At 43.4% G+C, this 72089-nt stretch overlaps 2 protein-coding genes across 5 annotated transcripts; one reads left to right on the top strand and one right to left on the bottom strand.

The window, feature by feature from the left end:
* Window positions 1-37554: 37554 nt before the first annotated feature.
* Window positions 37555-52051, bottom strand: LOC109893946 (piRNA biogenesis protein EXD1). Of its 3 annotated transcripts, none has more exons than XM_031828989.1 (8): window positions 51943-52051; window positions 43694-43825; window positions 41662-41735; window positions 41368-41454; window positions 41119-41223; window positions 40947-41027; window positions 40672-40795; window positions 37555-38685 (listed from the first exon to the last, which is right to left on the bottom strand). In XM_031828989.1, exons 4-8 carry the CDS (start codon window positions 41452-41454, stop codon window positions 38663-38665), a joined length of 420 nt encoding a protein of 139 aa, XP_031684849.1. In that variant the 5' UTR covers window positions 41662-41735; window positions 43694-43825; window positions 51943-52051; the 3' UTR covers window positions 37555-38662. The 3 variants fall into 3 exon arrangements, with proteins under 3 accessions (XP_031684849.1, XP_020342741.1, XP_031684850.1); XM_020487152.2 differs by lacking the exon at window positions 51943-52051 and adding an exon at window positions 43973-44046; XM_031828990.1 differs by lacking the exons at window positions 43694-43825; window positions 51943-52051 and having other exon boundaries at window positions 41662-42075.
* LOC109894512 (RAS guanyl-releasing protein 1) lies at window positions 44216-70104 on the top strand. 2 transcript variants are annotated; one of them, XM_020488056.2, is made up of 17 exons: window positions 44216-44233; window positions 49583-49773; window positions 56622-56727; window positions 58754-58816; window positions 59322-59453; window positions 60773-60926; window positions 61099-61272; window positions 63478-63594; window positions 63722-63997; window positions 64165-64245; window positions 64540-64644; window positions 64861-64970; window positions 65283-65427; window positions 65673-65709; window positions 66319-66453; window positions 68594-68973; window positions 69115-70101. In XM_020488056.2, the coding sequence occupies exons 2-17, from the start codon at window positions 49680-49682 to the stop codon at window positions 69253-69255; spliced, it is 2250 nt and encodes a 749-aa protein (XP_020343645.1). In that variant the 5' UTR covers window positions 44216-44233; window positions 49583-49679; the 3' UTR covers window positions 69256-70101. The 2 variants fall into 2 exon arrangements, with proteins under 2 accessions (XP_020343645.1, XP_020343642.1); XM_020488053.2 differs by lacking the exon at window positions 44216-44233 and adding an exon at window positions 48281-48490 and having other exon boundaries at window positions 69115-70104.
* The last annotated feature ends 1985 nt before the right edge of the window (window positions 70105-72089 follow it).

Below are 72089 nucleotides of genomic sequence, written 5' to 3'. Positions count from 1 at the left end.
GTGTCAGTGTTTTGTAAAGCTGCCCTCTCTCTGATTGTTCTCCTGCCTTTTAGCTTGGATCTGAAACCCTTAGAAATAAAATGTTCATTGGGAAACAACAAGGTATGAAGGTGCATTTGGATTTAGCTTTAACCCCTGCTGCTACTAATAGTTTCTACAACAAAACACTGACATTACACGTCTCTATAAGCCTCTATTGATGCTAATATATTTCCAAAACATATTGAAATATGAGGATACCCCTTCATCGCCGGTCAAGTCAAGCGTGATCAAAACATTTTCATAACTGAATTTCTTTCAGCTGTGTGTCCACATTTCTTACTGTAAATCTGTATTGTCTCATTGCCAGTGTAAGTACTGTGTCATCTCCGATATGTGCCTATTTTGTTCACTGTTCCAACAGTATCAACACACTGGGCATGTGCAATGGGAAATTAGCTACAGTGTTAACAGATGGCCCCTTTTAGGCCAAAAACCTGCCCCTGTTTAAGGCACAGCGGTTTAACACTTCTTAACAGCACATTTGATCTCTATGCTCCAATCTGTCCAGTGAATCAATGGAGCTTTTGATGTGCTCTGCCAATGTATCTGAGGCTGGATCTAACTATGTCGCCCTATACGACGAGAAATCACCTGCTGTCATGACTAGAGAACACAATGCTGTTTGTCCTCACCACTGCACTCTGCTGCCTGGTTTCATCTGAAACTGGAGCTACACATGCAGTTATTCAATACTGCATATGTAAATCCTTTGCAAAGTAGAGTCTTTGTAGAGTTTGTAGAAAATACCTGAATTCAGCAGTTAACCTCAATTCGTTGGAATTTTCAAAGCAGTAATGGCAGTCATTTTTGAATAACAGCATATTTGCCAGTGAATATGAATGGAGTGCAGTCTCCCTTGTTTGACAGGCTTCCAGCACCAAGCAGTTTCCTGATCAACCCTTTCTGGGCAGGCAGCAGGATTTATACCTACAGCATATTAGGGAGTGGTGGGTGAGAGGAACTAATGTCTGACACATGGATGTGTTACAGTGTAATGGAACCAGATGATGGATTTTTCTCCATTTGCTTCCAAGGGAACACGTGGAGATCCGCTATAGCTGCAGTCATAGATTCCCGTTTTGTTTGTCACTCTCCCGTCATGAGAGTTGCAGTCTTGATCTTCGTCATCTTCATAGTAACCAGCAACTTAGACAATGCTGTAGGTGAATTGACAGCACCTGCACTGCAGATGGCTGCTGGCTCTGGCGTCAGACGTATTAGAAATGAGTGCCTCGGGCTGTTTTGGAACTTTTCCACCACCCTCTTGGTGTAGTGTTGACTAAACAGTGTCCTGTCAGCACTCTGCAACCCCTAGGACGGCAATGACAACACTCTTCTATAACTGGGGCTGTTTCGTGCTGCCTGGGATTTAGGTGACACTAGGACAAAGAGGACATGGCCTATTAAGCAACTAACTGCTCTCTGGACACACTAAGAAGTCAGTTGGTTAGCATGTTGAGTCAAGTTTACAATGTGGTACATGAGGACTCAGCCATTTGGATCTGTTAGTAATAATAATAACACAACATGTGTACAGTGATGTATGATAGGTTGATGCATAAACAAGTAGCTACTTACAGTAGCATATGTACTGGGGTTAAAACAAGAACGTTTCCTTTTTTTAAAGCAATGTTTTTAAGGTTGGAGAGTATACAAAATCAATTTGTGTTGTCAGGGACCAGTGTATGTGTGACAGCCTACCGAGCCCCACGGGGCCAGGGCCAGCCTGGGAAGAGGGATCCATCCACAGGGACAACAGGACAGGGACAGCACATGTCACTCCTACCTCAAATCCAATCAAATCAAATGTATTTATATAGCCCTTCGTACATCAGCTGATATCTCAAAGTGCTGTATAGAAACCCAGCCTAAAACCCCAAACAGCAAGCAATGCAGGTGTAGAAGCACGGTGGCTAGGAAAAACTCCCTAGAAAGGCCAAAACCTAGGAAGAAACCTAGAGAGGTTTCTGTACCTCCCACCCAGGGACCATTACCCCAGCCAGGAGGGGCAGGGCCCTTCAATGAACACCATTGATCACTGTAGCTCTGCTCTGTTCAGCTCCGCTCCAGGTCTTACACAAGGTGGAGCAGCAGGGACATAAAGCCGGCCATCAGGGCATCTGTCACTGTAGGACCATGACTCCTCCCGCCTCTGACTCACTTAGAGGAAGTGTATGTCTGTGCCAAGTAGAAAGAAAGTCAAATATAGAATGTGTATTGTATTAGTGACACTTGAAGGACAAGTACATTAAAGTTGCATGGGTTATTTTTTTGTCACAATAATATCATTTGTGTGTGATGTCTGATTGCAGAGCTAATTGTGTGTGTGGAAGTTGTGGACCTTGAGGAAATCCTTCCCCATAGAGGTCAAGGCATTGCCTAACAGAAGACAAAACCCTCCGACAGGAAAAGGAAAGAGAAAAATGGAGGAGTGGGATTAAGTCTGACGGTGTGAAGAGGGCCGTTAAGATCACACTAGTCCAGGCAGCTTCTCAGATTTACACCCTGACAGAAGACAGGCCCCTCAGGTTTAATGGACTGCATGTTACACTCAAACTGATCACTCTATGTGACTCTGAAACAGGGGCATTCCCTTCTTCATATGATGTACAGTAGAGGTCTATGTTTACTAAGTCACCATATTCCATTATCAGTAAGACAGTGCAGATACAGTATACAGTCATACAGTCCCATACTCACCTAATTGTAATTTCCTTATGTTAAAGCCACAGACAGTACTGTAGTCAGTACCAGCAGGGGTTTTAATAATATGTAGTAATGCATATTCAACTGTATATTACAATTTAAACTGTAATGTGTCAGTGTTAAAGTAGATGTAGTTGCACTGTTCTGTTCTCCCCAAGAACATCATGAGACTGATTGGGATCAAATCATTTCACCTTGTCATGGAGTTCCCGTAGCTGGCGTGATTATATGCGATAACGGCCTGTGATTCTGGCTTAATTATGGAGTGGCCTAATGATCCCTAATCAGCTGTTCTTCCTGCACTTCCTGGCCAAGGGCACATGACCTCTAAGACTCGGTATTCATATTATTGTTTATTTACAGGACTGGGGGTATTTTTGGATGGCTGTTGTTTTTTCCTTTTTGATTAGAAATTCCTGGTTTGTCCCTTCCCCATTTGGTGGATGCCGAGGCCATTTCCTACCCTGCTTCCGATTCACATAGTATGACTCCTGGGAATTAGGTGTGTTTATGGGTTCTTGTCTGTGAGAGAGTATGTCCTTTTGGGTCAGAAGTGAGGTCTACTAGGCAGATCTCAGGTTTTCATTAGTGCACCGTTGTATGTGGTATCTCTGTATGGAATGTTCTATTGACACTATACACTGTTTACAAAACAATTAAAACACCTGCTCTTTCCATTATATAAACTGACCAGGTGAATCCAGGTGAAAGCTATGATCCCTTATTGATGTCACCTGTTAAATCTTCTTCACTCAGTGTCAATGAAGGGGAGGAGACAGGTTCAATAAGGATTTTTAAGCCTTAAGAAAATTGTGACAGGGATTGTGTATGTGTGCCATTCAGAGGGTGAATGGGCAAGATAAAAGATTTAAGTGCCTTTGAACGGGGTATGGTAGTAGGTGCCAGGCGCACAGGTTTGAATGCTTCAAGAACTGCAACGCTGCTGGGTTTTTGACGCTCAAAAGTTTCCTGTGTATATCAAGAATGGTCCACCACCCAAAGGATAGCCAGCCAACTTGACTGTGGGAAGCATTGGAGTCAACATGGGCCAGCATCCCTGCGGAACACTTTCGACACCTTGTAGAGACCATGCCTCGACGAATTGAGGCTGTTCTGAGGGTAAAAGGGGGTGCATCTCAATATTAGGAAGGTGTTCCAAAGGTTTCGTACACTCAGTGTATGACGGGACTATTTGAATTAGTGTTTAAGGTGTAAATGTTTTAATTTGATGGACTGTGTTAAGCTGTCTGGTTCCATATGAATTTACAGTATATAGGCTATTGTACACTGTGTGTGTAAGGTAAATAGAAGTCAAAGATAAATGTCAATTTTGCCGTAAATTTACAACAACAAAAAAATTATATGTTTGTACTTAATTCACCCTATAGTAAGCTACGCGCTGATGTACTGTAACTTGTGCTTAATAATGGAATATATTTAATTTGAGGTATGAACTTAAGAAATATAATTTGGAAGAGAAAATGTATTTAAATGACTGTGTTTATAATTCTAATGTATTAACACCAGGAAGTGATTCAGATCTCTGGGCACTTTAGCTAAAGAACGTTTCTTTTGTGTTTTTATAGTCTGTTTGGTTGACGTCCTGACAGTCCCTAAAGCTCCAAATAATACTATTTGATTCATACATTCCCCACTTACTGAACATATTGTAAAAGCTTGTTAGAGCTCTGTAGGAAAGCGGACTGAAATCATACTCTGACTGCATATGAAAGGGGAAGTGTTAGGTCCACAGCTGTTGAGGTAGATCTGTGTTCGCTGTCATCGAGCACTAATGCCTGCTATGCATCATCATTAACATTGATTTAGTTGTTTGTTCTCAATCAATTGCTATCTGCACTAGGATTGATCTCATAAGAGCTAGTTGGTGTACATACACATGTATCCAGTGCAGGATCCAATAGGTTGATCCAACATGCTTTAACTCAAAACCCATATCTCATGCATTAAGTCGAGCAAATACTATATACTGCAAATGTAACACGGCAGACTTTCATAGTCAATTAGAGTCCATGGCCAATAGGCAGTCTTCATGCTGAGTCCCTGGCCAATAGACAGGCTTCATGCTGAGTTTGCTATCATTCAGGCGGTAAGTTGGTGCTTACTCAGCTGCACCAATAAGACAACATGAGCTGTCTGACTCGCACCTGATAAATGCTCTCTATGGGACGTCTCTGTGGGATGTCAGAGGACAGGCTGAGGTGGGTTAGCTGCAACCCAGGGTGTTTGTGTAACGAGGTCTGTATGGGTCTGAGCGGTCTCTGATGAGTGGTGGGTGGTGGGGGGCTAGGATTCATGGTGATAAATTACTCTTCACATGGGCCTCTGTGACGGGAAGACTTATGTATTTGCCCCACTTTGGAGATCCCTGCCCAGAGGTCCCTCATTGGCAGGCTTGAAGGCTACGGTGTGTTGTTCTTAGATTATCCCCCTTTCCCTCTGGGGTCTAACTGACTCTTTATCATGTCTCTACCCACCAAGCTACACCTCTGAGAACCACACATCCAAATGAACTGTGAGGTTAGAGTGCCTAGACTCCTACTATGCTCCACTTCAATCCAAACGTGTGCATTGTTGATGTTTTCGCACTAAATGGCACTATTTCTAATGGCTGGAGTTGCAAAGTAAACCACACAGTGCTAATTCATTTTCCTGCAGGACCAACTTTCTCATACAACCTGTGTGATTTATTATCCCTAGTGATGAATGACATAGAAACTGTAAGTGCAGAGTTAGCACATTGAACCCCTGTCCCCTTCACCAGTCAGCCATGTAGTTCTCTTACCCAGGAGAAGTGGCTCTATTTAGTTTAACCTACCCTTTCCTGACCTCTCTAGAGGAGGTGGACTGTGTTAGGTATGGCTGGCCTGGGAGGGTTTTACTCAGAGAGGAAGCTATCTCTGCACTGATACACCCTGGGTTTTGTAACTGCAGGGGCTACAAAGTGGGTGTTCTGGAAGTCTCCTGGAAAGTCATAGAATTGCCTGTCCAAATAGTAAATAGCTTTTCCCTTACAATAGGTAAGTCTATATTAAAGGGCTCTTTATAGAGTCCTAACCAGGGGCCTTTTATTTACTGTTTTTCTTTTCATCTGCAGGTCACTGACACCAGGACTTCACTTTGCCCTCAACATACACCCACCCAATTCCCCATCAACATAATGCATGGCAGCATGATGCCGTCTTCCACCTTTGTGGTGGAAGACAGCATTTTGCTAGGTCCAACTGGAGCCGTGTAATTTGGTGCAGCTCCAAACTCTGTATGATATGTTGATGCTGATAAGGCTGAGAGAACAGCAGTGCCTACCCTCTCACGGTAATTACAAACACAGAGCAATGAGCCGCTTATGTTGTCCCAGAGGACCGCTGGCCTGCCTGTCTTACACACACTTTCATCTGGTCAGTCTGGCTGGCCAGACCACGGCTAGTCCACCCTGCTGGATGCAGAACTATAACTGACATACTGAAATGTTCTGTAGTCACTATGTCACCATCACTATGTCATGGTGAGTTGCTTCTATGACTTCCCAATATATACAGTAGTGAGAGCATGAAGGCCCCAATGGATGAAGTGTTTGAGCTACTCAACATTAAACTCTCATTTAAAACGTATGAGGAACTATAAAGGCTTTATTAGGGCTTCATAACTTTAATCTGCCCAGTGCATTAAACTAAAAGTGATGAATTTAGGCATTTATGCCCTCTAAAAATATCATTTGGAGTAAATGTGTTTCCATAGACACAGCACAGTGCTTACGGTAACAAGTGTCCATTGGTCAGCTCCTGTCACTCTCTACCCTCACAACCGTTACCCCCCGCCCCTCCTCAGCCTGAGCCTGGGAGCGGAATTCTGGGAACATTTTTCCATGTGAAATGCTGAGGTCCAGTCGAGGGGTGTGACGCCACTGCATTGTTCCAGCAGCAAAAAAAGGAACTGCTTGTGATGAGGCCAATTCCTGTTGGTCCCAAAAAAACAGGCACTTTCTCACACCGGCTTCCTTCCTCATTGGACAGCACAAAACAATCCCAGACTGGCCAGCCGAGCAGAGAGAAAGAGAGAGAGAGAGAGAGAGGGGTGGAGGGACACAGAGGTGGCGATAGAGAGGTTTGCTATCAGTCTGGGCAGACAGTTTATCAGTAGCTGAAAACCCACCAAGCGCCTCTGCAATCTCCTGCATCCACCTGACACTGTCACAACAAATGTATTATCCCTTTATCAGTCAGCACAGACACCAACAAACACTGTGTTTGCCATTTTAGTGGTGCAAGCAACCCTAGTAGGACCAGCAGGTGGTGTTGTTCTTATCTCTAGTGGTGGTAGGAAACCACACTACATGATATCAATATATAGCTATCACAATTTCCTTCCAGAAATCTCACCCCTTCACTTCCAACCAATGCACTTTGCTTTTGATAGTGTTTTCAACATCATCCTGCTTTTAAGAGAGGTTTACATCAATGATAGATGAGGCGGAGAGCGAGAGAGAGGTTGAACTGATTGAGAGTGCAGGACTCAGGAAGCATCTGTCTGTGTGGCGGCCTGTGCGTTTATCTGACCCCGCTCACATCAGGTGGTTTCCTTGTTTACGTTAACCCCACTGCTCCCAGTGGCCTGGCCCTCATTGGCCGCCCCGGGCCACTCCTTTTTCCACCACATTCATTGATCTTGAGAGAGTTCTGCACTTCCCTGCCTCTCCTTTCCCACCGTACTGGCTGTAGGGAGAGAGGTTTGGAGAAAGAGGAGGGGTATTAGTTGAACCCCCTGCCCCTACACCTCCTCTCCACATCCCTTGGCTCTCTTTCCACTTGCTAATGGATATCTGCTCTTCTCCTAAAGCCCCGTGCGACCTCTCGCCTCTGTCCTCAGAAGGTAAACACAAGGGCCTTGAAGACGACTTCCCTTTACCGCTTCTTCCCTATACTTGAGCTCAGTGAAAACAAGCAAACTCATTAATCAGGCTGAATGATAGCCCTGAGCTCTGTGTGCCCCCACTTGGCAGCTGTATTGCTCAACCCTTACCCAGTTGCAGTGATTTTAACAGCGATGTGGCTTTGTGTCCCAAAATGTGAATGGTTTCGTGGCAGTCTATAGCAATACAGTACCATTGATAAGAATCTGATGTCTCTTTTCTCTCAATGAAAAGTAGTACCATTTATGGGAGAGGTAATTGCATAGTATTTATAGAGCTGTTAGTCCGTGTTGTAAACCGTTTGGTGTAATTGATGATGGTAAATTGTTGATTGTTGTCACTCATAAAGATTACAGGTATACAGTACCTTTCCGATTGGTCTACAGTCACTCATTTTGCCCCTCTGTAGCCAGTACAGGACACAGCTGAGCACACTGTCACAAACAGACACCACCTTCCTGGTCCACTCAGCATGCACACTTCCCTTCCCCCTGGCCGACCCCTCTCTCCCACTCGCCCACCCCTCTCTCCCCCTGGCTGACCCCTCTCTCCTGCTGGTCCACCCTTCTCTCCCTTTGGCCCACCCCTCTTGCCCTCTTCCTCTATGTGGAGCGCTCCGTGGCCTTTCAGCGGCCCTTCTTTCCTTACTATCTTGTTATCTCAGCAAGTGTTTCCTGAGAGCACCTCTCTCCTCTGTGGGACATGGTGTGGCGCTTGCGCTATGTTACGTCCGAGGGGTATTGTTCTCCCACACTCTGAGCATCGTAAATGAGCTGGAAACGATTTGTCAGACATGAGAAGGGGGTAGAGGAGAGAAAGAGAGAGAAAATAACATACGAACAGAACCCTGATGTACCCCTGCCGTTTAATCGTACCTCTCAGATATGGTAATAGCCACTCTGATTGCCCCATTTCAAGCCATTAAGGAAAACATTATCCAGAGCCCTGAAATATAGGCTAATTTAATGGAATTTTCTAATTTTATACCTCCATGAGAATGTTTGACACCGTTACTTGTAGTGAATGCCATATGTTTGGTATTTTCTATATTTATCGTCCCCTGAGACACTGGCAAAAACTCTGTCATGTATCAATGCTGTTCAGTCCCCTAGCCCAGTCCAGGCAGCTGATATACTGCATGGTAAACACATTTTTACAATGGCACTATTAATTAATGCATAGTACTACTGAATGATGTGATTGAATATTATTTGCCTTATACATCTCACAGAACCAAAGAACATTCCTTTAATGTATTTTGAATTTACGTTTTTGATTGGTGACTGCCCAGAAAACTGACAACATTCCTGGGACACAACATCTGTAACAACCACCACAGAACATTCCTGGGACACAACATCTGTAACAACCACCACAGAATATTCCTGGGACACAACATCTGTAACAACCACCACAGAATATTCCTGGGACACAACATCTGTAACAACCACCACAGAATATTCCTGGGACACAACATCTGTAACAACCACCACAGAACATTCCTGGGACACAACATCTGTAACAACCACCACAGAATATTCCTGGGACACAACATCTGTAACAACCACCACAGAATATTCCTGGGACACAACATCTGTAACAACCACCACAGAACATTCCTGGGACACAACATCTGTAACAACCACCACAGAACATTCCTGGGACACAACATCTGTAACAACCACCACAGAGCATTCCTGGGACACAACATCTGTAACAACCACCACAGAACATTCCTGGGACACAACATCTGTAACAACCACCACAGAACATTCCTGGGACACAACATCTGTAACAACCACCACAGAACATTCCCCTAAGGTTATTATTAGGTTTCCTGGAAATGTAATAAGAAAATGTGTTCTGGGAATGTTCTTGCAACACCAGGCAAATGTTTTATACAAATATTGCATAATCGTCAGTGCACCTCAACAGTTTTTATGTTACGAGGGAGCAACCTAAGGAATGTTCTGGGAACGTACATGCTGTATGATGAATGAGTCCCATGTTTATTTGGCTCCAGTGGAGTTCTCCTCTGTTTATTCTGTCACTGATTCCTATGTGACCATCGGCATGAACTTCTTTAATGAGAAAATTCCTGAAACATCAGAGGATGTCCACGCATATCCTGGCCCTTAATCAGTGCACACAGGGAGTCTCACCTCCGCTGTGAAGGTCACACAGGGGTCACACCATTCGGAGAGGGGTCGCACATCCTTCTGAGTCACTACTCCCTATTCCTCCTAAACAAACACTCACACATGGCCTTGCCATATAGGTTCCCAGGTTAAGTGTCCATGCCCTATGTCTTCTTTGGCCTCCCTCCCTCTCTCCAGTTTGGCTGCTGCAGAACATTCTTCATGTTAAAAGTAGCCTGTGACTTCCTCAGCTTTTCTGTCAGCCTCATCTTCCCTGTGTTGCGTACGTCCACTGTGTTCCCAATGTGACCATAGCCAATGTTCCCATGGATGGGGCTGACCCCTGGGAGTCAGGATGTGACACAGAGCAGAGCATGACGAGAAAATAAAGGTCTAAAAACATCCACGAGACCAGACAGAGAAGCAAAAAGGACAACATGCTATAAAGCAAACCCACAACATTAGCATGTTTCTGACATGGGAACCCCACCCCGCCTCCCTCTACGCCCAACTGGCCCTGTACACCCTGGACAGAGCTGACAGGTCACACATGGGCCACCGGCCCAGCCCCACTATAGCTGAGCCAGCTGGGTCCCTCTCTGCTGCTAGCTACCTCATGCCATGTAAAACAGAGCTGGGACAAAGTTGAGCTAAACCTTGAGATTATCCCTGATTTGACATATTTACAGTTGAAGTCGGAAGTTTACATACACTTAGGTTGGAGTCATTACAACTCGTTTTTCAAACACTCCACAAATTTCATGTTAACGAACTACAGTTTTGGCAAGTTGGTTCGGACATGTACTTTGTGCATGACACAAGTCATTTTTCTAACAATTGTTTACACACAGATTATTTAACTTATAATGAACTGTATCACAATTCCAGTGGGTCAGAAGTTTACATACACTAAGTTGACTGTGCCGTTAAACAGCTTGGAAAATTCCAGAAAATTATGTCATGGCTTTAGAAGCTTCTGTTAGGCTAATTTACATCATTTAGTCAACTGGAGGTGTACCTGTGGATGTATTTCAAGGCCTACCCTCAGTGCCTCTTTGCTTGACATCATGGGAAAATCCAAAGAAATCTACCCAGACACAAGTCTGGTTCATTCTTGGGATTCATTTCCAAATGCCTGAAGGTACCACGTTCATCTGTACAAACAATAGTATGCAAGTATAAACACCATGGGACCACCCATCCATCATACCGCTCAGGAAGGAGACACTTTCTGTCTCCTAGAGATGAACGTACTTTGGTGCGAAAAGTGCAAATCATTCCCAGAACAACAGCAAAGGACCTTGTGAAGATGCTGGGGGAAACAGGTACAAAAGTATCTATATCCACAGTAAAACGAGTCCTATACGAGTCCTATATCAACATAATCTGAAAGGCCGCTCAGCAAGGAAGAAGCCACTGCTCCAAAACAGCCATAAAAAAGGCAGACTACAGTTTGCAACTGCACATGGGGACAAAGATTGTACTTTTTGGAGAAATGTCCTCTGTTCTGATGAAACAAAGATGGAACTGTTTGGCCATAATGACCATTGTTATCTTTAGAGGAAAAAGGGGGAGGCTTGCAAGCCGAAAAAACACCATCCCAACCGTTTGGCTAAGGTGTATGTAAACTTCTGACTTCTACTGTATGAGAGAGAGATACTGTATATATGCTTGGGGACTGACCAGGGCAGGCAAGTATTGTTCCCAACCTTCTGCCTAGGGTTAGTGCTATCCGGAATCATTTGGACATTCCTATCCTATACCAAAGACAGTACAGTATGAAGAGAGGCTAAAACTTCTTCTCCAATAGAAATCCCAGATCACACTTGTAGTCGATGTCATGGCGACATTGGCTAGCTAAGCTCATACGCAGAAACACGTCATCGGGTCTAACGGTCGTCTCGCGCCGAACTGCACATGTGCAGGCCATCAAAGGCACCTTTGATATGAAGTTGTTGTCAAGGCTTTCCTCCTCTTCTTCCGAAGAGGAGAGGTGAAAAGTATCAGAGGACCAATATGCGGCGTGGTAAGTGTCCATGGTTCTTTTAATATGTAAATGTACACATGAACACTACAAAACAATAAACATGAAAAACCTAAACAGTCCTATCTGGTGCAAAGACAGAGACAGGAACAATCACCCACAAACACACAGTGAAACCCAGGCTACCTAAGTATGATTCTCAATCAGAGACAACTAATGACACCTGCCTCTGATTGAGAACCATACTAGGCCGAAACATAGAAATACCCAAATTATAGAAAAACAAACATAGACTGCCCACCCAACTCACGCCCTGACCATACTAAATAAATACAAAACAAAGGAAATAAAGGTCAGAACGTGACAGTTGTTTTTGCCGAAAATGAAAACGTGTCAGTTTGTCACTTTCACGAGGTTGGAGTAATAATAACAACTATTTAAGACTTTGGAGCGAATCTAAGTTGTGCCTTTAGATTTCAAGAAAATGTGCAACTAAAAGTCTCATTGACTTTTTAAACCCCAAACTCAAGCCTACTGTAGTCTGTTTCGCAAGTTTTCCCGGAAGTCTCGCGATGTTGCGCTTCTGGGTTTAGAAACTCTGTGCCCTAACCCTAGGAACATAAAGTTCCTAATCCTAAGGGCTTGAACACAGCAATAGCATTTGCCTACCGAGAGTACTTGCGAACCGAGTGCAATCCAATTTTACATGTAGAATCGAGTGAAAATGTCTGCAGTTAAACATCAACAGCACGCTGAACAGTTGGTAGACAAACGGGAGATCCACATTTGGTGAGATGTGTGCAAACCTTAGCCTAACCCTAACCCTAACTTTAACCATTTTAAATTAAACTTCAATGGGGTGATGTCATAGTTGGGACGTCCCAAAGATTCCATTTAGACCAGTGGAACCATGAGTGCACCATTACCATGGCACCGTGTATTTTGGGAGAGGGGAATGATGGCAGGAGGACAATATTAAAGGGTTGTTGTTTTGTGTGTGATGTTGGAAGCTGTAGTTGTTTGCTGGCTCCTCTCCTTGTTCTGCAGGTGTGTCTAGGGGAAAACAAACAGATTCAAATGAAACAGAAGCGTGAGCTTGGCTTGGTGCATGCCGGACAGCCTGAGCGTGCGATGTGGATTGTTGTCTGTATGTCTCAGATCTGGGCAAATAACAGAAACAACATGCAACAACATGCAACAAAAGACAAGGCAATTAAGGGCAAGAAAAGAATCACATCAACAAAAGCTTTTGATTGGTTTTCTGTTGGTTCTTGTTCAAAATCACACTTTACAATCCAGGTTTTTATTGTTTAGATTGAGAGCATCAGCCCATTGTTAATTCTTTTCATGTGAATATATTGGCAGTTTTAACAAAGTCTTTCATTTGACCAGCGTCAAAAATAGACATATTACCAGATTATTATTTTGTGTGCAATTCCTCTGGTGTTATTTAGATTCTTAAATGCAGCCATCTATCGTTCTTAGGCAATGATTTTAGTTTGCTCTAAAATGGAGCTCGACTGTAATCTCATCAGCTCTATCTTCTTTTTCCTATCTCTGCCTATACATCTAAATGATTTGCTGTGGAACTGCATGTCTGCTCTCATTTCATTCCCCACCATAGCTCTCTCTCTCCCTCCCTCCGTGGGTTTGCTTGTGAAAGGGAGATAAGCATCATCTCCATGTTCTGGCCAGTTCCTGTTTGTCCTTTGAGAAAGGAGAGGGGGCTCTGTGCTGCTGTTAAACCTATTAAGGTACACACTGTATACTACAGTAGAATGGGACCGTCACTAGACAACATGGCTCCTCATCAGACAATAAGGCTGTCGTCTGACAGTGCATTGTGCCTTCTCAAACAATGTGGGTCTGCAACTAGAAGGAGCGTGCAGGGTGGGAGCCTATAGCCTATGGACTAATGGTGAGTAAAGCAGCTTACTGTAAATGCTAAAGTTCAGTTCACACGGTCAGCTTGGTTGATTGTCTGAAGCTATTTGGTATTTCCGGGGTGGCAGGGTAGCCTAGTGGTTAGAGCGTCGGACTAGTAACCGGAAGGTTGTGAGTTCAAACCCCCGAGATGACAAGGTACAAATCTGTCCTTCTGCCCCTGAACAGGCAGTTAACCCACTGTTCCCAGGCCGTCATTGAAAATAAGAATGTGTTCTTAACTGACTTGCCTGGTTAAATAAAGGTAAAAAAAAAAAATGTCAGCATTAATTGAATGACCAATATTTTCACATCATTGTTTCCACTATGGTGGTTATGATGTGTAACAACTCTGTCAGATGACAAATCCCCTACACTCTTAGAAAAGAAGGTGCTACCTAGAACCTAGAAGTATTCTTTGGCTGTCCCCATAGGATAACCCTTTGAAGAACCCGTTTTGGTTCCAGGTTGAACCCTTTCCACATGGTTCTACTTGGAATCCAAAAGTGTTCTACCATTTACCGAAACGTGTTCTACCTGGAATCAAAAAGGGTTCTCCTATGGGGACAGCTGAAGAACCCTTTTGGAACCCTTTTTTCTAAGAGTGCACCTTGACCAACAGGACAACATGACATGAAACACACTGACCAATCTTTGAGCGCCTGTGCTCCTGTATTCACCCATGACACAATCAATTAATCTGGAAAGCCGTGTCACTTCCCCCCCTGACCTACACCCACTCCCCCATCATCTCCCGGTCCGACTCATTCATAGAATCACAGGACTTTGTCATTCTCATGGAGTACAATGTCCATTGTTCTCATTGGTGCCCCTGGCTGACAACCAGAGAAAAATGTACTACAATTGAAGATTACTATAGAGTTTTAATGGGAACAAAAAACAATTCTCCATCTTATGGCAATTACAACAATGTTTTGGCATTGTCAATATTTACGCATAGACTTACTTCAACCTGTGCTTGTGTGTCTGTGTGTGTGTGTGCGTGCGTGTGTCTCTTCGTGTGTGTTCGAGAAGGAAAAGTCAAGGAAGAGTTCATTTTGTGTGATGTTATTATGTCACGGCCCACCCCTTCTGGGTCCCAGTTCCCTCTCCCCCCATGTTCCAACCGTGTTCCCCCCATGTTCCAACCGTGTTCCCCCCGTGTTCCAACTGTGTTCCCCTCATGTTCCCCCAGTGTTCCTCCCTGTGTTCCCACTGTTCTCCTCCCGTGTTCCCCCCATGTTCCCCTGTGTTCCCACAGTCTCCACTTCAGATTGGCCTGCCTCTCACTGTTCCCCCAGCCTGACTAAAGTAATACCTGGAAACCGTGTGCCTTCCTATTTCCCTCTCTCCTCCTCATAATAATGGGAAAGTGGTCTGGCCCTGCTGCAACAGGGAATAGAGGCAGAGAGCTTATGGGAAAGTGTGTCACAGATAAGAAATGTCTCCTTTTAGGGCTCTATGTGCGTGAACACAGTACACCCACACTCTCAAATGCAAGTTGCAACAAGTTAAAATAAGGGAATATGATGTTGGTGTTATCTGTATTTATGTACTCTGAGAGAATGAGAATGAGCTTGCGAATACAAGTCAACTCTTACAGATTGTCAGTGTCCTTCTACATCCTCTAGACTTTACTTCTTTTTTTTTTACATGTTTAGAAAATGGATATAAACACACTGGTGACAGGTGCATGAGAGTAAGAGTGCTAATTCAAACCTGTTTTCACACTGGGAAAGCTGGCACGTTAATGCTCACATTGGCACATTTGGGTATAGGGGCTTCAGTCAGACAGGTGCATCAGGTGCAGAGATGGGGTTGGCCCCTGTAGCCTGAGGGAACTAGGGGTGAGAAGTCGATACAAAACTCTACGGGAGTTGACAGGGAATTACAACTTCAGATTAAAGATGGGATCCAAGATGTATTATGACAGTATTATAAAAGTCATTGACTGCTAAACTAATAACTGCACTATACTGTATTTTCACTATGTACTGTACACCCCGGCACATCAATTGTATGCACTGTATATACAGTATGTCATTGCAGCATCCCTCCTGCATATACAGTAGAGACGTATATCCCCATTGTAAATTGTATATCCTCAATGTAAATCAGCCCATACCCTAGAGTTGTATGTTTCATGTTTACTCTATTTACATTGTATGTTGACTTTGTGTAAATTCCTCTGTCTTTATTCTGTCTGTATACTGTCTGTACATTTGTCTATTGCTGGCAGCATCAATTGGGTGTGTGTAAATGTACTGGGCGAATAAAAGTGTTTCTGATTCTGTGTTCTTGTGGTTATCTGTAAGAGAAGCACCCATAGTTCAATGTGGATGGATTTCCTCCATAATCAACTAGCAGAGATCATGTTCTGTTGTTAGGGGAATGGAACCCTGTTAAAATCCAGCTCATTAATGGACAATAATATAATCATTACAGTGGAGCCAGATGCAATCCATCACAGATTTGAAAAAAATTAAATAAATTGGGCTTGTTACAACTCATTCAGCTCAGTTAGTCTGATATGCATCTACAGTGTGGTTGGTTGTGTGTGGTTGGCTTCGGCAGCCCCTCTGAGCCTCAACACTGAGGACGTTATCCGACCTGGGAGACAGGGCTCCAGCAGTGGAGGAGAGGAAAGAGGAGGACACGGGGAGTAATGAGAGAAGAACTCCCACCCACCACTTCCTCCTCCTCAGTGATAGGGCTAACGTTTCAGTCACACTGTCCCTCGTCAGAGTGAATAGGCTGTATCCCAACCGGCAGTGGTTGGGAGTCCCATAGGGCGGCGCACAATTGGCCCAGCGTCGTCCAGGTGTAGGCCGTCATTGTAAATAAGAATTTGTTCTTATTAACTGACTCGCATAGTTAAATAAAGGCTAAATAAATAAAATAGTGTAAAACAAAGCACTAGCTTCATCAACCTGTGCTTTTAAAGCTGGTGTTTCTTATCAAGTATTGTTTTCGGCCAGACATAGTCTCAGGTGAGGGTACAGACTGAAAGCGTCAGATAAAGGCTTGCACCAGCTTGCGCAAATAAACAGTCAGCAAATTACCTCAGGCTTACACGCCTCTGCAAATGGAGATGGATTATCCTTGGCCACTTATTGCAGTGATAAGATACCCTATCAGTCTGTGTTAAAGCATGTTTCCTTAATGAGCAGAGCACACTCCAAAAACATCTCCTAAATGTGCTCAATCTGTTCTGCTGACAGCAATGTAGTCTGTACACTATAGAGAAGAACATTGCTCTACTTCCACACTAGATGGGGAGATCCTCATCAGGAGTTTTCGAAATGTCCTGTGCATGTGCTTTGTGACTGTATGGTCAAAATGACTAGTTGTTTTTTGCTCATAGCCTTCTGCTAATTTAGAGACTTGTGATTGTGATGGAGAACTGAGAAAGTTACCAAGGACTGCAGGGTTGGCGGGGCTTTCTTCTGATCCCGCCTATGTTTTTTTCTGCTGATGAGGTTGGGTGGTCGGATGTCTGGAGGTGAGGTTATGACTGTAGATGTGTGATAAGGGTTGGCTGAAGAACCATAACTTTCAGGGTGTCTAGGCTTTGACAACTAGCACTCAATTTACTATCAATCATACTCTTCTTCTCTCCGAGTTCCCAGTGTACTGCTTACTTTTATGATTATGAAGATAGGAGTTTGCTCAGATAGCTTAAGACTCTAATTACACATTAAGACATGCTTAATAGCCTTAAATTCTTAAATGTAGTCCAGCTCTGCTTTTGGAGCTGATTTATTGACTTTGTCTGGGAAATGGCTAGATAGATTTTTTTCCATTTAAGGCATGGGAGTAAATGACAACGACTCTTTGAGTATCTACCTTCGCCATTCTCAAAAACATATTTCTTCCTTAGCCAATGTGACGTATTTGGTAATCAAATAATAACAAGCAGCATGGACTCATGTTGGTGACTGCAGATGCAGTTGGGCCCTAGCGACTTCAGATGACTTGTAATAATTAGCCTGACCACTTCATCCTCATTATACCTGCAGCACCAAAACACTGTGATCTCAGTATCCTCAGTCATTGTGTTCCCCAGCATTTAGAAGCCATTTTGCCATCCCCATGGGAAATCAAAGAGAGGGGAGGTAAAACAGTTCACCCACAAATCTGCCTTGGTGTGTCAACTGGTTCAGTTACCCAAGCCCTGCTCAGATAATCCCTACCATCGTGTCGCTGAGTTGTCGTAGTGCTGCTGCAAATGTACATTGTCCCATGGGTGTTGGCAGTTATAATGTAAGTAACCTCATTTATGTTCCTCTAACTCCCCTGAATGACTCGGGCAATCCAAAAGCATATGTCAGCAATAATCAACCTGTACTATCAGCTCACACATAAATATCACTATCATGTCTACTTCTAATAAACCTCCCAGGAAAACAATAAAAACAATCAAGCATCGCAGAAAAGTGTAAAAAATGGCCCACATCAGCCTTTTTATTTATTTAACTAGGCAAGTCAGTTAAGAACATATTCTTATTTTCAATGACAGCCTAGGAACAGTGGGTTAACTGCCTTGTTCAGGGGCAGAACAACAGATTTTTACCTCGTCAGCTCAGGGATTCAATCTTGCAACCTTTTGGTTACTAGTCCACTAGGCTACCTGCCGCCCCAGCCTAAGAAACAAGGTTAATCAAATCAATAACTTGCTTGTAACAGATGACATTCATATACTGACTGTCTCTGAAACTGTGCTATAAAAGAAATATACATTATATAAAGGAGCTTTGGAGCTCCTTAAATTACATTTTCAACAAAAAAAGTGATTCATCATTCATTGAATCAGATTGCTCATTCATCACAAAACCAATTGATATTGCTATCTACATTAACTTTTTTTCATTGGCCAAATTAGCTCATTTAGGCATGACATATCAACAACACATTCTGAACCTACACACCCATGAAATACAAGCATTGTAATTTTGAATTCCGTAAAGTGAGTGTGGAAGAGGTGAACAAATTATTGTTATCTATCAACAATGACAAGAAACCTGGATCTGACAATCTGGATGGTAAATTACTGAGGATTATAACGGTGTATATTTCTACTCCTATTTGCCATCCATTCAATCTAAGCCTACATGAAAGTGTGTGCCCTCAGGCCTGGAGGGAAGCAAAAGTCAATTAACAACATACTTTCAGCAAGCTTATAGGGAAGGGCACTAAACATGATAATAGGAAGATTGTGGGAGCTGTTTTGTCAGTGCAGCATTTAACATTATCGATCAGAATCTGCTGCTGGAAAAACACATGTGTTATGGCTTTACATCTCCTGCTATATAATGGATGGAGAGTTACTTTATGTCCTTTAATGGAAGTCTATCCAACATAATTCAGGTAGTCAGCATTCCCCAGGGCAGCTGTCTAGGCCTCTTACTTTAAAAAAAATCTTTACTAATGTCCTGCCACTGGCACTGAGAAAAGCTGATGACTCAACACTATACACGTCAGCTACCACAGCAAGTGAAATCACTGCAACACTTAACAAAACGTTGCAGTCAGCTTGAGAATGAGTGACAAGAAATAAGATAGTCCTAATTATTTCAAAAACTAAAAGCATTGTATTTGGGACAATTCATTCACCAAACCCTAAACCTCACGAAATCTTGTGATGAACAATGTGGAAATTAAGCAAGTTGAGGAGATAAACAGCTTGGTGCAACATTGGATTGTAAACTGTCATGGTCAAAACATATTGATGCAACGGTAGCTAAAATGGGGAGAGTTCTGTCCATAATAAAGTGTTGCTCTGCTTTCTTTACATTGGTATCAACAAAACAAGTCCAACAGGCCCTAGTTTTGTCGCACTTGGACTATTGCCCAGTCATATGGTCAAGTGCCACGAAGAGGGACATAAGCAAATTACAGTTGGCCCAGTCTACCAGTGTATAAAACGTTTACCAATTTACTTTAAGGAACCAAAAAATGGACAGCTTGCAATTTAGATTTCAAAAGAGTTGGGAAGAGTTACCAGCCTCAGAAATTGCAGCACGCATAAATGCTTCACAGTAACAGACACATCTCAACATCAACTGTTCAGAGGAGACCGCGTGAATCAGGCATTCATGGTCGAATTGCTGCAAAGAAACCACTACTAAAGGACAACAATAAGAAGAAGAGACTTTCTTGGGCCAAGAAACACAATCAATAGACATTAGAGCAGTGGAAATCTGTCCTTTGGTCTGATGAGTCCAAATTTGAGATATTAGCATCGAATAGCCCCCGTGAAATGAAACTTTTCAGGGACGTTAGGAACCAGTATAGACAGGTAGTTAGGAAAGCTAAAAAGGCTAGCTTTTTCAAGCAGAATTTTGCGTCCTGTAGCACAACCTCAAAAAATGTCTGGGACACTGTAAAGTACATGGAGAATAAGAGCTCCTCCTCCCACCTGCCCACTGCACTGAGGCTAGGAAACACTGTCACCACCGATAAATCCACTATATTCCCCCTCAGGAAACTAAAAAGATTTAGCATAGGTCCTGAGATCCTCAAAAGGTTCTACAGCTGCAACATTGAGAGCATCTGGTTGCATCACTGCCTGGTACTGCAATTGCTCGGCCTCTGACCGCAAGGCAGTACAGAGGGTAGTGCGTACGGCCTAGTACATCACTGGGGCTAAGCTGCCTTGCCATCCAGGCCTCTACACCAGGCTGTGTCAGAGGAAGGCCCTAAAAACTGTCAAAGACCCCAGCCACCCCAGTCATAGACTGTTCTCTCTACTACCGCATGGCAAGCGGTACCGGAGTGCCAAGTCTAGGACAAAAAGGCTTCTCAACAGTTTTTACCCCCAAGCCATAAGACTCCTGAACAGGTAATCAAATGGCTACCCAGAATATTTGCATTGTGTGTGTGTGCCCCCCCAACCCCTCTTTTACGCTGCTGCTACTCTCTGTTTTATCATATATGCATAGTCACTTTAACTATACATTCATGTACATACTACCTCAATTAGACCGACCAACCAGTGCTCCAGCACATTGGCTAACCGGGCTATCTGCATTGTGTCCCGCCACCCACCACCCGCCAACCCCTCTTTTACGATACTGCTACTCTCTGTTCATCATATATGAATGGTCACTTCAAACATATCTACATGTACATACTACCTCAATCAGCCTGACTAACCGGTGTCTGTATGTAGCCTCGCTACTTTTATGGCACACGTGACAATAAACTTTGATTTGATTTGATTTATAATTGAGAATTTCAATAAGCATTTTTCTACATCTGGCCATGCTTTCCATCTGGCTACCCCTACCCCGGTCAACAGCCCTGCACCCCCCACAGCAACTTGCCCAAGCCTCCCCCATTTCTCCTTCACCCAAATCCAGAGAGCTAATGTTCTGAAAGAGCTGCAAAATCTGGACCCCTACAAATCAGCCGGGCTAGACAATCTGGACCCTCTCTTTCTAAAATTTTCTGCCAAAATTGTTGCAACCCATATTACTAGCCTGGTCAACCTCTCTTTCGTATCGTCTGAGATTCCCAAAGATTGGAAAGCAGCCGCGGTCATCCCCCTCTTCAAAGCGGGAGACACTCTAGACAGAAACTGCTATCTATCCTACCCTACCTTTCTAAGGTCTTCGAAAGCCAAGTTAACAAACAGATTACAGACCATTTCGAATCCCACCGTACCTTCTCCGCTATGCAATCTAGTTTCCGAGCTGGTCATGGGTGAACCTCAGTCACGCTCAAGGCCCTAAACGATATCATAATCGCCATCAATAAGAGACAATACTGTGCAGCCGTATTCATCGACCTGGCCAAGGCTTTCGACTCTGTCAATCACCACATTCTAATCGGCAGACTCAACAGCCTTGGTTTCTCAAATGATTGCCTCGTTTGGTTCACCAACTACTTCTCTGATAGAGTTCAGTGTGTCAAATCGGAGGGCCTGTTGTCCGGACCTCTGGCAGTCTCTTTGGGGGTGCCACAGGGTTCAATTCTCGGGCCGACTCTCTTCTCTGTAAACATCAATGATGTCGCTCTTGCTGCTGGTGATTTTCTGATCCACGGCTTCCTATTTCGCAACAAAGCATCCTTCACTCATGCTGCCAAACATACCCTCATAAAACTGACCATCCTACCGATCCGCGACTTCAGCAATGTCATTTACAAAATAGCCACCAACACTCGACTCAACAAATTGGTTGCAGTCTATGACAATGCCACCCGTTTTGTCACCAAAGCCCCATATTCTACCCACCACTGCAACCTGTACGCTCTCGTTGGCTGGCCCTCGCTTCATACTCGTCGCCAAACCCACTGGCTCCTTATCTCAGCTCACTGGTCACCATAGCAGCACCCACCCGTAGCACGCACTCCAGCAGGTATATCTCACTGGTCACCCCAAAGCCAATTCCTCCTTTGGCCGCCTTTCCTTCCAGTTCTCTGCTGCCAATGACTGGAACGAACTGCAAAAATCACTGAAGCTGGAGACCCATATTTCCCTCACTAGCTTCAAGCACCAGCTGTCAGAGCAGCTCATAGATCACTGCACCTGTACATAGCCCATCTGTAAATTGCTCATCCAACTACCTCATCCCCATACTGTATTTATTTATTTATCTTGCTCCTTTGCACCCCAGTATCTCTACTTGCACATTCATCTTCTACACATCTACCATTCCAGTGTTTAATTGCTAAATTATAATTACTTCGATATTATGGCCTATTTATTGCCTTACCTCCCTCATCTTACCTCATTTGCACACACTGTATATAGACTTTCTTTCTACTGTATTATTGACTGTATGTTTGTTTATTCCATGTGTAACTCTGTGTTGTTGTATGTGTCGAACTGCTTTGCTTTATCTTGGCCAGGTCGCAGTTCTCAACTAGCCTTCTTATTATTTATTTTTATTTTTGCAAAAACATATATGGTGGATTGGAAGTGATGCAGACAATTAAATTGATGGAAGCTACAATCTATATGCAATATTAAAGCTGATCTGCCCCCCCAAATCATTTTATTTGTAGTTCTATTTCATTTGGCCCAGAACAGAGCAGCACGGCTGGCCCTTAAATGAACACAGAGAGCTAACATCAATAACATGCATGTCAATCTCTCCTTAAAGTGGAGGAGAGATTGACTGCATCACTACTTGTCTTTGTGACAGGTATTGGCAAGTTGAAAGCACCAAGTTATCTGTATAAACGACTAGCACACAGCTCAGACACCCACGCATACCCCACAAGACATGCCACCAGAGGTCTCTTCACAGTCCTCAAGTCCAGAACAGACTATGGGAAATGCACAGTACTACATTATATAGAGCCATGACTACATGGAACTCTATTCCACATCAAGTAACTCATACAAGCAGTAAAATCTAATAAAGAAAACAGATCAACTACACCTTATGGAATAGTGTGGACTGTGAAGAGACACACACAGGCACACACACGCATACGCACACATATGCTAACACACGCACTCTACACATACGTACATTGTAATATTGTTGCATTGCTGTATTATGAATTTTGTATTGTAGATATGTTGTGGTAAAGTAGTGTGTAATAATGTGTTGTGCAATGTACTGTTTTATTTTGTATGTAAGTGCCATAATCTTGTTTGGACCCCATGAAGCAGCTTGGCAGCAGCTAATGGAGATCCGTAATAAATACAAATACAAAGAAAAGAGAGGGGAGGTAAAACAGTTTACCCACAAATCTGTCTTGGTGTGCTCACTAGTTCATTCAACTTGTTCAGGCAGGAAAGTAAAGACCATCTGCTCTTTTCAGACAGCAACCCCACCTCAAAATCCTCCCTTTGCCCAAGTCACATTTACTGCTTTCATTACCATTGGCCAGTAGATTGCTTGACCAAATACCCCCTCTCTCACAGGAACCATTTATCCTAATGGGAGCCAAGGTTGGTCAAGCGACTGTTATTGGGGATTTCTCTGTGTGTGTGTGTGTGTGTGTGTGTGTGTGTGTGTGTGTGTGTGTGTGTGTGTGTGTGTGTGTGTGTGTGTGTGTGTGTGTGTGTGTGTGTGTGTGTGTGTGTGTGAGAGCCAGGGAGTCTCTGATGCCTCATCTCCTACTGGCGCAGAATGAAAGGCATCAGCAGAGAGAGTTGGACAGCGCACGGTCACAGCCATCAGTGTCACTGGACCAGCCATGACAGGCAGCTGCTCTTCTCTTCCCATCGCCAGGCCTGGAATGGGCAGTAACATTTACACAGCTAATGGGCAGGCTGGGCTTGGGATGTATTGTTCAGCTTTAGAACTGGCCTTCAATGGAATACAAACTTTTAGTTGATGAGCTGGGCTCATATGGGGAACTGTCCGTAGCTTTCAGATGGTGAACTACCACTCTAACTGTGCCAGTGCCTGGTATAGACAGTTAGACACTGCCACTTTGTTCAAGGTTTCATTCTGGTTCTTCCTGCAACACAGTAACTGTCCCTCCATCTCAGAAGTGTTATGGGTTGATCTGACGACATCTATGCTTGCGGTGCCCATGCAGTATGTGGTGTCCTATGGCTGTCTACTCTGGAACTGGGCAGCCGCACACAGTGTCCACCGGCCTGTTTGAAGGCACACCAGGTGGGGCCAAACAAACACATTAATCTGTGCTTTTTATGAATATTCAGACACAGCTGTCTGCGACGGGGAGATAGCAGCTGGTGAGTTTGGGCCTTGCTGATATCCCAGTGCCATCCCTGGACAGGAGCCCCTGCATCTGGGCCAATGGTACGGCCAGCCAGCCTGCCTGGCCCAGGCTCCCCAAACCCCATAGCTGACAACTTTTACACGCAGCAGGTCAAAGACTCAATCAGACACCTCTAGGGGCCAGTCAGCTGAAACAGGAAGTCACTTGTGACACTACTGTACACAGAAACGTTGTGTGTTTGTTTCACTAGCTGGTAGCAAACTTGAATCCTGCCATAAAGTGAAAGGACAATTTTCCCTTCTCTCATTTCTTTTCAATGAAACAGTAGGTACAGATGGGTGGTAATTAATACAACTGTGTTATAAACAGCTTTTAAAACAGATGGCATTCCTTTCTGTATCACATTTGAGTTCCCATTTAGAGCTTTTGTTAAGCATTCCTGACAAAGGAAAGCATCTAACATTGAATTAAACGTACATTTTTATTGAATCATAAGGACATGTTCATTACGATTACGTTCAGCTGTACGTGGTGTGAAGGACAGAGCATAACTAATTGGTATATCTTGGCACCAATCTGTCTTGGAACAAATTAATGTGGTGTGAAGAATACTGTATGGTGAAATTGTTCATTACTGCTGAATGGCAGATAGGCTTAAAGTGGCACTGACAATGTCCCACATGAGATCAATCAAATTTGCTATTTTTAATTGCCAAACATGATCCACCACTAATCCAATAATATTATAATGGTGAGTAGGTTTGGAGTAAAAGCTTGGCGGAGGGACTGAAGGAGTTTGTGTTTGGTGTGCCTAGTGTTGGTGCCTACCAGGCAGACTGCTGGTTGGCCCTGGCAACATGGCATCATCCTGCCAGGCAGGTTGTCAGTGTGCCAGGACCAGAGCCCAGCTGCCAGGCCAAACCAGCAGGCACTAATTCAGCCAGCCACAGGGAGCCCTTCTCCCACCCTTAAGCCCTTCCCTGTGGCTATAACCAACCCTCCCACACAAAAACACACACACACCTAACTGACTCACATCCCCCAACATCAGCCTTAATTATGCCAAACTTGCCAGAACCTAATCTCCCATCTTTTTAATCAAATACAGTTGTAACAGATGATGGTGCCAATATCCAGATGTCTTATTACCAGAGAATGGAGAATAAACATAATTTCTTCTGTTGACCAGCACTACCCTCTTCTCGAAACCGCGAAGCCTATGAGGCTCTCAAAGGCAGCAAGGGACAAAACCTCACTAAGAAATGTGCCTTTGCATCTTCATTGATGCTGAGATGAATTTATGTGCTGTCTCTGGTTGCTGTACTGAAGATGTGTGGAACAGCAAGTGGAGTTTCCATTCATTTTCATGGATCTCTTTGACACATGTCCATGTTCATCTTTGTGAATAATTAATGTCCTGCTTGTTTTGTCATTATCCCCCATGTGGTTAAGAACACGACTCTGAACCCAAGGGACTGCAATGAGGCCAGTTAGTCAGCGGTTGGTAAACTCATGTTCAGAATGCTCTGAAGCGTTAATCTGGCATTCTGATTGTTCTAGATCTTCTCTGTTGACGTCCCACTGTGTCCCTGGCCTCTACCCTGGGCACAGGATGAGCTGGGAAGGCTTCCACTAGTCCTCCAGTGCTGGAGTGTGTTTGTGCTATGCCATGGGGTTCATCATCAAGGCTCAGTGAAACCCCACACTCCAACCCTTCAGAGCAGGCAGGGTGACAGACATGGGTGGTTCCTCTCTTGTCCTCTCACATCCCCTAAGGCTAGAGCCACCTCCTCATTCTCTCACCATGTACATATGTAAATGAAGCCAAGTCACAAAGTCTCTTAAGTTATTTTTATCACTCAATAAATGGATGTAATGCATTCTGTAAATGCAGCCAGGGAGAGCTGGAGCGTTGCACAGAACCGAAGCCAGGACAACATACTGCTGGAGCTTAAAGGCCTGGGTGTGAATGTGCCCTCAAACAGTCCATTTGATGCCAGTTATACAGATTGGCACAGGGGCATTTGTGTGGTATTCCGCGGGCCTGCCCTCTGCCCGGTTACACACGCCTCATCTGTTTACTCACCTGTCACTCAATCTGTTCCTACTGTTGCTGATTCAGTCTGCTCTGGCTGAAGGTCACAATATGGCGGTGGGCTTCTGGTGGAGAGAGAACCCTCCAAAGGCCCCAGCCAGCGTAGCCTAGTCTCCAGCCTGCTGCCTCCCTGTGTACACAGGAGAGGAGAGGAGAGGAAGAGAGCCCTACAGAGAAACATGTGCAGACATTAACATTCAAGGTCCCAGGCATGATATAGAATCAGCATTTAGGTTAGGGCTGAAGCAATCAAAGCCGAATTTACAAGATTAAGCTGCTTTTGCCTCTAAGGCCCTTATGTCTGAGAGCTGGTCATTAGGTTTGGTCACAGCTCTCATCTTGTCCTTGTGGAGCCTGACTAGTGATCACAGGGAAACACAGCATTCCTTCAGGAGAACATACTAAAATATTAATGCAGTGTTTTGTAAAAAGAAATTGCCAACCTGAGTGGCCATCTGGGCAGCTTGGCTGTTCTCACGTTAACTATTCATTCCCCTGTTGAATACGACCAGTGCTGCATAGTGGGAGCTAATTGTGTTACTCTAGAGAGAGAGAATGAGGGAGAGAAAGAGAGGGACTATATGTAGGATGTATGACATGGGTCTTATGATAACAGATTAGTGTATTTGTTTTGTACAAACAGATGGAAGGCAAATACTGTAGAATGTAGAAGCTGATGATTGATGATGTGTATGTCCCTGTGGACAGGGATAATGCAGTTCAGACTATTAGTTAACTCTTGTTTTCACATTTGAGAAGCAGACCAGAAGTGCCAGCTAATGCTCATCTCCGCCTATTTGCCTCAGTGCTCACGTAAGATTGACAAATCAAAACTCCCCAACACTACGGCAATTAAATCACCCACCTCTGACTGACTCTGCCACTCAGGCAAAAGCACAGACACCCATGGGAGAGATGATGGCTGCCAACAGCAAAGCTCTCGCTGACACCTTATCACACCTGACAGCAGAGAAGTGCTTTCTTGGGGAGCCACAATCACTCAGACCTGATGATCAAGACCTGACACACACAGGGAGAGCGATGATCCAGGGAATGACCCGAACACCGCTCTCAGCTCCTCTCTCTTTTCTGCTGAATCTACACAATGAAGGGGAGCTGTGGACAAGATAAGAGCTTGCCCAGGAGAGCTTAAGTCAAGTGTGAATATTAATGATGGTTTTGGCCAAGGTGTGCAGATTGTAGCCAATCAACAAATGGAGTGACAGTTCTAAGGAGAGGAAAAGAAAAGGAGAGGGTGGGATAATTTATCCCCCCTCTATGGTCAATAATTAATGAAAACCTATTAAATATGTAACCAAACACTAGTCATGAGGGATGCTAGTTGCCTAGGAATATTGACGCATTTTAAATACAACACCTTATTGTTGCTGTTAATGAGACCCTCCCCAGGATAGTGGTAATACAGTAGAAAGTAAATAAAGCAGGCCACGACAATAACAGTTGTGTTGGCTCCTGTCACAAACTGGATACAAGCCTCGTGATCAATAATGCAGTTGTGTCTGTTGTGTCAGGATGCCTCTGGGATCTGAGGCATTCCTCCACTGAACCTGCCTTAGCATGTGTATAGAGATAGGCCCCAATTCCGACCCGAGTTAAGCTCGTGTAAATGGAACATTATTCCCTTTTTATGCACTTGTCTCTCTATGCGTATTCTGACCTTGAACTTAAGCATGTGAATAGCATGCTATTCACCCACTATTCGTTCAGGGTGGAGATCTAAGAAATGAAGGTGTGGCAGAGGTGTGTCTACAGATAAGCCGTATTCTGACCTTGTCTAAACACCCTGATAATACCAACACCTTTATGCACGAGGAAACCATGAATAAGGTCATGCAAACCTGCCGGTTCAAAGTGGGAAAAGCATCAAGTTTATTTTTTCCAATAGAAATAACAGCATTCTCCATGCACTGTAATTTCTAAATCGATAAGAGCTGATAAGAACTAGGTAAATGAGTAAGCCGTTTGGAGAAGGGGATTGTAAATACACATCGCAATTGCTTTAGATGATATTTCCTTATGATCCCTGGAGATGAATGTGAAAACAGCCATATGGAAACAAACTGAAACTCATATTAACATGACATGTTGTCACGGCTGGCTAGGTGTGTAGAGAGGAATCAGGCGCAGAGAGCAGAGAGGTCCAGGGGAAAGATGCACTTTAATGCGGCACCAAAAGTAAATGCCCAAACACGCAGGGCGCAAAACACTGACCAACCCAAAACAACGGGTAATAATCCCGCACAACAAAGGGGCGGGTTCCACACGCTAAATAGGGAAGCAAATCAAGAACACACAAAATGGGAACAGGTGCAACAAATGAGACAAAATTAACTGAAAAGAAAAAGGGATCGTGGCGGCTAGTAGGCCGGTGATGACGACCGCTGAGCACCACCCGAACAGGCGGGGGAGCCAACTTCGGCGGGAGCCGTGACAGTACCCCCCCCCCCCCCCCCCCCCCCCCCCCGACACGTGGCACCCGCAGCACCCCGCCACAGGCCTCGAGGGCGGCCCGGAAGGCGAGGCGCTGGGCGATCCGTGTGGAGGCGGTGGAAGTCTTTCAGGAGTGCTGGGTCCAAAATGTCCCCCACCGGTACCCAGCACCTCTCCTCCGTACCCCTCCCAGTCCACAAGGTACTGTAGGCCCCTCACCCGGCGTCTCGAGTCCAGAATCGTGAGTACTGTGTACTACGGGAACCCGTGATGTCCAGAGGGGGCGGAGGGACCTCAGGCACCTCACCTTCTTGTAGGGGACTAGCCACCACTGGGCTGAGGAGAGACACATGAAATGAAGGGTTAATACGATAATAAGTAGGAAGTTGTAACTTATAACACACCTCGTTTATCCTCCTCAGGACTTTAAATGGCCCCACACACTGCGGCCCCAGCTTCCGGGCAGGGCAGGCGGAGGGACAGGTTTCGGGTCGAGAGCCAGACCCGGTCCTCCGGTGCGAACACGGGGGCCTCACTGCAGTGCTGGTCAGCGCTCTTCTTCTGCCGTTCCAAAGCCAGTCTCAACGATTCCTGGACTGCTTTCCAGGTGTCCTTTGAGCGCTACACCCATTCCTCCACCGCAGGAGCTTGGGTCTGGCTCTGATGCCATGGGGCCAGGACTGGCTGGTAGCCCAACACACACTGGAATGGAGACATGTTAGTCGAGGAGTGGCGATGGAAGTTCTGAGTGAGCTCTGTCCAAGGAGCATACCTCACCCACTCCCCTGGCCAGTCCTGGCAATACGACCGCAGAAACCTGCCCACATCCTGGTTTACTCGCTCCACCTGCCCATTACTCTCGGGGTGAAAACCCAAGGTCAAGCTGACCGAGACCCCCAGCCTCTCCATAAACGCCCTCCAAACTCTGGATGTGAACTGGGGACCTCGATCAGAGACGATGTCCTCAGGCACCCCATAGTGCCAGAAGACATGGGTAAACAGAGCCTCCGCGGTCTGCAGGGCCGTAGGGAGACTGAGCAACAGGATGAGAAGGCAGGACTTAGAAAACCGATCCACAACGACCAGGATCGCGGTACTTCCCTGGGACAGGGGACGGTCGGTGAGGAAGTCCACTGACAAGCGTGACCCCCTTGCGTTGTGGAACGGGGATGGGCTGTAACTTCCCTCTAGGCAGGTGTCGAGGAGCCTTGCTCTGAGCGCACACCGAGCAGGAGGAGACATAAAACCTCACGTCCATCGCAAACGTGGGCCACCAGTATCTCCCCCTAAGACTCCGCACTGTCCTCCCGATGCCAAGATGACCCGAGGAGGGTAGAGTATGAGCCCAATGAATCAGCCTGTCACGGACACCCCGCGGCACGTACTGAGCCCCCGCTGGACACTGAGGGGGGGAAGGCTCCAACCGTGATGCCCTCTTTATCTCCGCGTCCACCTCCCATACCACCGGTGCCATGAAGGTGGAATGATGGGGGTCGGCTCGATGGACCACTCCTCGGTATCATATAGGCGGGATAGTGCGTCGGCTTTAGTGTTCTGGGAGCCTGCCCGGTACGAGATGGTGAAGCGGAACCGGGCAAAGTACATGGCCCATCTAGCCTGACGCGGATTCATTCTCCTCGCTGCCCGGATATACTCGAGATTACGATGGTCAGTCCAGATGAGAAAAGGGTGCTTAGCCCCCTCAAGCCAATGTCTCCACACCTTCAGAGCCTTGACTATAGCTAACAACTCCCTGTCCCCCACGTCATAGGTTTGCTCTGCCGGACCGTGCTTCTTCGGAAAAAAAGCACAAGGGCAGAGCTTTGGTGGTGCGCCCGAGCACTGGTACAGCACGGCCCCTACCCCAGCCTCGGACGCGTCCACCTCCACTATGAACGCTAAAGAGGGGTCCGGATGCGCCAATGCTGGCGCATTGGTGAACAGCTCCTTCAGACGACTGAAAGCTCTGCCCGCCTCTGCTGACCAGCGAAAGCGCGCTGGTCCTCCCTTCAGCAGTGAGGTAATGGGAGCAGCCACCTGACCAAAACCCCGGATAAACCTACGGTAGTAATTGGCAGACCCTAAAAACCGCTGCACCTCTTTTACCATGGTCGGAGTCGGCCAATTACGCATGGCTTTCACGCAGTCACACTCCATCACCACCCCGGAGGTGGAAATGCGATAACCCAGGAAGGAAACGGCTTGTTTGGAGAACACACATTTCTCAGCCTTGACATACAGGTCATGCTCCAGCAGTCGCCCAAGTACCTTACGCACCAGAGACACGTGCGCAGCGCGTGTGGCAGAATAGATAAATATTTTTACTTGATTTTTTATTTTACCTTTATTTAACTAGGCAAGTCAGTTAAGAACAAATTCTTATTTTCAATGATGGCCTAGGAACAGTGGGTTAACTGCCTCTTCAGGGGCAGAACAACAGATTTGTACCTTGTCAGCTCGGGGGTTTGAACTTGCAACCTTCCGGTTACTAGTCCAACGCTCTAACCACTAGGCTACCCTGCCGATGTACAGTACCACTCCACGCCCGTACAGGTCTTGGAGAATTCCGTCTATGAAAGATTGGAAGATGGCTGGAGCATTCTTCAACCCATATGGCATGACGAGGTACTCATAATCGCCAGATGTGGTACTAAATGCGGTATTCCACTCATCTCCTCCCGGATACGCACCAGGTTATACACACTCCTCAGGTTATACACACTCCTCGGGTCCAGTTTTGTGAAGAAACGCGCCCCATGAAATGATTCCACTGCTGTAGCGATGAGAGGTAGTGGATAACTAAACCCCACTGTGATTGAATTTAGACCTCTATAATCAATGCACGGACGCAGACCTCCCTCCTTCTTCTTCACAAAAAAGAAGCGTGAGGAGACGGGTGACGTGGAGGGCCGAATGTACCCCTGCCCCAGAGATTCAGTGACAAATGTCTCCATAGCCACTGTCTCCTCCTGGGACAATGGGTACACGTGACTCCTCAGAAGTGCAGCGTTCTCCAGGAGGTTTATCTCGCAGTCCCCTCGAGGATGGGGTGGTAATTGGGTTGCCTTCTTCTTACAGAAGGCGATAGCCAAATCGGCATATTCAGAGGGAATGTGCACGGTGGAAACCTGGTCTGGACTCTCCCCCGTAGTCGCACCTAAGGAAACTCCTATACACCTGCCTGAACACTCCTCTGACCACCCTCAAAGAGCCCCCTGTTTCCATGAAATCACTGGGTTGTGATGAGCTAGCCACGGAATTCCCAGCACCACCGGAAACGCAGGTGAATCAATAAGGAATAGACTAATCCGCTCCTTATGACCACCCTGCGTTACCATGTCCAGTGGCACAGTGGCCTCCCTCACCAGCCCTGACCCTAATGGTCGGCTATCTAAGGAGTGCACGGAGAAAAGTTGGTCTAACAACACCAGGGGAATCCCTAGCCTTAGTGCGAGCCCATGATCCATAAAGTTCCCAGCTGCGCCTGAATCGACTGAATCGACTAGCGCTGTAGAGAGGGAGAAAACCCAGGGAAAGAGGTTAGCACAAACATATGGCCGACAGGAAGCTCTGGGTGAGTCGCAACTCCCAGACGATCTCCCCCAGCACCGGTCGGCCGTGTGTCCTCGCCGACCACAACTGGTGCAGGAGGAAACTCCTCCTCCGGACCCCCTCGATGCAGCCCCCCCTAACTCCATGGGGATGGGAGCAGGAGGGCCTGTGGGTGGAATCAAGAGGGCCCGTTCCGGACGCCCGTGGGCAGCCAGGAGGTTGTCCAGACGAATGGACATGTCTATCCGTTCATCCAATGAGATAGTAGTGTCCCGACAAAGTAGCTCTCTGTGGACGTCCTCCCTGAGGCTACAACGTAAGTGGTCCATCAAAGCCCTGTCGTTCCACCCCGCACCCCGCTCCTGCGGCCACAGGTGCCGGAACTCCAGGGCAAAGTCCTGCGCCCTCCTCATCTCCTGTCGCAGGTGGAACAGCCATTGTGGAACTCGGGGTAGCGATCCCTCGCCGAGTCTGGGCCATTCCACACTGCATTGGCCCACTCCAGGGCTCGCCCCGTCAGACAGGAGACGAGGACGCTCACGCTCTCCTCCCCTGAGGGAGTCGGACGGACGGTAGCTAGGGATAATTCCAGTTGGAGGAGGAACCCCTGACACCCAGCCGCTGTCCCATCATACTCCCTGGGACGCAGGGTCCCGGAGCCGGATGCTGAAGCAGGGGTAGGTGGTGCTGGTGGAGGGGGCACTGGAGATGAGGTGGGAAGGCCACTCCTCTCCCATCGGTCCATCCTCTCCATCATCTGATCCATGATGGACTCAATCCGGTGAAGAACGGTGGTGTGATGGAGGACCCTCTCCTCCATCGATGGGAGAGGAGGTGTGGCTGCTCCAGCTGATTCCATTGTACAGGTGCGGGATTCTGTCACGGCTGGCTAGGTGTGTAGAGAGGAATCAGGAGCAGAGAGCAGAGAGGTCCAGGGGAAAGATGCACTTTAATGCGGCACCAAAAGTAAATGCCCAAACACGCAGGGCGCAAAACACTGACCAACCCAAAACAACGGGTAACACGGTCCAGAGCACAAACAACACCAACGGCACAACGTGAACATCAAAATAATCCCGCACAACAAAGGGGCGGGTTCCACACGCTAAATAGGGAAGCAAATCAATCACACACAAAATGGGAACAGGTGTAACAAATGAGACAAAACTAACCGAAAAGAAAAAGGGATCGGTGGCGGCTAGTAGGCCGCCAAGCATCACCCGAACAGGCAGGGGAGCCAACTTCAGTGGGAGTCGTGACACATGTATTGCAGCCCCTTATCCACAGGTGCCATTATTCTGAAATTGAATAGTGTTCCCTCATATTTTTGGGTGGATGAAATTTGGACACCTAAACTATAGGCTTCTGTGGGGCTGTACCTGCAGAGTTAATCTATGCACTTTAGAATGTTTTAATTATAGCCTATGCCCGGACTTTTCTCAGTTTTATTTTACAATTTGTATCATGTTAAATATTAGCCACTGTCTGGAGCCACCATCAGTAATACCCACATACATTTATAATTGTCTCTTTAGTGTTCGTTTTCTTCCATTTGTAGCCTCCATTTTGCATCATTCCATTCCATTTACCTTTCTTTCCTCTGTCAGGTCCTTGTAGTTGTTCCAGAGGGTCGCTTGCTTTACTGGATCATATTAGGCTACGGTTGTGCAATAATTTGGGTCATGTAGTCTATTTGAGTCATTATGGAAGTCAGACCACTCACACATGTTAAAACTGGATCCTGGCATATGGTTCAAGATGACTGGACCATTATCGTACAGTTCCATGATTAGTGAGAATTAGGGTAGATTTATAGGACTGTTGTTCCACCCCTATTGTACACTTTTTTTCTACCTTCCAATATTTCATGGATGGAACTTGAACATGACAATTTTGAAGGTACCACATCCATCTGTACAAACAATAGTAGGCAAGTATAAACACAACGCGACCACCCAGCCGCCATACCGCTCAGGAAGGAGACGTGTTCTGTCTCCTAGAGATGAACGTACTTTGGTGCGAAAAGTGCAAATCAATCCCAGAACAACAGCAAAGGACCTTGTGAAGATGCTAGAGGAAACGGGTACAAAAGTATCTATATCCACAGTAAAACAAGTCCTATATCGACGTAACCTGAAAGGCCGCTCAGCAAGGAAGAAGCCACTGCTCCAAAACATGGGGACCAAGATCGTACTTTTTTGGAGAAACGTCCTCTGGTCTGATGAAACAAAAATGGAACAGTTTGGCCATAATGAGCATCGTTATGTTTGGAAGAAAAAGGGGATGCTTGCAAGCCGAAGAACACCATCCCAACCGTGAAGCACGGGGGTGGCAGCATCATGTTATGGGGGTGCTTTGCTGCAAGAGGGACTGGTGAACTTCACAAAATAGATGGCATTGGAGTGGCCATCACAAAGCCCTGACCTCAATCCTATAGAAACTTTGTGGGCAGAACTGAAAAAGCGTGTGTGAGCAAGGAGGCCTACAAACCTGACTCAATTACACCAGCTCTGTCAGGAGGAATGGACCAAAATTCACCCAACTTATTGTGGGAAACTTGTGGAAGGCTACCCAAAACATTTGACCCAAGTCAATTTAAAGGCAATGCTACCAAATACTATATTGAGTGTATGTAAACTTCTGACCCACTGGGAATGTGAAAAAAATTAATTCTGAAATAAATCATTCTCTCTATCATTATTCTGACATTTCATATTTTTTAAATAAATTGGTGATCCTAACTGACCTAAGACAGGGAATTTTAACTAGGATTAAATGTCAGGAATTGTGAAAAACAGAGTTTAAATGTATTTGGCTAAGGTGTATGTAAACTTCAGACTTCAACTGTATGTAATCAATTCACATTATATTATGATTAGTTGTTTGAAGGTTGTGTATGGAGTTTATAGTTTAGGTAAAGCATACAGTAACTGTATGAAGGAGTTCATTGTGTGGTTGTTGTTTATTTAACTGTGGAAGGAATTGTTTATTCTGACCCACATTTAGACACGATGAGCAAACAGTAGACCACTCCACGTTCCTCCGGAGAAGAGGCACAACATTGAAACAACAATTTCTTGTAACCAATAAACACAGCGGGTATTTCTAAAGTTTATGTTTATGTCTGTGTCCTACCTTCTCGACCTAACACTAAAAGTAACCATACACATCCTGCTGCGATGTTCAAGGTGTAGTCATCTCCCCTCAAAAGCAAAGAGACTGTCTGAAGTTAGGGGCCAGGGGGGAGGAGGTAGGAAGCCATGACTACCGTGTGACAAGCGCCCTGTTCCTTCCTCCCAGGCCTGAGAAACAGGAAGCGGAGCTCATAATGCATTATTGTGACGGACAGGAAATGCAGTGTCCTCTAAAATAAGGTCCCTCTCTACCTGTCAATGACAGGTCCCTGCCCTCTATATCCCTGTGGCAGACCTCTCTCCTACCGCACCTCTTTCTTTTTTCACGTCAGCAAGAAGCAGAGACTGGGGTGAGCATGTCCATTACTGTAACAATATAGCCAACAGAACAACTAGAACCAGAGTGTTTAGTCATAACCTGCAAATCTACATTCCCATCATCATGTATTATAGAAAATGATGGATAAACAATGGGAATGTTGAGTGTTTTATGACCAAAGGCAATGACAGACTGGCAATTTCAGGAACAGGACGAGTATGGCACACAATGGACTGGGCCATGTGATTTCTGCCAACCAAATACAGTACATTTCACATATATTGACTGACTGACACAACCCAACAGGGAAGAGAGCCTCGAGAAACCCTTAGAGCACGCTCCTGCATTTACAGCCCCTGTCAGTGTTTCAATGCTAAATTGATTGGATTTGTATTTTCATTTGCTTCACTTGAAACAAGACTGTTGTGATAGTGTATATTCTGTATGATGTCTAAGAAGACTAAGTATTCTGTATATTGTTTATTGCTTGCTGGCAGCTCTTTCTCACTAAGGAAAATTGTAGTTGGTGAATAAAGATGATTCTAAAGGCCTAGGAGGTGAAGCATATGAGAAGGATCCAGGATCTATCCATCCAGTCCCTAGCAGGAGCTGAGGTTGCTAAGAGAGATGGGTCTTTGTGCTCTGCTCCCTCCTAGTTAATTAAAAGCCTACTTTATCTGTTTCATGCTTTCAATAAGGGGTCCTGGCACAGGCCCAAGCGGCTATATCTAGATAGCCATGGCAATAAGATGTGATTAATGAGGGCCCCATTTGTACCGCGCACCCTGCTGCTGTTTGAACACATTGTTTTGTCTTAATATCCTGTTTTGTTCCCAAACCGTACCTCCGAAAATTCATTCAAAGAGGCTGTTTGTGGAACATCTGTGTAATATCCGCAGTGCAGGATCCTTATTCAGGAAACCGATAGTAGATTGATAAGACAAGGCTTTGTTTGCTGTGTAAAACATGGCAGGTGTTGGGTACTTGTGATTATCACCATCTGAACTTCTTGAGTGATTAGTGCTGCAGACAGGCAATATCAATTTAATAATGTCAACGTCCTGCATTCATTCCGTGCCAACTCTAATGGTTTTCCAGTCATCTGTAATCAAAGGAACCTTCCATAAACAATGTTTTCCCTCAATTAACAGCAAATCCATCAATGCTTTCCTTAGCTTTCAGCCTCAATTAATAGCAGCCAAGAAGCCAAGTTTCTAGGTAATTAATCATCACAAGCTAAATGCATTTAGCTTTTGGGTGTTTTGTTCTAACATGTCCCAACACAACTTCCCATTGGACTTTTCAGGAGAAAAAAAATGTGTGATTAACACCATAAAAATGAGTTTCATTTCCACAATCAATTGATAATGAAGTTTCCTTTGAAGAAACATTTAGAATAATTCTGCCAGTGCTGCATACATGGTCTTCCTCGACGGCTGGAATGCATTGATGGGTGAAGTACCACTGCATGTAGTCATATCAAAGGAATTAGTTGGACATTATTGGGCTGTAACCCAGCAGAATATCACTGTACGCCGAGGACCCTATTACCAAGTGAAATGACTGCAATTAACATATTCAGAATGTACCATTACTCACGCAAATCAGGCCAGAAAGAGAGAAACACAGAATCACAATAAGCAGAGTACTGCACTGGTGTTTAATTTACATTTGTAACAAGTGTGAACAGCAATTTGAATAATCAAACAAATGTAACCAAATTAAGCCATGTACACAAGGTAAACTAGTCGCCATGATACAGAATTATCAAAATATCTCTCATCCGAATGTAATTTGATGTGAATCTACTGTTGTTTTTCCATTTGAAATAGAAAACCATTTAACTGAAACATGACTGTTTCCCCCCAAACATTGATGCAATTTACATTTGCAAACAAAATGGACAATTTACTGCCATCTAGTGGTCTTTGTAGAATATACAATTACACAAGTAATTTTCAACCAACCCTTCACAACCATAGGTGGTCCTCTTAAGTCTTTCTAAAGGAAATGAGGGAGAGACTGAGAGGAGAGGTGAGACCTTGGGGTTTCTGGATGAAGAGGCCTCTCTCTGCCCCAGGGATGTTTTCAGGCATGGCAGGACAAAAGGCAGCCTGCTGGGGCACAGCTCACTGTACTGGGCTGAGTCTTGGGCCTGGGTGGACAGGCACCTCTACCCTACCCACTGGGGCCTGGGTCTTTAGAACCCTGGGGCTCTCCTTAGGGACCTGGGCCGCTGGTATCGGGAAAACCAGGCCTCTTCCCAGGAAGAGGAAGGCAGGGAGGGAAGGCAGGGAGGGTTGGTAGTGCTGCATTTTTCATCAGAGACCTCCCTCTGCCTGCCATTGTGACCATCACTATCTCCATGAGTCCTGGTTCTCCTGATCCTGATGGAGCCGCTGGGCTGACGTCTCCAGATGGCTGTTTCCTGGAACTCTGTTTGACCTCTGGGGTCAGGGCACTGGGCATAGCATGAAGGTCAGATGCCCATGGGGTATTGCTGGGACAGGGGGTCTCTGCTCTGCTGGGGCCTGCAGCCCTGGTACTGGTCCTGGGACTACAGGCTCCTCTGTTGTGGGGACAGGGGGGTCAGGTTGTCTTTGGGTGGCTATGTTCTGGCCCTGCCCATCCTGTGATGGGGTAGGGGTCTGGGGTTGGAGCGCTCCAGCAGGCCCTGCTCAGAGACAGGGTAACAGTCGATGGCCCACTCCTGCCGCATGTGCTTCAACTCCCGCAGCTCCCTAGGCAGCTCCAGAACACTGCTCTGTAGACAGATACACAAAGCAGCACATAAGCATCTATATCATCTCAACACACTGGGACATGTATATCTCAGATAATAACTGTCATTGAGATCTATTCTTTTTATGTCACTAACTCTATTACAATGTTTTCCGTCAACATTGCCATTTGACATGTGTACAGTAATGAGTAAGTGAGTCTGGATGTTTGAGGATGTAAGTCCTCTATTTATCTGGGCGGTTGTGTGTTGGGTCATGTGTGTGTAGCTCATTGACTTGGTGTGGACAGGTTCCTCATGACTGCTGCTAAGGTAGGAGTCCACCAGGCCTGTATAGTCAGCCAGCCTCAGAGGCTGCAGATGGATCACCGACAGGGCCATGACCTTCAGCAGGGACGCAGGACAGGGACGCATGTACCATACCTCTTTGTCCTCCTACAGGTATAGTACAGACTAGAGGTCGACCGACTATGATTTTTAAACGCAGATACCGATTATTGGAGGACCCAAAAAAAAGCCAATGCCGAATAATCGGCCGATTTTTTTATATATTTTTCTAATAATGACAATTACAACAATACTGAATGAACACTTGTTTTAACTTAATATAATACATCAATAAAATCAATTTAATTTCAAGTAAATTATGAAACATGTTCAATTTGGTTTAAATAATGCAAAAACAAAGTGTTGGAGAAGAAGAAGTGCAATATGTGCTATGTAAAAAAGCTAACGTTTAAGTTCCTTGCTCAGAACATGAGAACATATGAAAGCTGGTGGTTCCTTTTTTAACATGAGTCTTCAATATTCCCATGTAAGAAGTTTTAGGTTGTAGTTATTATAGGACTATTTCTCTCTATACCCTTTGTATTTCATATACCTTTGACTATTGGATGTTCTAATAGGTACTTTAGTATTGCCAGCCTAATCTCGGGAGTTGATAGGCTTGAAGTCATAAACAGCGCAATGTTTGAAGCACAGCGAAGAGCTGCTGGCAAATTCAGGAAAGTGCTGTTTGAATGAATGCTTACGAGCCTGCTGCTACCTACCACCGCTCAGTCAGACTGCTCTATCAAATCATAGACTTAATTATAATATAATAACACAACACACAAAAAGGTCATTAATATGGTCCAATCCAGAAACGATCATTTCAAAAACGAAACGTTTGTTCTTTCAGTGAAATACGAAACCGTTATGTATTTTATCTAACGCCTGGTGTCCATAAGTCTAAATATTGCTGTTACATTGCACAACCTTTGTCATAATTATGTACAATTCTGGCAAATTAATTACGGTCTTTGTTAGGAAGAAATGGTCTTCACACAGTTCGCAACAAGCCAGGCGGCCCAAACTGCTGCATATACCCTGACTCTGCTTGTACAGAACACAAGAGAAGTGACAACATTTCCCTAGTTAAAAGAAATTCATGTTAGCAGGCAATATTAACTAAATATGCAGGTTTAAAAATATATACTTGTGTATTGATTTTAAGAAAGGCATTGATGTTTATGGTTAGGTACACATTGGTGCAACGACAGTGCTTTTTTCGTGAATGCGCTTGTTAAATCACCCGTTCGGCGAAGTAGACTGTGATTCAATGATAAATTAACAGGCACCGCATCGAATATATGCAACGCAGGACAAGCTAGATAAACTAGTAATATCATCAACCATGTGTAGTTAACTAGTGATTATGTTAAGATTGTTTTTTATAAGATAAGTTTAATGCTAGCTAGCATCTTACCTTGGCTCCTTGCTGCACTCGCATAACAGGTAGTCAGCCTGCCACACAGTCTCCTCGTGGAGTGCAATGTAATCGGCCATAATCGGTGTCCAAAAATGCCGATTACAGATTGTTATGAAAACTTGAAATAGGCCCTAATTAATCGGCCATTACGATTAATCGGTCGACCTCTAGTACAGACACACAAAATCAAGTCTTACAATGCAGATACACACACACAGACCACATCCATACTTTTGTGCTATGTTCCCTGCTTTATGTACCTTGGTGAGCAGAGACTTGATCTTGAGAGAGGAGAATCGTGATGAGGGCATCTTCAGATGTAGGCTCACCATCTGCTAACAGGAAGCCACCTGTCTCTGTATAGAAGCACAGGATATCTGCCACCTATGGAGAAATAACCCAAACACATCACAGTGATAAGGCTGGGAGGGTAACACTCGGTCTATGCCTACAGGGCAGTAAGAATACATTCATAGAACAACAACAAAGCTTCGGCTGCACACTCTAGGATCATACATTTTCTACAATACAGTACCTGCGTGTCAAAGACATTGGTGAGATTCACTCCAAACTGAGCCCTCAGACATTCGTCAATCCTATGGCAGCTATAGGTGACCTGAATAAGATAAATACACAGACAGAGGTGAAATTGCATAAGGTAGAAGTCAAATGGATTAATATAATAATATCCGGTCTATATTACTCACCTTTAAAATGTGGTTATTTTCCAGGATCATGGACAGGCTGTTCTTGAAGGCCCGGGCCTCAAGCATCAGGATGTCAAAGAGGTACACCTTGTTCTTAGTGGCAATCTACAAAGGAGATTGGATATAGTTCAGCAGTTCAAATTTCCATTCAAGACAAGTAATAGATAACGTGAAATAGAAAATGATGAACATATTCATATCCAAAAGCCTAGGTAGGATTACTTAAGAGCTCTGTCTCTCTTTCCTCACCTGCAGCCAACAGACTCTCTCGTGCTGGAACGTCTCAACCCCGTCTGCTCCTATCTCGATCAGCTGCTGCTTCCGGATGTGCATCATCTAGGTGGAGAGAGCATGATCAAGCAAGGTACTAGAGATCACTCCGTACACCCACAGGACAAAGGGCACACACCTCCTTAGACTCATTACAGCTTCATTTTCTTCAGAGATGTTATCCATCTGTATGCTAATAGTCTATGTAAAGTGAAGCGTACGCACAGGGGGCGAAGTGAAATGAAACAGTGATTGTGAGGGTTAGGTACTCACAGCAGGAACAAGCTTCTCATGGAGCTCATCAATGACCACAATGTTGACATGGCTCTCATCAATTTCTTTATCAACTGAGGAAAGGAGACATCTATTTGTTGAGCTACATCGATCATATAGCTAGCTACCTAATGAAAAAAGCTAATGATGCAAACCTTTGGCTTCAGTTAGCTAAATGTGTACAATAGAGTATAAAATATGATTCTTCCTGTATGGCTGAAACTCTGCCACAGTCAGGTCACCTTCAGGTCTGTGGTCACTAGAGTTATCTGTGCCACAAATTGAATACAGGGTCAGTTTCTTGCATTATTACATGCAATACTAATAGGACATTCATTTCAATGTGAGCAAAGTAGACAAAAACAAGTAAAGATACCTTAATAGAAAATTACTCAAGTAAAATTGAAAGTCAACCAGTAAAACACTACTTGAGTAAGTAAGTAAGTCTAAAAGTATTTGGCTTTAAATATACTTAAGTATCGAAAGTAAGAGTAATTGCTAAAATATATTTAAGTATTAAACGTAAAAGTATAAATAATTTCAAATTTATTTTATTAAGCAAACCAGATGGCACCAGTTTCTTGTTTTGATTTATTTACGGATAGCCAGGGGCACATGCCAACACTCAGACATAATTTACAAACTAAGCATGTCTATTAGGGATGTTCTCTTGATAAGTGAGTGAATTGGACCATTTTCCTGTCCTGCTAATCATTCAAAATGTAACAAGTACTTTTGGGTGTCAATGTATGGGGTAAAAAGTGCATTACTTTCTTTAGGAATGTAGTGAAGTAAAAGTAAAAGTTGTAAAAATATGAATAGTAAAGTACAGATACCCAAAACAACTACTAAATTAGTACTTTAAAGTATTTTTACTTAAGTACTTTACACCACTGTCCATAGTTAACATTAGTTGATCTTTCACCCATAATGATATGTCAATATCGAACATACTAGATACTTCCCCAGGGTCAGTCTTTGTTAAATTTGGGAATTTCACTGAAAGATATACTAAGGGTAGCTAGTAGTTACATAGCAGATGACCAGAGATTATATTCTATTTGAATAGCTTTCTAGTAATAATGACTGAAATAAAGTGCAAGTTTCCATGATTAAGGCCACCTACCATTCAAATCAAATGTATTTATATAGCCCTTCATACATCAGCTGATATCTCAAAGTGCTGTACAGAAACCCAGCCTAAAACCCCAAACAGCAAGCAATGCAGATGTTGAAGCACGTTGGCTAGGAATAACTCCCTAGAAAGGCCAAAACCTAAGAAGAAACCTAGAGAGGAACCAGGCTATGAGGGGTGGCCAGTCCACTTCTGGCTGTGCCAGGTGGAGATTATAACAGAACATGGCCAAGATGTTCAAATGTTCATAAATTACCAGCATGGTCAAATAATAGGTCTGGGACAGGTAGCATGTCCGGTGAACAGGTCAGGATTCCATAGCCACAGGCAGAACAGATTAAACTGGAGCAGCAGCACGGCCAGTGCAGATACCATTCAGAATCTCATGTCCAAACAAAACTTTAATTCCTTCCATTCTTATCCACAACTGAAACAGATTAGACCCATACATTGCAGATTACTAATTTATGCAATATACACTGGCAGCACAGGGCAGTAACTGGCACACATGAATAGATTACCAGGACGCAGGGTAATCAATAGTTACCACAACCACAAAGTCAAAATTGGCTATATCCTAAAAATTTGCTTTTTGGTCTTAATTTTAAGGTTAGGGTTAGGCATAAAGCTAGCAGTGTGGTTAAAATTGTGGTTACGGTTCGGTTTAAAATCACATTATAAGAAGATACATGTTTGAATTAGGTGGAGTTGTGGCTGTGGTAACTATTGACGACCAGGATGTAGCTTCTGCCGGCTACCAGTAGCTACTACAGCTAGCTGGCAAATTAGCTGAGCTGATCGTGATCAGCTACTGTGCAGATTTAGAACAAATACATGAGCATGTGAAACACTGAGCAACAAGTCTTTTCAAGATAATGTGCATTCATTTTTTCTTACCTTCCTCTAAAATCACAGTTTTATTGGCATTGATCCGCTGAACAATGCAGGAAAGTCGCAGTCTTGAGGGTCAATTTGATGCGCTTTCTCTTGAAGCTGTCCATATATTAGAAGTCGTCCATGGCCATCTTGCTAAACAATAAATTAAAAAATTAAAAATATTTTAGAAAATCTTGCTAAACAAGTGTTGCAATGCTTGTTGTTGCAATATATCAAAGCCAAGTTGAAGCTAACAACGCAGCTAGTAATGAGAGCTAATACATTTAGGTTGATATTTACCAGCATTTGCTGCCGTGACCAAAGCACTAAAAGAAGGTGGGCGAAATTAAGGACTTCATAATGATTGATGGAAAGGGGTGGAGCGTGCGAGGTTGGAGGGGGCAGACGTCATCATCATAACCTTGCATGATATTTGAGAATAATCTTTATTTTCACTGCATGGTGTGCGCATAAAGAAGACTGTACATTTAGAATAAAGATTGCACTGTATGCAAAATTGCTGCAGGCAGAAAGAAAGTTCCTCAACTGGAGAGTTATCTGGTAAGCAGCCTTAAAATATAATATAATGAGTGCCATACTCTTTCCAATTTTTCCAAATAGAATGAGTCTATTATGGTTGGGTCATATAATGCTTTTTTTCTGAGTAATGGTTTTGTGAAGTTTATAAAGTAGACAGCTGAAACAAAGTGCACTGGGCCATTGTGGCTTGCACAGAGTTGCTTTGGGTTATTTTTATAATGGTTTTATGTTTCCTAATGCCTTGTCCACAGCAGGAAGTTACTGTCTTGAAACAGTAGTACATATTTCCTTACAATATATCACACATTAAACCACAGTCCAATCGAATCTACTTCAAACATCACAAAGGCATTGTGGGGTGTGGGGTTACAGAATGCACAGAGGGAATTATTATAGCTGCAAGTTATTCACTTTCATAGCCTAACCAGTCTGTGTGAAGATTTTAACGTTTGGATAGTTCAGTTGAACAAAATAGAACAGTTGACTTAGAAGGTAGGAAGGTATCACATTTGTATGGCTGTTTTATGTGTTTTTTGAATATTGATTATCTGTAGAATGTGGAGAACATTCCTTTATGTTTGAGCTATCTGCTAACATGTCAAATATTTATTTTATAGATGGAACATGCTCAGTAGTGTTTAGAATGTATGACAAAGATTCTGGTAAATACTTTAATGTGTGCTGACTACAACCACATGGCGGCAGATTTGAGACATTTTGGGCCTTTTATTATATTACAGAATGTAGCCCTGTGAGAAAAGTAAACAGTGAATCTAACCCATTGTCAAAAGTCAGAGAGCAAATGGTTGAATGATGTTCTCAGTCATAAAAAAGAACTGATTTCAAGGAAGTGCAAGCCCTACACTGTTAGCAGTTATACTAGATAACAACCCTTAGTCCATCTTGCCTAATGCAGAAAGACAAGGGTGTATAATATTTCCATCCATATCAGCCTGGTAGAATCCATATCACACAGTTAAGGGTGGATGGGGGAAAGAAGTCTCTGAGTAATGGGAGTAGGCCAGGGGAGTGCACACAGATAACATGAGTTTCTGAGTTTCAGGAGTTTCGTTTTTGTTTTTGTATCACAGTCTATGACCACACGATGCTATGACTAGTGCTTGTGTCAACATGAGGACTGGGTTGGGTCATGTTTGACTGCTTCCGCAGAACCTACTCAACCAATGTCTCCATGAAGATACAAATTAAAAGTATTGGATAACAAATTACACATGCATAGTTAGTTCTATATTAGATGCAGACCAGGGTCCAAATACATGTGTATTTTATTATTTGTTATTTAAATACATACGTTCTGTGTATTTCCGTTTTTCAAATAATATGTACAGAATCAACTACTTCTGAAGTATTTTCAAATCATTTCCCATAAAAAGCCTACTGTTAAAAAAATATTCCAAATACAATATTTTAAATACCAAACAGACATGGGTTCAAATGCATGGGAGTGTTGTCATATACAGTGCATGCCAATACTTTCCAAGTGTATTTCCAAATACATTCCAACATTAAACTACATCTGTTTAAAAATATGTATATATATCCAAATACTTAGGCTCCTTCCCAATGTCTTTGAAAGCAATTACTGAAACCGAAAATGTGTTTATTTCTCTCCCTCATGAGGTGGGAGGATAATACAAGTTCACAAAAGTAACAAATAAAGGTAGACTTACCAATTAGTTATAGTGTTTTTACTGATTTTACTAATTGGTTTATGAAATATGAAGTGATTAAAACTCAAATTATCTTTGGTAGAAACTACCAAATCTGTAAATTAAAATCAGTAATGGAATTATGCAAAGGAAGATATTGCCTATTTCATTAATTATAATCCACATAATAATTCACATTTCCTGTTGCTGCAGGATTATTTAACTGCTGTGGCAAACTGGCTCAAATGAAGTTCCTGTTTTCTTCATGTTACTGTCCTCTGGTGGTCAAAGCAAGTGTGAAAACAGTCTAGACAACCCCTCCCTCTCTCTCTCCTTACCCACTGAGCACTGACTGACACCGGATGTCCATGGAAGTCGAAAAGTAGTTGAAATTTGGTCAGTCCACCCTGGCCTTGATTTCAACGTCCAGTCCAGTCTAGAACGGACCAAATCTGGACCAATCATGTTTCACAAGTTTGGACAGCACAGTAGAGCACAGTACAGTAAAGTAAAGTTTCTACCATTTTCCACCCTAAAAAAAAGAATAAGCAAAGGCTTTGATTTCTGGTCAAACAGATGGAAAAGCATAGAAAAACATCTAGCATAAAAATTCTTAAAAGGTATTAGAAATACAAACAGAATAATGTTGAAGTAAAGACCCCTGACAACTAATATCAACATGTATATTTTGATTACCAGTTTACTTATCCCCCTGTCTGGACATGTGTGATTAGTCCTAACATACACTACATGATCAAAAGTATGTGGACTCCTGTCCGTAGAACTTCTCATTCCAAAATTTTGGCCATTAATATGAAGTGGGTCCACCCTTTGGTGCTATAACAGCCTCCACTCTTTTGGGAAGGCTTTCCACTAGGTGTTGGAACATTGCTGCAGGGACTTGCTTCCATTCAGCCACACGAGCATTAGTGAGGTCAGGCACTGATTTTGGGCGATTAGGCCTGGCTCGCAGTGGGAGTTCCAATTCATCTCAAAGGTGTTCGGCGGAGTTGAGGTCACGGCTCTGTGTGGGCCAGTCAAATTCTTCCACACCGATCTTTGACCATTTCTGTATGTACCTCGCTTTGAGCACGGGGAAATTGTCATGCTGAAACCGGAAAGGGCCTTCCCCAAATTGTTGCCACAAAGTTGGAAGCACAGAATCGTCATGAATGTCATTGTATGCTGTAGCGTTAAGATTTTCCCTTCACTGGAACTAAGGGGCCTAGCCCAGCCTATGAAAACACCACCAGACCATTATTCCTCCTCAACCAAACTTTACAGTTGGCACTATGAATTTGTGCAGGTAGTGTTCTCCTGGCATTCACCAAACCCAGATTTGTCCATTGGACTGCCAGATGGTGAAGCGTGATCCATCACTCTAGAGAACGCATTTCCACTGCTCCAGAGTCCAATGGTGGCGAGATTTACACTACACCAGCTGACGCTTGACATTGCGCATTGCGATCTTAGTCTTGTGTGTGGCTGCTCGGCTATGGAAATCCATTTCACATGCTCCCGACGAACAGTTATTGTGCTGACATTGCTTCCATTGCCCCCGTAGTGAGTGCTGCAACCGAGGACAGACGTTTTTTATGCACTACGCGCTTCAGCACTCAGCGGTCCTGTTCTGTGAGCTTGTGTGGCCTACCACTTCACGGCTGAGCCGTTGTTGCTCCTAGATGTTTCCACTTCACAATAACAACACTTATAGTTGACCGGTTGAATCCACTAATTTGAAGGTGCGTCCACAGACTTTTGTATATATAGTGTAGCTCTTAGGGGAATTCAACAGGCTCACAGAAACATCTTTATCGGGGTCTAAAGTCTACTGTATAGTAGAGAGCTCTGACGGAGAGGAAGGCCCCACCTTTACTTTTCTGCAGGCACAGCAATACAGCAACACATGGAGCTGTGGTCATGGTAGCAGTGTAATTCCAGGGAACCTGAAGACACTGGTCATGGTTTGATTGGCATACAGCGTAGTATTAACCTGTAACTGTGAATTAACCTGCCAACTCTTATTAGCAGACTGACACAACCCTATTGCTACAATCCATTTAGTTATTGCACACTTAAATGTGATAAAATTGATTTAAAACTCTATCCATTTGTAGTTCTAATAATCTATGAAACAACACATTTTCTGATAGTTAATTGGTAATATCAAAAAATGGCAATTTAATCGTGACTCATGCTTTAATGTCAAATCACTATACAATGGCAATAGACTAATAAATAAATAGGTCAGGCGGCCTACTCATTCTACTCATTTGAGCTCGTATGTGCCCCTATGCATAAATTACTGAGCAGTGACATTGGGCGCATCACCAAAATAACTTTTGTTCAAGTGCGTTAACGCCCACACAGCCACAGCACGATGCATAATTTGTGCCGTTCTCTTTGACAAGTCAGGACGATGGTGAGCTCCCCGCCGGCGCACGGCCGCACACTGAACCAAGCATGCAATGTTGCTCTCATCGAAACGGACACAGATGGATAGTCTCGTTCAACCACTTGTTGCCCAGTATCTCGCTATGGGCTGCCAATCCAAAGAAAATGGACAAAATGAAAATGTGGGCTCGAATGGAAAGGAAAAAGAACATTCGTAAGTTTTTATTTTATAACTCCTTCCTGTGTTTGTAAAATAAACTAAATAGGTTTATGCGTTACGTGCACATTTTAAATACAGCGAATATGGTTTTGTCAATTTGCAACATACGCAGTTATAAAACCTTTATTGACACTGAATATATATTTGAATCTTGTACACTTTTCCAATGTAGTCCTAATTTAAATCAGAAACGTTTGGTGGTTCTTGGTCGTAAAATAACTTGAGTGCAACAATTCAGTGCGATTTATAAAAGCATCGGCCAGAGCGCACAAAATGTGCACTCTCAAAACAGCTTCCCATTAGCCTATGTGTTCTCTCCTTCGAATTGTATGGCATAGTTGAGTGTTTTTAATTACAAATGTAGCCTATAGTGTGGAAAGTGTATAGAACAAGTGCATGGCATCCTCTCTGTTTATCAGGCATCTAACTGTTTATCTAGTGCAGGTTCCCAACCCTGGTCCTCGTGTACCCCCAACAGTACACATTTTTTGTGTAACCCCCTGGCAAACACACCTGACTCAACTTGTCAACTAATCATCAAGCCCTCAATGAGCTGAATGAGGTGTGTTTGTCCAGGGCTATAACAACAATGTGTACGGTTGGGGGACTGGAGGACCAGGGTTGGACAAACACTGATATCGTGGTTCCCATAATGGAAGTCGGTAATCAATGATTTCCCCAAAGGGAATTGAATGAGAACAATAAAAAATAGCACAGCTACTGTAACTGTAGGATACCTAGTATTAAACACGTTTATTATTGTGTAATGAACATGACAAGTGTTGTGTTAGTTGCAATATTTTTGGTACACTTTAACCTACATTATATTTGAGTGTGTGACTTCATTGTTTTGTATACTTCAATATTTTAATGTTCACTGCATGCTGTGAAAGTCCCCTAGAAACACACACACACACACACACACACACACACACACACACACACACACACACACACACACACACACACACACACACACACACACACACACACACACACACACACACTCATACACATACACACACAAAACTGTGCTTTCTACACCTCCCTCTATCTCACTCCCTCTCTCCACCACTGCCCCTCCAGACATCTCTCTCCGGGACCAGGTAGTGGCTCCAGATCTAAGGTCTGTCCACCGGTGCCTGCCCGGCCTCAGCGGTTCAACAGGCCCAACCAGGCCCAGATGACCCAGGGCAAGGTCACAATGTCTCTGCCAGGACACTTCACAAAGGGGGCCAGCTGGGAGGAGGTGATCCAGGCCTGTATCCAGTCCTTTGGTGAGTCTATGTGCTCTGGGTTGCTTTTGAGTTTCTGCCAGCAATGCTATTGGTAGCTAATGTGCTGCATATTTCTCTCTGTTATTTGAAAATGATTTCTGGCTCAGTTGGTAGAGCACGGCACTAGGATTGCATTTCTGCTGGGACCACATTACATAAAATTGATGCATGCATGACTGTAAGTCACTTTGGATAAAAGCATCTGTTAAATCACAATAAAATATGTTTTTGTTTTTTAGAAACACATTTAAAATTAGAAACACATTTAATATTTTAGTTTGTTGAGCTGTACAAAATGGTTGTGCAGGTCAGGATCATTGTCATTAGTTCTGCTTGTTCGGTTAAAGCATCCGTTTCATTTGATCATTTTTAAATGTCGCTGAACCTCAATTTATTTTAAATCAGTACAGTGAGTGTTTCCTGGAAGCGCCTGTTTTTCTCTGCGTCTAGCTGTTTGATGTTAAGAGACCCTGTCTCCGTTAAACTGTCACCATTTACAAGGTATCTCTAATTCGCATATAGTGCTCGGTTGACACAAACAGACCATATTTGAAGACTTAAATGAACTAGCCTCTATTTGTTGTCTAGCAACATGGTCATCAATCTTTGCTTTTGAGATAAGTCAGGGATTGACATTAAGGTCTGAAAGGCACTCACACATAAGGAATATTTTTGTTTGCCCGAAGATTATGATCACTTGCCCAAACATTTAAAGTAGCTATTTTCACCTACAGACGGGAGGAACCAGAAATACCAGACTACTGCAATTTTGGTTGTTATCATAAAAAAAAACTCAACGTTTGCGACTGCTCAGGTCACTTGCCCCGGGCAATAGTGCAAACCTTTATACCAATCGCTGTAAGGCTGTATAATTGTATGTGTATCCAACTATGCCTGTTCTGAATATGAGATAACACAATCATGCAACAACTGAAGTACTGATTCAGTAGATGTGGAATTTGATTTAGGCATATCACATTAGTAATACATTAACTTAACATGAAAATCTCGCCTAGGGGCCCCAAAAGGCTAAGGACATCCCTGTTGGCTGCACTATCAATGCTGTCAAAAACCCTGTCAAATTAGAATCATGTGTTCTACGAAGTTGTCTGGAGTGCTCTCAAAGTTATGGTGATTATGTCTATGAAGAGGCAAGCATTCAGATTACCGTTGCTTGGAGTCACAAATGGAGTGACGTGAGAGTGATGAGGTGGTACAATGGACTGAATACAGAAAGTGACATCCCCTACTTACAGTTACACTATCTGTCAGGGGGAACAATAGCAGAATAATGGCTGGCTGTTCATTTAGGATTCCGATTAAAAAAAAGATCAGCCAAGTTAATCAATTGAGAGCAAGAAATTAAAATCCTCTCATCGGAATCTGGTCTGGCAATAAACAGGCAGGGTTTTTAAATCCAGGTTATTATGAGGGACAGAATGGAGGAACCTAGTACAGAGGGGTTTAAGAGGGCTGAACGTTTCCCAGCAGCTGCTGTTTCACATCAGAGGCTGACCCCCCAGGTCCTGTGGCTCAGGCACCTTTTTCAAATGTGAGAGCATACGCACAAGCTATTTGAAGGATTAGCTGGCGGCTGCTAGCCCAAAGGTCAGCTCTCCAAACGGCCCTCCTCAGATGCTGACCACTCTTTGAAATGCAGAGGACCAAGGGGCGTGGATCAATAATGTTTGACATCATCATTCAACCTCAAGTTCACGCTCCACAGTTCCACTCACCCACATTGCCCGAAGTCTCTACGCAATCATAATGTTGATGGACAGCAATAGGCAGTGTATATATTTGAATGCCTCAATCGTAGAAGACATTTTTTATGAAATGCATATTCCATGTAAATCATGTATGATGCAGGCACAGAACCTGTGAATGTCACAAAGAGATAAACCACGAGTCAGAGGATCCACTGCAGACTCGGATGTACTGTAGACACTAATGTGAAAAACCTTTATGTGCCTATTGCAATCAATGTATGTACACTTACGGAGCATCATGGCTGTCTGGGGGTATTGAAGTAAGTTCCTGTACTGAGGAATGTATTGTTCGACATGTAAACCTACAGCTTGCTGGTACATTCAGTAGAAAGAGAACTATTGAAAGTGTGCAACTAATAATGAAATTGAAATCTCTGGAGTCTCTTAGACTGTTCCTTACCGGTTCTTTCAGTAGAGTACAGTAGAGATAAGCATAAGGCTGACGGAGGCAAAACAAAAGGATCATCCAGCCCAGTTTCTGTACCTCTCTGTCAAAACAAGGAAAGACTCCTTGCGCCGGGGCTTTGCTGATGATGCCTATGATAATAAAAACACTCAAAGTAGGGCAACACTCCCAGCTCTTTGCTGTGTTTGTCATCATATCCCTCCTCCTATCCCAGTGCCGCCTGCTGCTGCTTTCCTAACTTTCCACAGTGAGTAAGACGGAGGGGATTTCCTTAGCAATTAGCCAAGTCTGGGTTGGCAGGGAGGTGTTGTCAAATGATGAAGCAATTGTTTACCTGGTAGTGAATCAAAACCGCTTCCTTGTTATTTTAGGTCATTTTAGAGCACGTGTCAAACTCCACCCTTGTACTTGATTGATGAATTAAGGTCACTAATTAATTAACTCCCCTCACCTGGTTGTCTAGGTCTTAATTGAAAGGGAGAAAATAAAAGACACTCTGCCCTCCTTGGAATGAGTTCGACACACCTGTTTTAGAGCATGACTTGCTTGCAATTGTTACAGCCATAAAAACAGCACTGTTCAGTTTATTATAGTAGAGGAAGGATAGTTTGCTTGTTTTGCATCACAGTCCTTTTACATACTGTACAGTGACAGTATAACGCTTCAAACCTATTCATCTTCTAGATGTTTCTTTTTTACTCTTGCCAGTTTTTTATCCAGTAACATTGTCTGTGTGTCATATTGTAGCTGGGAAGGTAACCTTTCATTGACCATTGGGGTGTTGTAGCCATTGTTTGAACGAGTAAACAGAACACTCCCGTACCAGCGGTGCAGGATATATGATGACAGGATTAGCTGCCTGCTGAAGTGGCCCAGTGAGATAGATAACAAAGGTTAGAAATGAACATGTTGCCATGGTGTCTGTGGTATTTCAAGGAGATATGGGATAAGTGGGGACCCATGGAAACTGGAGTCCTTGTGTGGCATCAAGACAATGCCAGCTGTTTAGGTTCAAAGTTAAACACCATTTTAAAGGTTTCGTCAAGGTTCTCTCTTAGCCACGATTCGATTTCCAGAAAGTTACTGGCAAATTGTTTAATAGGACCTGGAATGGAAAAGATTGGAAGTCTACACTCTTAGAAAAAGGGTTCAAACGAGATTCTTTGGCTGACCACATAGGATAACTCTTTTTGGTTCCAGGTAGAACCCTCTGTGGAAAGGGTTCTTCAAAGGGTTCTCCTATGGGGGTAGCCGAAGAACACTTTTAGGTTCTAGATAGCACTTTTTTTTCCTAAGAGTGAAGCAAAGATGTTTCCTATTTCTATCCAATAGACAACCATGATAGTGAACCACCTACTTATAATTAAATCAAATGTTATTGGTTATATACACGTGGTTAGCAGATGTTATTGGGAGTGTAGCGAAATGCTTGTGCTTCTAGTTCTGACAGTGCAGCAATATCTAACATGTAATCTAAAAATTGCACAACAACTACCTAATACACACAAATCTAAGTAAAGGAATGGAATAAGGATATATACAGTTGAAGTCGGAAGTTTACATACATCTTAGCCTAATACATTTAAACTCAGTTTTTCACAATTCCTGACATTTAATCCGTGTAAAAATGTCCCTGTCTTAGGTCAGTTAGGATCACTACTTTATTTGGGGTCATTGTCCATTTGGAAGACCCATTTGCAACCACACATTAACTTCCTGACTGATGTCTTGAGATGCTTCAATATATCCACATAATTTTCCTGCCTCATGATGCCATCTATTTTGTGAAGTGCACCAGTCCCTCCTGCAGCAAAGCACACCCACAACATTATGTTGCCACCCCTGTGCTTCAAGGTTGGGATGGTGTTCTTCGGCTTGCAAGCCTCCCCCTTTTTCCTCCAAACATAACGATGGTCATTATGGTCATTGTGTAACTCTGTGTTGTTGTATGTGTCGAACTGCTTTACTTTATCTTGGCCAGGTCGCAACTGTAAATGAGATCTTGTTCTCAACTTGCCTACCTGGTTAAATAAAGGGTTATGGCCGGTTTTGGAGCAGTGGCTTCTTCCTTGCTGAGCGGCCTTTCAGGTTATGTCGATATAGGACTAATTTTACTGTGGATATAGATACTTTTGTACCTGTTTCCTCCAGCATCTTCACAAGGTCCTTTGCTGTTGTTCTGGGATTGATTTGCACGTTTCGCACCAGAGTACATTCATCTCTAGGAAACAGAACACGTCTCCTTCCTGAGTGATATAATGGCTGCGTGGTCCCATGGTGTTTATACTTGCATACCATTGTTTGTACAGATGAACGTGGTACATTCAGGCGTTTGGAAACGGCTCCCAAGGATGAACCAGACTTGTGGAGGTCTACAATTTTTTTCTGAGGTATTTGGCTGATTTATTTTGCTTTTCCCATGATGTCAAGCATAGAGGCACTCAGTTTGACGGTAGGCCTTGAAATACATCCACAGGTAGACCTCCAATTGACTGAAATGATGTCAATTAGCCTATCAGAAGCTTCTAAAGACATGACATCTTTTTGGCAAATTTTCCAAGCTATTTGAAGGCACAGCCAACTTAGTACAGTATATGCAAACCTCTGACCCACTGGAATTGTGATACAGTGAATTATAAGTGAAATAATCTGTCTGTAAACAATTGTTGTAAAAATTACTTCTGTCATGCACAAAGTAGATGTCCTAACCGACTTGCCAAAACTATAGCTTGTTAACATGAAATGTGTGGAGTGTTTGAAAACGAGCTTTGACAAAGTGTATGTAAACTCTCGACTTCAACTGTACATGTAAATATATGGATGAGCAATGACAGAGCGGCATAGGCAAGATGCAATAGGTCATATAAAATACAGTATATACATATGAGATGAGTAATGCAAGATATGTAAACATTATTAAAGTGACTAGTTTTCCATTTTTTTAAAGTGGCCAATGATTTCAAGTCTGTATGTCGGCAGCAGCCTCTCTGTGTTAGTGACGGCTGTTTAATTAACAGTAAATTTGGCCTTGAGATAGAAGCTGTTTTTCAGTCTCTCGGTCTCAACTTTGATGCACAACGTGTTACAGCGGACCAACAAAAGCTTTTCTCAGGTCAGATCGTTTGTAAAAGAAAGGCTAATGTCGTTTGGAATGGAGTCTGCAATTGTTACTTTGCAGTGGTGTAAAGTACTTAATTAAAAATACTTTAAAGTACTACTTAAGTTGTTTTTCGGTATCTGTTCTTTACTTTACTATTTAGATTTTAATGTACTTTTGACTCAATACATTTTCCCTGACTACCAAAAGTACTCATTACATTTTAATGCTTAGCAGGACCAAAAATTGTCCAATCCACACACTTATCAAGAGAACATTCCTGGTCATCCCTGCTGCCTATGATCTGTCAGACTCACTAAACACACATCATTTGTTTGTAAATTATGTCTCGGTGTTGGAGTGTGCCCCTGGCTATCCGTAAATAAGTAAAAACAAGAAAGTTGTGCTGTCTGGTTTGCTTAATATAAAGAATTTGATACTTAAGTATATTTTAGCAATTACATTTACTTTTGATACCCAAGTAGTATTTCACTGGGTGACATTCACTTTTACTTGACTCATTTTCTATTAAGGTATCTTTACTTTTACTCAAGTATGACAATTGTATACTTTTTCCACCATTGCTACTTTGTGGATACAGGTAACAATGTATTCCTTGAGATCTTTCCCACTGGGCACAGACGTCATTTCAACGTCATCTGGTTTTGGTTGTGTTGTAACTAACTAGAATTCAACATGAAATAAAATAAAAAATGTCATCATGTCATTTGATTTAGGTTAAACGTCGGGTGGGAAAAAAAGACAAAATTCCATTACGTTGATGATTTTTTTCCAAATCCAATCAGTTTTCTACGTTCATTTAACGTCATCAAATAGATTTTTTTTTTGTTAAAATGACGCGGAAACAACATTGATTCAATCAGTTTTTGCCCAGTGGGTTTCCACATTGTCATTTCCTTTTTTTTTATTTTTTTATCTCCAGTGCCTCTGGGGACAAAGCTGTTAGAGTAGATGACAGTGTTAGTGGCTGCAGTTCTCTGTGATGTCTGTAGCGTTAGCAGAGGTAGGGGAGGTGGTCACAAAGACAGGAAGTGAGACACGACAGAGAAAAGTAGACCACAGGAAAGGCAGAGACGACCAGGTATGGTGTATACCAGCATATCAAGCATGACCTCAGATAGTAAGGGAATTGGTCATGGTAGTTGTACTTAGATGACAAATCGTATCATACATGCCATTTCTTTTTATACATGTCCGTTACTCAGTGACTAGATACACTTCGAGATTTGTATTTGACACATAACTGGCATATTATTGTGTTTATGGTTGATTACTATCATTCTTTTTCTGTCATTGCATGCCTTTGCAGACTTGTGGCTGAAAGAATCTAGGTAGTTTTAATAGCTACATCCCCTTGTTTTGTTGACATTGATTCTTTGCATGACATGACTGCTAGATTTTGTTATCCAAGAGCTACATTAGCATTGGACATTGATATTCAGAAATAATTTTCTTGTCCATATGAACTCTCAACCATCTGCAGTACAGTATTGGCATTGTGATGTGCAACAGAATGTCTGCTGACGTGCTCCATGTGTTGTGTGCTCTCTTTCAGACGTGGAGGGCTCTGTATGTGGGAGCAGCCACCTGATGAACATCACCCTGACCATGCACCGACTCCTCATGTCCTCCAGTGACCTCCTGGAGAAACTCACCTCCCTATATCCTTTACCAAGCAGACCCAATGCTCTGCGGCTGCTCCACTACAGCCAGAACTATTATTGAGTTGGCACAAGGACCTGACCAATCTGTTGTGCCAAACATAACACCGGATCTTTACCGGCTGTGCAGCACTGCTTTGTGATTTGGTTGTCAGTAGCAACGGCCAATTAAGATCCAACTTGGCTGACAAGGTGCCATGTCATCGACGCCTCACTCCTCCAATCAATGTGACTATCAGTGCCAATATGTGTGCACCCCAATTTCCTATTACTGTAGATTATTTACATGTCTTTGTTAGCTCCAGTACACACCACCATGTTCTGTTTCAAATTCAGTGTCTTCCGGGTACCTTACACTTTTTTTTCTATGACCATCTTAGCTACACAGGACCATTCCAAAAAACATGATTCTAAAGGTCATTCTAGAAGCCTATTTTCTGTTTAAAATGAGCTGTATACAACAAGAAGGCCCGCACACTGTTAAAGCTCCCAATTCACCGATTTATTGACAACGTTTCGATCCGAAACGGATCTTCATCAGGTCACACACAAAACATACACATTTCACCTCACATGACTCATGGTGGGTGCAAAAACATTTGTATATCTCTAATAATTAAATACTAATGAGATGGGTGCATGTAATGGTTCCAGAACATAATATATATTTACAAAATGACCAAATGAGCCGTATGTAATCTAAGTCTCCATTCAACAAAGAGCTCTGACATCACAAAGTCTAGAGGAGCAGCAGTCCTGGCCCAGTGAGGAGGGCAATAAGGCTAGGGGCTTCAGGTATTAATGACATCTTCCCAGACTGAAGTCCTCTTCAGATATAAGCACTGCCTCTCAACTGACCAAGGAGGCTTGCTCACCAAAGCCTACGTCACACCTCAAGATGCACAATGTGTCCTGCCCTCTATTTTGAACCCCTGGGCTCGTTCTTAGCCAAGGTCTCCGAAGCATGCATCAAATATTGTTAAGAGCAGGTTAGGAACAACGGAAAGCCCTGTAGCCATTAATGCCATTTATTGTAAACACAATCTGGCTTTGGGATGGTGTAGGCAGCTCTCGAGCTCCCATGATGGAATTAGCCTTTTTATGTGCATCACTTCAAGCTGATTTCTGCCAATAGAGTGCTGTGGCGAGGCTTACAGTGCTGGCTATTTTTAGCCCTGTTTTATAAGAAGAATGGAAATGTTTTTTTATTTTGATTAATACAATCCCCCAGGGATTCTGGTCACTCTGTACCTACCGAGCATATGGCACAGCAGCTTAGGTAATAAACTGTTCTCACACTCAAAGCCATTGAGGGGTAAAAGTAACATTATGTAAGCTGTGTTTTTAGCTGGTTGAGAGAACATGTTTTTACTAACTAAAAGGGTCCTCTGCCAGCAAATGTAATAGATGGTCTGTTTTGGAAGGAATAGTGAATGTGTGTTAGGCACGTTTAAGACACTTTTATCCAAAGCAACCAAACAATCCAACCCATAGCACTATAAAAACCCTGTTTCAACCAAATGAGCTATCGGAACCACACACCACCAGAATGATTCATTTGCTGATGCTCCTAACCAGTTTTAACCATTTGTGATCGCCTCCTCCCAAACCACCAAATAATCACATCTGTTTCCTGCACTAAATATAATAAACACCTATTTGGAATTGTTTACTTAGATCAGGGGTGTCAGACTCATTCCATGGAGGGCCTAGTGTCTGCTGGCTTTTGGTTTATCCTTTCAATTAAGGCCTAGACAACCAGGTGAGGTGAGTTCCTTACTAATCAGTGACCTAAATTCATCGATCAAGTACAAAGGTGGACACTCGGCCCTCCGTGGAATGAGTTTGACACATGTGACTTAGATGAACAGAAATGAATAGACACTTTGTTCTGCATAGTGATCCAGGTCGTTTATTCACTAATAAATCCCACATACAGTTCCTGGTCTCTTCCCTGACTCTAAACAATGTGCACACATTTTACTATACCAGTGAATCATAATGTATCCTTAACTGGAGTTGTTACATTTAAAAGCGCCGTGGAGAATGAGCAGTCCACAGAATGTGAGAGGATCTGCTACTTCATCAGGTAACTGTGTGTTCCCTGTGCAGGTGTCCTGATCCTGTCACTACCACAGGGCCTGCTGGGGTCCACTAAAGCTTTCACACAATACCTCACTGTCCAATCATTCTTATGAAAGAGCTTATGAAATCCACTTGTCACCTAATTATACAATATTCTGAAATTAGGTTAATGGTTTAGGTGAGTGTTTCCCAAACCTGGTCCTCCAGTACCCCCAACAGTACACATTTTTATTGTAACCCTGGACAAGTACACCTGATTCAACTTGTAATCTAATTATCAAGCCTCAAAGAGCTGAATGAGGTGTGTTTGTCCAGGGCTACAATGAAAATGCGTTCTGTTAGAGTTACTCGAGGACCAGGGTTGGGCAACACTGGTTTAGGTCATGCTATTATTACATTTGCATTAAACTACAGTGTTGATTTCTTATTAGATAACTAAACAACTGAGGTTTAGAGTTAGAAGTATAGTATTTAATTGCAGTGAACAATCTATTTTCTATCTATTTCAGGTATTGGATCCAGGAGTTCTGGACAATGTTCCGGTTGCACAGCAGCCTGTCTGACTCCATGGAACAGTTCCAGGATCTGATCAGAGATCAGGGCCAGGAGAGGCTGTGCCCTCTGTTGCAGACTCAATGGATGTAAGTATCCCCAGTATATTACTGAACAGAATTAATATCTCTCCGGCTTAACATTCATGCTGATGTAATGGTTTCATGCCTGTGTATTATACTATATATACAAAAGTATAAGGATTCAAGTTGGTGGGTTTGGCTATTTCAGCCAAACCCTTTGCTGCCAGGGGTATAAAATCAAGCACACCGCAATGCAATCTCCATAGACAAATATTAGAACGGCCTTATTGAAGAGCTCAATGACTTTCAACATGGCATTGTCATAGGATGCCACCTTTCCGACAAGTTAGTTCATCAAATTTCTACCCTGTAAATGCTTTTATTTCTGATGTGGAAACATCTAGAAGCAACAATGGCTTAGCCGCGAAGTGGTAGGCCACACAAGCTCGCAGAACGGGAACGTTGAGTGCTGAAGCGCATAGTGCGTAAAAATGGCCTGTTCTTGTTTGCAACACTCACTACCGAGTCCAAACTGCCTCTGGAAGCAACGTCAGCACAATAACTGTTTATCAGGAACATAATGAAATGGATTTCCTTGGCCGAGCAGCCTCACACAAGCTTAAGGTCACCATGTGCAATGCCAAGCATCGGCTGGAGTGGTGTAAAGCTTGCCACCATTGGGTTCTGGAGCAGTGGAAATGCATTCTTTGGACTGATGAATCACGCTTCCCCATCTGTCAGTCTGACTGACTAATCTGCTAATGCTAGGAGAACGCTACCTGCCCAAATGCATAGTGCCAACTGTAAAGTTTGGTGGAGGAAGAATAATGGTCTGGGGCTGTTTTTAATGATACGGGCTAGGCCCCTTATATCCAGTGAAGGGAAATCTTAACATCATACAATGACATTCTAGACGATTCTGTGCTTCCAACTTTGTGGCAACAGTTTGGGGAAGGCCCTTTCCTGTTTCAGCATGACAATGTGCCTGTGCACAAAGCGTGGTTGATACAAAAATGGTTTGTCGAGATTGGTGTGGAAGATCTTGACAGGCCTGCACAGAGCCCTTACCTTAACCCGATCAAACACCATTTGGGTGAATTGGAACGCCGATTGCGAGTCAAGCCTAATCGGCCAACATCAGTGCCCGACATCACTAATGCTTTTGTGGCTGAATGTAAGCAAGTCCCCGCAGCAATGTTCCAACACCTAGTGGAAAGCCTTCCCAGAAGAGTGGAGGCTGTTATAGCAGCAAAGGTGGGACCAACTACATATTAATGCCAATGATTTTGGAATGAGATGCTTGACGAGCAGGTGTCCACATACTTTTGGTAATGTAGTGTAGTTGTAAATTTGCTGTCTATGTTGTTCACCATGTTGTGTCACAGAAATGACAGGCACTGGTCTCAGAAGCCCAGTCAGAAAATCAAGGCTAACAGCAGTAAGAAGAGGAAAGTGTCTCTGCTGTTTGATCATCTGGAGCCCATTGAGCTGGCTGAGCACCTCACCTACCTGGAGTTCAAGTCCTTCTGTAGAATATCAGTGAGTAGAGTCCCAATTCGCCTGAATGTGATCGCTATTAACACTATGACATTGGGAAGAATCTCATAGCACATGCGCTCTACTTTAGGTATCGCAATGCATTCCAAATGTGTTCCCCAACCTCTGTCCTTTTAGCAAAATGAGTCAGCATATGCTTTATTATTTCGGACAGTTTGCAGACTACCAGAACTACATCCGCAGTTGCTGCATGAAGGACAACCCCATGATGGAACGTTCCATTACATTGTGTAATGGTATCTCACAGTGGGTGCAGCTCATGGTTCTGAGTCGGCCTACAGCTCAGCTGAGAGCAGAGGTTTTCACCAAGTTCATCCATGTGGCTCAGGTATGGCCCTAACTATTCCTGCTCCTCCAGATCTATCATAGACTAACAATCTCTCTACAGTTTATGTGTAAAAAATAACACAATGTCCACATACAAGGTATTTAGGTTCCATGTTTTGTACCCTCTCAAAGAGTGTTTGTTCATAGTGTATATTCAGTGCATTTTCCTCGGCTTAAGCGAATACATGTCTACCATCTCATACAGCACAGTGAGACCTACCTACTGCTGAGCTGCAGAAGCACCATCATTTGTAGTTACATAATGCATATTAAAAGAGGGCTGCTAATGACTCTCAAGAGTTCCATGATGGGCTTTTAGTGCGTCAAAGATGCTGTCTAACAGAGAATGTGTGCTCTGAATATTAACAAAGTACAGGCCATCCGCACTAATAGATTTATCAGGTGAAACACTGACACTCAAGTGCTAGCAAGTGTACCATGAAAAACATAACTAGTGGCTCTAGTTGATGAAATCTGGTTTATTATGACTCTTCTAGAAGAAAAAGAAACGCACACCTATTAAGATGAGGTGCTGGCTAGCGGAGTAGAAAACTTGAAAATAAAAGAGAGTTTTCTACTCCGCTAGCCAGCACCTCATCTTAATAGGTGTGCGTTTCTTTTTCTTCTAGAAGAACCATAATAAACCAGATTTCCTCAACTAGAGCCACTAGTTATGTTTTCCATGGTACACTTGCTAGCACTTGAGTGTCAGTGTTTCACCTGACACTCAAGTGCTCAGATGCAAAAATTGAATTACCAACGTTTCGACAGCCAAGCTGTCTTCATCAGGGTATAATCACAAACACTGCGGGATGACTCGTTTATATAGTGTCAAAAGACACAGGTGTCTGTAATCATGGCCAAGAGTGGCCTAATATCATTGGTTAATAATCAAATATAAAATGTCATACAAAGAACAGCATACAAACAACAAATGGATAGCATACGATCAAAGACTAATTTGACTACACAAGCTTATAAACAATTACAATGGTAAAGTCACAATAATCACAAGAATGGCTTCAGATCAAAGTCTACGTTGAGACCGAAGGGCGCAGGGGTCTTTAAATTAAAGATCCAGGCAGCCTCTCGTTTTAACAATAAATTATCAAGGTCACCCCCTCTCCTAAGGGAGGGTGACATGTTCGATGCCAATATAACGCAGAGACGAAATCGAGTGGCCTGCCTCCAAGAAGTGGGCCGCAACTGGATAAGTAACGTTTTTACACCTAATGGTGCTATGATGCTCTGAGATACGTACTTTTAATTCGCGCTTTGTTTTACCTACAAATTTTTACCACAAGGACAAGTTATAAGATAAATAACTGCCTTAGTGGAGCACGTAATAACACCTTTAATTGGGATCGATTTCCCTGTTTGTGGGTGTTTGAAGGATCTACATTTATAAGTGCCATTGCATTGAGCACAGCCATTACATTTGTAATTTCCATCCAGTAGGGGTGCAAATAGACGTTGTTCAGGAATATCTTGGGGTGGTAAATCAGAGTTTACCAATTGGTCTCTGAGATTTCTGATTTCTCTCTGAGATTTATTATGGCTCTTCACCACTTTATTCACATGCAAAGCTGTGTCCTGAAAAGTGATGACGAGCTGAGAGAGTTGGATGGAGAGACCGAGTTGCATGGAGAATCTCTGGGTTACTTTAAAGGGATACTTCAGGATTTTGGCAATGAGAGTCAGATGAACTCATGGATATCAGTTTTAGATTTCTGTGTCCAGTATGAAAGAAGTTACAGGTAGTTTCGTAAGCCAATGCTACATAGCGTTAGCGCAATGACATGAAGTCTATGGTATCTGCTAGTATGCTAGAAGATACCATAGACTTCCAGTCATTGTGCTAACGCAAGGTAGCATTTGTGCTAGCGCTAGTTAGCAACTTCCTTCAAACTGCACGCGTATCCACGAGTTAATCTGACTCTGGGGAAGTAGATAGAGGTCCTCATTGCCAAAATCCTGAAGTATCCCTTTAATGCACTAGTCAGATGCTGCTCCTCTACCTTCTCTTAATGTATTCCACATCAATGGGTTCCAGTGTCCCACAGCAGGGTATAGCATCAATTAGGAACTGAGAAAAGTGTGGCAGTATTATGAGTGCATTATGCAATCAATATTGGAGTGCTACTTGTGGGGTGTACTATTGGTTAACTCCGGGGTTCATTTAATTGTTTGTGTATGTGTTAACCAGAGCCTTCATCTTATGCACAACTTCAACACACTAATGGCTGTGGTGGGGGGCCTGTGCCACAGCTCCATCTCCAGACTTAAAGAGACCAGTTCACATGTATCCCACGAGGTCACCAAGGTAAATTCTCTATAACATTATCATAACTTGATCTATTGATCACTATGTTGACAAATATCTCCAATATATGCATACTGTACAAGGTGATCATCTACAATATCTTCTCTGCTGTCTCTTCTCTCCGCAGGTGCTGAATGAGATGACAGACCTCCTGTCCTCCTGTAGGAACTATGACAACTACCGTCAGGCGTACAGCAGGTGTGCAGGCTTTAAGATCCCCATCCTGGGGGTCCACCTCAAGGACCTGATCTCAGTCAACGAGGCCATGTCAGACTATGTAGAGGACAACAAGGTGAATGTTCAGAAGCTCCAGGCTCTGTACAACCACATCAACGAGCTGATCCAGCTACAGCAGATCACCCCACAGCTCGATGCCAACAAAGACCTGGTCCACCTTCTCACGGTTAGTACACACTTAAAATGCCACTGACACGTTTATACCTGCAATAGAAAAATGACACACATGTCATCGTAATATCAGTGCAAAATATCAAATTCATAGGCTAGTACGCACTACTGTGTTCGTTGGAATATATCAGCTGTTTGACCCTGGTGTCCTCTACTGCTCAGCTGTCCCTGGACCTCTACTACACAGAGGATGAGATTTATGAGCTGTCTTACACCAGGGAGCCCAAGAACAGCAAAGCACCCGTATGTAAAGAGGGGACATGAAAAACTGAAAATATCCCGAGCCATATCACGTTCACTGTGTTATGGCTACGGGTTTTTTCAATTTAAAACATATAATAATACTCATTAAGACCCAGTTAGCTTTACTGAATCATTTCTGAATGGCTGGAAATTGGATGTTGTATATCTCATGAACAAACCTATTGAAAGAGAATAAGCACTGACACTTTTTTTTAAATTGGCCCATTTAACATCAGTATGGTCTATTCTACATCTTCTGACAGTGTTCTGATCATCTGTTTTGTTTTACATCAGCCCGCCACCCCCTCTAGACCTCCAGTGGTTGTGAACTGGGCTTCAGGAGTGCCCCCAAAACCTGACCCAAAAACCATCAGCAAACATGTGCAAAGAATGGTGGATGTGAGTTATCCATGACCTATCACACTGTATTCTCACACACATTGTATTCTGTTTCATAAAAAAAGTCATTGTGTTATGATTACTGTTATGTCATGACTATTATTGTTTACTATATACATTATTTCTCTAGAAGTTGTGGTTTTACGCCACCTCTCCTAGTTGATCTATTGTGCTTCATGTATCCCACTACAATTTATTGTCTCTCGCCCTCAACAGTCCGTGTTTAAAAACTATGACCATGATGAGAATGGCTTCATCTCTCAAGGGGACTTTGAGAAAATTGCTGCTAGCTTTCCATTCTCCTTCTGTGTCATGGACAAAGAGAAGTAAGTGGAGTGTGTGTTTTCTTTGTGGGTGAATGGGCTCTCCTTTGGCACATTTGACAGTTCATTGTAACTGCATGGGTTCATTTGTGACTGCAGAGAAAGGAAACTAAAGTGGAATCTGTTAGCAGGGTCTGTAGACAGGTGAAACCACAAACTTTTTAACTGTTGAAGTGAAAAAAACTGCTAGTTTTGGTTGCTCCTATTTCAATGAAGACCTATGAAATGGTTCCCAATGCCTACACAGCACATTGCAAACATTTCTTATCAGACAGTTTGTTTACATGAGATATGCTTTGTGTTGTCCTGCTCCAGGGAAGGCCTCATCAGCAGAGAGGAGATCACAGCCTATTTCATGCGTGCTAGTGTCATCTGTTCCAAACTGGGTCTTGGCTTTGTCCACAACTTTCAGGAGACCACCTACATGAAGCCCACATTCTGTGACAACTGCTCCGGATTTGTAATTCACTACTCTATATTGGCCTGTCTTCAGCTAGACTGTAGTTATCATTAATAGGGCCAGGAGGTTTTCCAGACCATGTAACTGGAACAGGAAAAACTTTGGGCCTTAGTTATAGACTACTCATCAACAATAGCAATGCAGTTACGACTATAAATGACCATATTTAAACATGCTCATTTTTAAATATGCATCAGCTGTATTATCTATTAATAATCTTAGCAACTTCCTCTTCTCCATTACAGTTGTGGGGCGTCATAAAACAAGGCTACAGATGCAGAGGTGATTCTTTTTATTTTTTACTGTCACTGAGTTTAGACTGGAATATTCCATAGTGTTTCTATACATGTCATACTGTATGTAGCTTAGAGTTCAGTACGTTGTACTCAGTACTTTGTATTGTTGATAGAATACAATGTTAGCAGATGTTGTTGATAATGGGGAGGCCGATGTTCTTGATAATGGGGAGGCTGTGAGGAGCAAGTGAAGTGTAGCTATCTTAAGAAGAAGCTGCGTTGTGTGGTTTCTGTCATGCAGACTGCTTGCTGAACCTTGCAACAGATAAAAGACTTGAGTCTGCAGTCACAACCACAGCATTGCTTTTTACCCTCTTCCCCTTGAAACAGTCAGAAACACACTGTTTTCATGGCAACATGCACGTAAAGGTCTGAGAACTGTTCTGTTCCACAGGCTGAGCAGCAGCATTAGGGGGAATGGATGCTACATTAGCTCGTCGGGTGCTGAAGTGTTCCGTTAGTAAATCACAACAAAACCTAAACATGCATTCTCTGTGCAACCCTGCAAGACCATACAAGAATACATGTTTAACTACCTCCTTTCCACCTCTGCTTGCTCTAACACATTGTCTGTATTCTCTTGGCCTGGTCACAGACTGTGGTATGAACTGCCATAGGCTGTGTAAGGATCAGGTGGCGTTTGAGTGTAAGAAGAATGCCAAAGGCAGTAGCACCTCTGAAGGTCCACTAACGCCAGACTCCACACCCGGTACCACATGTGGCCCGGAAGGTGAGGAGGGACACACACACAAACACACATACAGTTTATTCGGAAAGTATTCAGACCACTTGACTTTTTCCACATTTTTTTACGTTACAGCCTTATTCTAAAATTGATTAAATCGTTTTTTTCCCTCATCAATCTACGCACAACACCCCATAATGACAAAGCAAAAACAGTTTTTTAGAAATGTAGCGAATGTTTGTTTTTTGTTTTTTATACAGAAATATCATATTTACATAAGTATTCAGACCGTTTACTCTGTACTTTGTTGAAGCACTTTTAGCAGCGATTACAGCCTCGAGTCTTCTTGGGTATGATGCTACAAGCTTGGCACACCTGTATTTGGGGAGTTTCTCCCATTCTTCTCCACAGATCCTCTCAAGCTCTGTCAGGTTGGATGGGAGCGTCGCTGCACAGCTATTTTCAGGTCTCTCTAGAGATGTTAGATCGGATTCAAGTCCGGGCTCTGGCTGGGCCACTCAAGGACATTCCGAGCCTTCCCAAAGCCGCTCCTGCGTTGTCTTGGTTGTGTGCATTGTCCTGTTGAAGGTGAACCTTCGCCCCAGTCTGAGGTCCTGACTGCTCTGGAGCAGGTTTTCATAAAGGATCTCTCTGTACCTTGCTCCGTTCATCTTTCCCTCGATCCTGACTAGTCTCTCAGTCCCTGCCACTGAAAAACATCCCTACAGCATGATGCCGCCACCACCAACCTTCACCGTAGGGATGGTGCCAGGTTTCTTCCAGACATGATGCTTGCTATTCAGACCAAAGAGTTCAATCTTTGTTTCATCAAACCAGAGAATCTTGAAGAGTCTTGGTGGTTCCAAACTCCTTCCATTTTAGAATGATAGAGGCCGCTGTGTTGTTAGGGACCTTCAATGTTGGACTAGTAACCGAAAGGTTGCAAGATTGAATCCCCGAGCTGACAAGGTAAAAATCTGTCGTTCTGCCCCTGAAAAAGGCAGTTAAACCCACTCTTCCTAGGCCGTCATTGAAAATAAGAATTTGTTCTTAACTGACTTGCCTAGTCAAATATAGGTAAATTTAAAAATGCTGCAGACATTTTTTGGTACCCTTCCCCAGATCAGTGCCTCGACACACTCCTGTCTCAATGCTCTATGGACAATTCCTTCAACCTCATGGTTTGATTTTTGCTCTGACATTTGCTGTCAACTGTGAGACATTATATAGCCAAGTGTGTGCGTTTCCAAATTTACCACAAGTGGACTCCAGTCAAGTTGTTGAAACATCTCAAGGTCGATCAATGGAAACAGGATGCACCTGAGCTCAATTTTGAGTCTCATAGTAAACGGTCTGAATATTTATGTAAATGTGATATATATCTTCTTTTTTTTAAAATACATTTACAAAAAGTTCTAATGAACTGTTTTCTCTTTGCCGTTATAGGTCATTGTGTGTAGATTGACTAGGATTTTTATTTATTTATTCAGTTTTAGAATAAGACTGTAACGTAACAAAATGTGGAAAAGTGAAGGGGTCTGAATACTTTATGACTGCACTGTACACGCATACTAAATAGGTTCTTTATCTAAAATAGTGGTAACCACATGTAGTGTAGTAACCAGCCAGAGCAGCTTTGTGTTAGAAATCTAAGGCCACAGAAGGTCGCCATCTGTTGGCCTATAAGTAATATAACATCCTTATTGTGCTTACTACAGTTATATAAACTAAAACCTATTTTGTTTCAGATAGGCCTAAACTGTACCATTCAATGTTGCAACCATTGTTGACACTGGTCATATAGAGTGCAAATACACAGGAACTTTAAAATGCCAAATCATTACTTGAAAGATACAGTTTGTTTTTGCAGATGATAGTGCAGGTTAAAGCTACTTTATGGAAAAGTAGCACAGCATCCTGGGTAGTTTCCCTGTGTAGGTGGATTCAAACTGTCATACTGCTCGCTAAAGTCAAGGACCTGCCTCACTTACCGTAACACTGGATTTGCTTTCAGGAACTACTAAAAATAACATTCTGTGGTCAGACAATCACTCAGTTGACTTTTTCTTAACCTTATGGGAGCAGACTGTATGCAAACACATTCACTTCAAAACCCCAAAACTGATTGAAATGGGTTGAACAGATCAGATTTGACTGACTATCTTCATGATGTTGTTTGTGTTAGGCTCAGAAGAGGGGCCTTTCCCGTACCCCTCAGAGGAATGTAGGGACTGGAGCCTTGACTCACCGGCCCCCTCCCATCTGAAGCTCCCCCCTGAGCTGGCCATTCCTGTGGGGGTCCACCGCAGCACCCAGACAGAGGAACCCCACGCCCCTGCCCCCCCTCCAGAGCCTAGTCGGCTGCAGCCAGTACAGTCCTCTCTCCTGGCCCCTGTACCCTCCTCTCTCTTGGCCCCCGTACCCCCCTCCCTCACCCCATGCCCCAGCCCGGTGCCCCAACGCAAACGACGGGCCTACGCCAAGTGGGAGAACAGAGTCTCTACAGTGCTACAGCCCAAGGAGCCGGACGAAGACAACAAACCCACCTATGATAATCTAGAAACGGTGAGATTCAGACACCACTGGGTTACTGATACTTGTTCAATTGTGTACATTGAATGTACTACATTCTCATTTCTAGAGTTTTGAACATAAGGTTGACAATTAAAACAAATAAACAATGATAGTGAATGATGTTGTTCTCAGGAGAACCAGAAGCTTCAGAAGAACAACGAGACGCTGCGTAAGAAGCTGAGGGAGACGCAGCGCGAGGTAGAGATCCTGCAGACACTCCTAAAGAGGCACGCCCTTCACTCCGTGGTGGAGGACTCTTCCTCCTCCTCCTAGCCAGGAACGCCCCTCAGCCGGTCAGACACACCCACTCTATGACATCACAGGTGATGCTCAGCCATCTGTCTCCAGAGCCACTGACAGTACTGTATGTCTTGGAGGACCCTAGTGCCACACAGTCGAGAAGATACACAAAGGGACCAAAAACTCCCTGTGAGGAGACGCCGTTGCTCACAGTATGGTATATACAGCCAGTCTTAACACCAGTTGCAGCCAATCACAGCCAAAACGGGGTTATGAGGCAAAACCAATGAAAGTACCGTCCTGAATAGGACAGACAATCAATTTACAGTACCAGCCATCATGGAACATAGCCAAAACATATCCAATCAGTGTGCCATCGGCTTTGGGACTCTGACAATCAGAAAACCACACAGTATGGCAGAAAGGCCAGGAAACTGGAGAAGTTCATTCAGGTGGACTGTGTAGTTATTGTCCTGCATTAGGTAATAACAAGAATGCATATTGTATACAACATGTAAATCCACGTGATTTCAATGTTACTGTCCATATTTATTGTTAAAACACTACAAACTCTAGAAAAAGATAAGCTGTTCCATTTTTTTTATACAGGTAGATATAGACAAATAATAGTTTTTATGTATGTGTAAGACATTTTATCGAAAGAATACATTCAACCACAGTTTTCTCATGTATATTTCATCAGCTCAGGGTTGTCCATAGTAGCAATTAACATAATATTAGATGTTTCACCAATGACATACCATGTAAATACCCTAAGCGCATGATATATTGTGGTGCCATCGTACAAGTATTTCTCTCAAGATGTCCTCTCTCAGTATTGCTGTCATAATGAATGTTATAATAAAGACATATTCTCTATTAGTCATGTTGGGTGAGTTTTCTAATTCAATGGGTTCTAATTTGTCTTTGTTGCTATGGAACTGACAGTAGCTGTGCGATAAGTTCCACTAGGTGTCACTGAATCCCTCTAGAATGTTGGCATAGCCAACCACCAATACATAACTGTTTTATATCTATGCCTATCACTCTACCTGCTTTCATAATTGCTTGACGGTTTTCATTTTGTTTTGTCCAACTTTGCTAAAATAATTGAAAATACAGCTCACAGTGACTACTATTTGCTGGATAAATGTATTCCACTTTCTCTATTCAACCTCATCACAATAGCTGTGAACCAGTGGAAACAGTGCCATTACCTCTCAGTTGGAGATGAATGGGGAGTCTAATAGGAAAATAAGAAAATCCTTCCATAATGTCAGGGAACGTGAGCAGGGTAGTTGATTGTAGAAATCAGCCTGGTTCTGCTCTTAAAGGGATAGACACCCTCGCCATCAGAGGTTAAGAACAATAAGGGTCCGCCTCCACAGTAAACAGGTGAGGTTGTGACTACCTATATGGCATGAATCTCTCATTTTAACCAGACTTAACAGACTGAAAAGCCAGTTAGAAACAAGGTATTGATGGAAATTGATATTCTATTTAGAGCTATTGCCAATCTCTAGCTGTGTAGCTTTTCTAAAACCTCCAACATCAAGCTGAAACAGGAAACACACCACAAAGCAAACACTGATGGTGGTGGCTCAATCAGTGAAAGAAATTGCATTTGCAAGGGAACAATAGAGCAGTGTGAATGTGGTTCCTATCTTTTGTGTCCCTTGTAGGTCAATAGCCTGCTTCTCATAATACGTGCTGTATTCCCATTAATATTGACCTGAGATCTCTGTAGGTAATTAGCGGTGCAGACTTCTGTGGTGAAGAGCAGAGACACACACAATTGAAGTCGGAAGTTTACATACACCTTAGCCAAATACATTTAAACTCAGTTTTTCACAATTCCTGACATTTAATCCAAGTAAAATTCCCTGTTTTAGGTCAGTTAGGATCACCACTTTATTTTAAGAATGTGAAATGTCAGAATAATTGTAGAGAGAATGATTTATTTCAGCTTTTATTTCTTTCATCACATTCCCAGTGGGTCAGAAGTTTACATACACTCAAATAGTATTTGGCAGCATTGCCTTTAAATTGTTTAACTTGAGTCAAACATTTTGGGTAGCCTTCCACAAGCTTCCCACAATAAGTTGGGAGAATTTTGGTCCATTCCTAATGACATAGCTGGTGTAACTGAGTCAGGTATTCTTGGCATCCTTGCTCGCACACGCTTTTTCAGTTCTGCCCATTTTCTATGGGATTGAGGTCAGGGCTTTGTGATGACCACTCAAATACCTTGACTTTGTTGTCCTTAAGCCATTTTGCCACAACTTTGGAAGTATGCTTGGAGTCATTGTCCATTTGGAAGACCCATTTGCGACCAAGATTTAACTTTCTGACTGATGTCTTGAGATGTTGCTTCAATATATCCACATCATTTTCCTGTCTCATGATGCCATCTATTTTGTGAAGTGCACCAGTCCCTCCTGCAGCAAATCACCCTCACAACATTATGCTTCCACCCCCGTGCTTCACGGTTGGGATGGTGTTTTTCGGCTTGCAAGCCTCCCCCTTTTTCCTCCAAACATAACGATGGTCATTATGGCCAAACAGTTCTATTTTTGTTTCATCAGACCAGAGGACATTTCTCCAAAAAGTACAATCTTTGTCCCCATGTGCAGTTGCAAACGGTAGTCTGGCTTTTTTATTGCGGTTTTGGAGCCATGGGATTGATTTGCACTTTTCACACCAAAGTACGTTCATCTCTAGGAGACGGAACGCGTCTTCTTCCTGAGCGGTATGACGGCTGCGTGGTCCCATGGTGATTATACTTGCATAATATTGATGTACAGATGAACGTTGTACCTTCAGGCATTTGGAAATTGCTCCCAAGGCTGAACCAGACTTGTGGAGGT

Source organism: Oncorhynchus kisutch, linkage group LG7, assembly GCF_002021735.2.
Source record: "Oncorhynchus kisutch isolate 150728-3 linkage group LG7, Okis_V2, whole genome shotgun sequence".
In the NCBI taxonomy this organism is placed as follows: Eukaryota; Metazoa; Chordata; class Actinopteri; order Salmoniformes; family Salmonidae; genus Oncorhynchus; species Oncorhynchus kisutch.
Note: the sequence above shows the minus strand (reverse complement) of the source record. Positions and strands in the feature narration are given on the sequence as shown.

What these genes read in the sequence shown, in the direction of transcription:
- LOC109893946 (XM_031828989.1), bottom strand. Translation starts at nt 41,454, where the DNA reads ATGATGCACATCCGGAAGCAGCAGCTGATCGAGATAGGAGCAGACGGG. An exon ending in AGAGAGTCTGTTGGCTGCAG is followed by an intron (nt 41,224 to 41,367) that starts GTGAGGAAAGAG and finishes TCTCCTTTGTAG; the next exon opens with ATTGCCACTAAGAACAAGGT. An exon ending in TCAAGTCTCTGCTCACCAAG is followed by an intron (nt 38,686 to 40,671) that starts GTACATAAAGCA and finishes ATCTGTCTACAG; the next exon opens with AGCAGTGTTCTGGAGCTGCC.
- LOC109894512 (XM_020488053.2), top strand. Translation starts at nt 48,351, where the DNA reads ATGTTGCTCTCATCGAAACGGACACAGATGGATAGTCTCGTTCAACCA. An exon ending in GGCCTGTATCCAGTCCTTTG is followed by an intron (nt 49,774 to 56,621) that starts GTGAGTCTATGT and finishes GCTCTCTTTCAG; the next exon opens with ACGTGGAGGGCTCTGTATGT. An exon ending in AGGATCTGCTACTTCATCAG is followed by an intron (nt 58,817 to 59,321) that starts GTAACTGTGTGT and finishes TATCTATTTCAG; the next exon opens with GTATTGGATCCAGGAGTTCT.